We start from the raw sequence: 72,089 nt of genomic DNA on the forward strand, positions 1-72,089 counted from the left end.
TTCCAACCCCACCACAGGAGGGAGCCATCTTGACTTCTGGTAACATCACTTACCTGATTTGCATTAGGCTCTTCATTTGTGCTATACATAGCTCAGGTCCTCCATGCTTAGTAATGATGGTGAAATTAAGCTTTGTGAAGCATCAATGTGTTTCCCTTCAAGTGTATTGTAAAAGGGTTCATTACTCAAATATGTCAGTCACCAGCTAAGCTCAAATGGCTCAAGCAAAGCTAAGTTGCTGTCGAATCACAGCACAATAAACAAACTACACAATCAGAACTTGTTACGTGTTTCTGAAGAAGGGACTTTTATAGAACAAGGAAGACATCAGCACGTTTTTAGGACAGTGAAAAGTACACATGTTATTGCGCACTGTAAACACAATCAAAACTTCAAAACCACCAGAAGAACGGGACCTTTAAATCCGCACACTGAATTTAAATTCTCCAAACAAATGTGTTAGTATCGCAAGGTTTCGACCTTTAAGTCATTATCAGGCCTCATCTTTGTGTCTGATAAAGACATGAAGGTTCAAATGTTATGCTACTAATATATTTGTTTGGAGCAGTAACATGTAGTGTTTTTTGATACTATTATTTTGTTGTCCTACATCTGAGCCTATTAAGGGTCTTTGCGATGTTCATGTCTGCTTTGCATGTTTTGATCAAATAATAAAATATATATTTTGTAAATTTTAGATGTTCTTAAAAATTACGTAAATAAATCTATATCTATGATCTATGGGGTGGTTTCCTGGACAGGGCTTATCCTAGTTCCATACTAAAATGCATATTTGAGCTATCTTATTTTAAAGGAAACTGAAACTAGGCCAACATTAAAGCATGAAAAGTGTTTAGGTACAACATGGCAGAAGACCATGGAAAAGTATGAAAAAAAATTTAGTACAATTGTTTCTATGCCACCAAATGGCATATTTTGAACAGACATTCCCTTTACAGGACATAAACACACCCTTATATTAGATCCTTTGTTTTTTTTTTACAAAAGAACAGCAAGTCTCAAGCCTCAAATTTATGACTTAAGTCTCGAGTCCCCCATCTCTAATTATATGTAATGCAGCTCTCAGTCTGATGTATGTTATATTATTAAATGAAATGAAGGTCACAGTTATATATATATAGTATGCATAACCTAAAATACGCTGCTCAGGTATGCTGCCCAATAGAGACAGTTTGTTTTGTCCATTTACTTGATTATAAAGCCTGAAGTATAGTTCAGTTTTTACATGTGCGCCATGGTTATTTTATTTACATAATTTTTGTAACAGCATAAACTTTAATTTAACTTTATTTAAACTTTATATTTAACAGCATACTTTAAGGAGTATAGGCTAAAAGTGGTATTGCAATTGGACACAATTCGCATGCATCCAGCTAATGTGATGAACTATGAACTATGCTTTGCCAGGCTGTGCTTTTAACTGTGTATACATAAACTATACATCAGGCTTAAGAAGCGTGTGCTTAAAACTTAACTGTATGTCATAATAAGCTAATTGTACAAATGACCTATGGGGTCATTTGGTTTGTCTTTTTTCAGATTTCTACCAGCTATTTTGGGGTTAGGAAGAACCAATAAATATAATAACCAAATATTTTTCTTAGAACATGAAGCAGTGTCATTGTCCATGTTTGTGTACAGCAGGTTCCAGTTACACAGAATTAAGTATTATGGTGCAAAACAACAAAAACATTTGGTGTCTACATTTGTGGACATCCAGGTCTTATTAAGCCAAAACGTGTTCAAACTAATTAAAAAGTTTAAACAAGACCAATATGCATTTGGTATAATTATTTATAAATCTTATACATATTTATATTGAATTTATTTGAAAGTATTATTAAAATATTAAACACCTGTCAAGATGACTAACAGTACCTGGATGAGGCTGTGTCTCAGGCAGTTGGGAAAAACAAACCTCTCTTAGGTGCCCTTTGAACCATCCATAGGTGATAATTAAAAAAAGTTGAACTTTGTTTTGACTAGACCCATCTCAAGGGCCCTCTAGATTTTCTAAGGGTCAAACCAGCATACTTGGCCAGTAAACACAGCAAATTGTACCCAAGGGGCACAGACTTAAGATCAGACTGGACCAAGAGACACAGCTGATATCACCAAGGGTGCAATTATATTATTGTACAGTATATTTGTGTTAATATGACTGTGACCACCGGCATGATACTTGTCTATGGCAAGTTACATCATGCCTTTACTGTACATTTTCATAAAAGGGCACAATAGGTCAAGGGAAATGAGAAAACTCACAATTAATTATTTGAAAATTTCAAGCTGCATTGGTAAATCAGATCCTGCTTGCCCTTTCAGATTTTTTTCAAGGTTGTTTTTGTTGTCTAATGAGGCTTCAGCGAGTGTTACTGTTCTCCCAAGAGCAAGAGGGTCAGGTCACAGTAAGACCTACTGTTTTTGCCTCAGATCACACAGTCTGTACACCAGGGGCGATTCTAGGATTTTCATTTTAGTGGGGCTCAGCCTATAAATAAAATAAAAAATAGTTGGAACAGGCCCAGGGGCGGAATGGCCATCTGGAGAAGTCCACAATGGCCATCCATCCGAAGGCCCACTTGGCTCTTTCATCATCTAAAGCCCGGAATACACTGCAGGAATTTTGCCCTCCTGTAAGATCATAACCTTATCACACTGTGCGACATGGATCGTTTAAACTCGGGAACGACAGGCATGTAGACTGTACGATGATGATGTCACAGAGTGACTTTGTAAGGGCGGAACCGAAAGTGGTGGAGAGAAGTTCAGCTCGGACCTAGATGTGCAAACACCCATCACTTCCGGAAACCCCGGGCAACCGAAACTCATGTGATACTGGCAACAGGTGCGCCACAAAGCGTGGCGATAGTGAATTGGGCAATTTAGAGAAGAGGAGGGGTATAAAGGAGGCACACGGGGAACTGCAGGGGAGAGTTGTCTCGGGAGCCGTTTCCGGGTGGTCTTGTTTCCGCCACTCGCGCTGGGCGGCCGGGGGGATGCGAAGAGAGTGGGACACCGAATGCCCGAACGCCGCAGTCGTGTGTGACGCCAAGGGCGGATAGACTGTGAGCCTTCTAAGAAAGAGTCGGAAGGCCCCGTTGATCCGGCGATTGCGAGAAAGCGAAGCGGAAAGAGGACGGGGCTGAAGAGGAAGTGAATGGTGAGAGTGTTGTATTCCAGCAGAGACTGCAGGTGAGACGGAGCGTTCAGGCGATTGGAGACCAGGAAAAGTGGATGTGTATGAACATTGAGGACTCGCTAAGCGAACTGGAGGATTTGGCACGACAATACAGATCGGTGTACAAGGAAAGAGTTTTTTTGAGGAAAAGTTGTACTTACCTGTGTTGTCTTTGTGAAGCAATCACGTAAACCGAGGAACCGTGGGAAATACGGTAACAAGGCAGGAAAAGGGCATCATCCTTTCAGTCTGGTAAATGTGAGTAGCTGGAAGGAAAGAGAGAGGACCAGTATCAATGAAACTGTGAGTATTCTGAATTGCCTTCATATTTATGTATATCAATGAAGATGGATTACTAGTATTCTCTTTAGTGTGTGACAGCGTGTAAAGTGGCCCCACCATGGAAAAGGACGGGTGGGTGAGCCGAAACTAAGTGAAGTGGGCGATTGTTATCTTGTTGTGGTTACGACGTCTATCTGTTTTTCCCCAGGACGAAGCCCCGGCCGAGTGTAGAGTGCTGACCCTATATCACTGAAGTGTGCGGAGTGCAGTGGGTGAGTCTTCCACGTGTGTACACCTGAAGTTTGCAGTGTTGTGCCGTGTCCCTGTTGTCTGCACTCACCCTCTAGGCCGAGAAAGAACCCTGTCGAAGGGAACGTGCGCTGTGTTGGTGGTGACCTTTCACTCTTATGTACGCGGCTGGTAGCTCCTGGCCCCTGTGTTCCCGCCTGGAGGCGGCAAAGTCCTAACAACAAGTAAAAGTCCAGTGTGCCCCTCTGTATACTCACCGTATGCCCAAAGAAAAGATCCAGTGTGCCCCTCTGTATACTGACCTGCATGCCCGGAGCCAAGAGCCCAGTGGACCCAAATGCCCCTCCCCGGTGTGTGCCCGTGACCCTGAAGGACTGAAAATCCTATTTTTAGTATTTAATTCCCCCTATATGTTTTTTTAAATATTTAATAAACTTGTTAAATTTTATTGCTTTGTCTGTGGTCATTGGGGTGTTTTGGGACCTCCTCGGGGAAATAGGAGGAGCGTGACCCGCGACAGGGGCGGTCTGCTTCTCGACCTGTGACAATGACACGGAGGCTTCAACGCCTGCGTCACACATTAGTGCAACTGTCAGAAAACTATACTAGGCTACCTTTGGACGCAAGACCGGAAAAACGGACGTCTTTGAACCTCTCTCGTTGTACGACATAGGACCACGGAATGTTAATGAGTAAGCTTGTGATGGCAAGCAAAAAAACGATAAAGGCGGTTGGGAGAAGCTAAAAAAAGCAGGCAGCAGTATCCCAAATCTTGAGCCTGATGATGGAGAGAGCAAGTGGGTCTGGTGAGTCGCCTGTCAAGACAGATACTTTCACTATAGATCAGGTAGCCTATGAACAGCACTACAGTAAAATCACAGGATCTCCCCAGTCCGAACGTTCATTGCTATTTATCACTCTACATTATTTGACGTGATTACTCCTTTCCTTAATAACACAACAGTTTACAATTCCCTGCTGAAAAAACAGCATACCAGCAAGACCAGCATATGTTGTGTTTTGGTGCTGGTTTGCTAGTTAACACCAGCTAAACCAGCATCAGCACCAACATTAGCACCAGCTAAACCAGCACCAAACCAGCATTAGCACCAGCATCCCATGCTGGTCATACCACATATGTTGTGTTTTGGTGCTGTATGTTGGTGACCACCAGCTAAACCAGCATAGACCAGCATAATTCCCATGCTGGTTTTTTCAGCAGGGTTGACAGCTACTGAGTAAATCAAGTAAGAAGGTGATTGCTCCAAAGTAACATGAGATTCCAAACTCATAATAAGCGAGTTTACAAATAATTTGGGCACGCATGGTCACTCAGTTTGCCTGACTTTTGTCGTTGCATAGCAACGCCAAAACAACATTATTTTGATCAAGGCAGGCATGTAGGCACACCCAGCCCATATTCACACACTTTTACATTTATTGTACATTTATGCATTTAGCAGAAGCTTTTATACAAAGCGACTTACAGTGCATTACACACACACACACACACACACACACACACACACATTCTGGTTTCCATGTTTTGTGGGGACATTCCATAGACGTAATGCATTTTATACTGTACAAACTGTATATCCTATTCCCCTAACCTACCCCATTCCCTAACCCCAACCATTACAGAAACCTTTCTGCTACTTCACATTTTCAAGAAACATCATTCTGTTTGATTTATAAGCTTGTTTCCTCATGGGGACATCAAAATGTCCCCACAAGGTCACAAAAACACTGGTATTCCTATCTTTGTGGGGACAATTGGTCCCCACAATGTGATAATTACCAGGTACACACACACACACACAGTTATATAAACTAGTTATATTCCCTGATTAAACGAAGGCATAGTCATGGTTTAAGCTAATCCCTGTCCAGGAAACCACCACTTAATGTATTTTTCTAGTATACATTTTTGCATTCTGCTCTTTTGAGAAGATTTCAAGTATTTTAGTCCATACAATAATTTACGTATTAAAGGTGCTCTAAGCAAATTCACGCATTGAGACCATAAAACATTTTTTGTTACATACAGATAAAATCTCCTCACTATCTGCTTGCTGCCTGTCCCCTGATCAGTAAAACTGTAAAAAAACGCAATCTCTGTAGACAGCCCAGGCTCCACAAACTGCAATAAAAACAAAGTGGCCAAACCTACAAACAGAAACCATAACAAAGTGTTCCAGCCAATAAACAACAGGAAGGATTTGAGGGTGGGGGTTGGGTGTGTTCATGAAAGCACGGAAGGGAAGGGGAGGGGTTAGCTATGGTCCGTTTGTTTGAAAACAGTTTAAACATCAACAAAAAGTGACATCACACAGATTCGCTTAGAGCGCCTTTAATTTATTATCTAATTTTGTAATTTAATTTATTCATTTAATTATATGTGTTATTAGCCAAAAATGTGATGATCTGCTGTAATATTGTGAGATTGTAGCTGTTTTGTAATTGTGGTGGTGGGGCCTATTTGAGGGGGAAATCCAGAACCGGTTTTACTCCCAGTCTGTCTCTAAATAGGCCTATATGAATAGTGGCAAACCTAGAATTAAATGGGGTGGCCAGGGGGTAGCAAAGGCTAGTGTACGGGGTCCGTTGTCCATCAAAGGAAACAATGTGCAACCTGTATCAAAAAAGCATGAATGAATCTCATGATTGCTTTAGTTCTGAGTACACTCACTCAGCGCTGCCATGGAGTTGCAGACTAAAGAAGAGAAGGAGCCGAGGTCTGCCCTGCTGCCATTATCAGATTAAATTTAAAGGGAACTGAAGCGATCTCGAATCTGTGTACAGTTTACAGAGCTAACACAGCAACATTTTTAGGGGGGCTGAGAAGAAATTGTAAAATCTAAAAATGGCCTAGCGACACAATCTGCATATCTTCATTGGAAAGATAATGTTTGAATATATAGAAGATTAATCACAAGTGTAAGATGAAAATCCTCACTTCCAAGATTAGTTGAAAAGTACTAAACTTATAACCTAACCGTACAAAACTGTTACTACCTCCAGATCTAAAATTACCCATGCAGGTAAAAATAAAGTATACTAAAAGTATACTTAAATACCAGCAAGTACATTTGAGCTAAATAAAATTGTAAAGTACCATACAAATGTACTAATTAAAAGTATAGTTAGGGGTCAAGCCCAGAATGGGCGAAGACCCCTATTGTATCCGTTAGTTTTCTTTTTCTTAACTATTATTCTTCTTCCTGTTCCATTGCGGTCTATGGCAGCCCATAGAACCGTAGGTAGGAAAGTTATGAAATTTGGCACACTGACAGAGGACAGTCCAAATAATATCCACAGCAATTTTGGAGTCTCTATCTCAAACCCGCTAGCGCCACCAACAGTCCAAAGTTGCACTTACGTTTTTGCTTATAACTTCTGATCCGTCGTAGAAATGAAATTCTTGTTTCCTTTGATTCCTTGGCTCAAGACGATTCGATTGGACCCTATGACGTCATTTTCCGTCATGAAAATTTTCCGCCATTTTGAATTATTCGTAAAACCTACTTTTGCGAACTCGTCCTAGAGATTTTGCCAGATTGCCACGAAAATCGGTGTACAGCATCTAGAGACACTCAAGGCAAAAAGTAAAATAATTTCAATCCGTTGCCGTATAGCGCGTCAATGAATTTTACGTAGAGCGCAAAAAAACTGATTTTAGTCTATATCTTCGGCAATCTTATGCCTATAGTATTGACACGACACTTGGTAGTTGTGATCCCAGTCAGGAACTGAGTGTGCATGCACTGTTTCGTTGCAGCGCCACCTAGTGGTCAGACTTATGCTTTACATGCCTATAACTTTGGCTCTGATCGATGTTTTTTCACAGGACTTGTTTCCTTGATGTCCTGAATAGTTGCCGAGTCCAACGATACCAAACATGCCAGATTTCGCCTTACGGTTAGCCCTGCACTGCAAAACAGCACTTAAAAAAGCGTAATTCCGATCAACTCGAAAACACCATAGGAACAGTAACTTTAATAGTAACTTTTTTGACCACGAGCCAATGTGGCTGGTAACTTTAGAAATTCTTTTTTTGTCATTTTATTTAATGGTTTCTCAATTTTTTTGCTATTTTTTAACATTTTAACAACTTTTTGTTATATAAAAATGACATCCTAACCCAAACCCCAACTCTAACCCCAACTCCAAGCGACCATGGCTTAAATATGGACAAAAACATGGAGAAACCTGTATATTAAATAACCTCATTAAGCAAATCTAAAATCTAACCCTAAACCCAAGCGAAAATGGTTTAAAAAACAGAAAAAAATTGAGAAACCATTAAATAAAACGACAAAAAAAGATGCACCATTTAAGTGAATGGGAAGGACTGGCGTATCATATGCACGCCAAAGTGGAATTTGGCATATGTATTGCACAATTTTTACACTTCGTGCTATTTATACGCATCCTCAGGAGTCTGGGTAGTTTATTTCATTACATTTTTGTACTAACCAACCATCAAACACTACGTTCTTCAGTACATTCGTCAAATCTAAAATACCCATGGTTTTCCATAATACATCATATCTACTCAATTAATGTTGGCAACGGATTAGTAATATTACTAATTATGTATGTTAAAATAGTTTAGAGTCAGATAAATTTTGTCTTTTCAAGTAAATCATTCAATCAACTGTAAAAAGGTACTATAAAAATTAAGTTTTATTTAACCAGATTAGGGCATTTAAAAACCCTATTCATGAAAGTTGCAAATACTTTGTAATTACAAATGTTACCTATTACTTACAGAATACCAATCTTATCTAGTAGTTGTTCTTTCTTAAACTATTTATAACACCATATAATACTTATCATACCATATAGCAAAAAGACATATAACAATCATGATTTACAATAGACTACCAAAGTAATACATCATTACTCGGAAAAAAACAGCTAGCAAAACAGAATGATTATACTTTTAACAAATACTACAAATTGTGGGTTTGATTACAATTTTTTTACTCCAATGTTAAATGAAACTAATGAATACCAAGTATTTTACGTGTTATGTACAGTTGCACAGAATACTTTCCAGTGCAAGTTATATAGGTAATGTAGCATCTTTCTCATTTATAATGTTGACAAACATTAGCTTTATGTATGAGTGATATTTGAATGCATTATATTTTATAGATTAAATCATTTAGATGAGCCAGTAATTATTTTAAAAAGGCAAAACTTTTCCAGTTTTTATAAACTTCAGAAATGTTTGTCTTATTTCTTTTGTTCTCCATCCATAGATTAGTGGGTTAATACAACTTGGAACAAGTAAGTACATGATGCTTATAAATATACGTGTGCTTGAAGAAATATGATTACTTATTCTGTATAACAAAAATGCAATCAGGGCAGAGGACAAGCTAAGCGTCATAACAATCAGGTGAGTAATACATGTATTAATGGCCTTTAAATGACCCTTACCAGATTTAAACACTGAGAAAAAAATCACAACATATGAAGCAGTAATGAGAATAAAATCTGTAGTGGGTATAAGAAAAGCAGACAAAAGACCTACAATGTTATTAATAGATATATCACCACATGCCAACTGAACCAATGCCATGTGTTCACATAAACAGTGATCGATTATATTTGTACAATATGACAGTTTTCCAGCCAGAGAGACCATGGTTACTACCAGAAATGCATTTCTCATTACTGGTCCAACAACAAACTTAATGAAACTGCCAATTTCCATGTATTTATGATAGTAAAGAGGTTTGCATATTGCAAAATAACGGTCTAGTGCCATCCAGAAAAGCAAAGTTGAATGAAATGATCCAGCAAAATAAATGCAAAACATTTGTATCAAGCAACCATTTAACGATATCTCAGTCCAATAAAACAATAAGTTAAGTAGCATTTTGGGTACAAAAACCATAGGCAATGTCAAGTCTGAAAAAGCCATAAAACCTATAAGTACATACATAGGTGAATGCAGAGACTGCTGGGATTTGATTAAATATATCAGAGTAGAATTCGCTAAGATAGACAATACAAACATCAGAAAGAATGGGATGAATAACAAAGGTCTCCATTCTCCAAAGCTGTGGAAACCATTCAGTTTAAAGTCTGTATATGTAATATTTTTTGCAGGTTGATCTGCCATGCTGAACAAAAAGGTTTAAAAGAGTTCTGTTGAAAGAAATAAAGTTCATACAATTAAAAAAGTTGTTTTCTTTAGTATACATTTACATAATGAACACATGTGTTTTCTTAAAACGTGTTTTTTTCCAGAAGGTATCAATAATGTGTTTTAAACAGTGACATAAAAATAAAATATATGGCTGATATTTCTGAAGTTTACCTTAATTCTGAAGTGTCTGTTATATTGTGATGTAAATCTGAACAGGAGTGCTGTGAAGAGAAAAGCTTTCTCTGAAAAGTCAAAAGTTCAATGAACTTGCATATAAGCATCAAATGCATACATAACAGGAGGATTAAAAGGCACAATGATAAACACCCAGACCATTAATATGTCCTATACATCAATAACACTCTCTGAGTCTCAGTCTTATGTGTTAGACTGAAATGAAAGTGTGACACATGTCATGGTTTCTAAATACACCATGTTGTGTGTTCCCATGAGTCTGTGCACTGCTCCCATTGAGTCTTCCTGCTCATCTGCATCATCAGGCCGCAGCTACTACTAAGTTCTAGGATTTTTTACAGGCACTAACCAGACGTCATCAAAAATGCAATGTGTTCCTCAATTTACTTGATTAAATAAGATCTAAAGGAAATAAAAAACTACTGTTACTGTATCAAATACTTTTTTTAAAACCGTTACGATAACAGTATTGACAGTATTATTTCAGTGGTCACGTGTTATGCCTACACTGTCAGAAAAAAATGGAACCACATGGAAGACGTTTTCACAATTTCTAATATAAGTGAACATGAGGAATCCTGTGAAATGGTCACATGCATTAAACAATTTTTATAGTATTGTACTACTATTGGTGGGAGGAAGTAAATTACCAAATTGTCCGAATCTAAGTGAGTATTTCAGTTGTTGATAATGTGTGTAGCAGGGGGACTTCAGGAGAAGAGTAACAACCATGCTTTATGTTTCAGTTCTCCCCCACGCTGTTTGGTAAACAGTAAGCATTAAGCAGTGGCGGAACTAGAGGCCAAAACTACTTTAGGGGGTTCATAATTCATAAGAGAACTCTGTATCAAAAAATCAAAAAGGAATCTCATTATTGCTGAATAGCCTATTTCACATTATCCCTAATAAATATCCCTCTAACTGCATGCATTACCAGATGTAAACATAATGTAAAGGTGAATTTTAAAACTTTCTATTTCTCACATCTGATTTATTGTCTGTTAATGAAGCAAAAGATCTAAAGTTAACTGCAGTAACTTTAGTAAAAATCTAAATTCCATGATAAACCTTAAACTTACTTTAAATAGTAGAGCTCAACAAAAAGGATTTTTGTCAAAAAAAAGTAACTTATTAAAAGTAAATATGAATTAATCTTTTTTTACAAAGTTACAGAAGTTAGTAAGGAGCAGTGAGTGATTTTCTCTTCTTCTTTTGTTATTTAATTTACTTTAAAGCTCACGTAACACACGCTGTTTCTGCACTTCTCATATTAATCTGGAGTATCTATAGAGTAGTATTACACCCTTTATATCTATGAAGAGTCTTTAGTTTAATCAGATTTATAAAAGAAAGATTAGCTTTACCGAATCTTTCCGATAACATACCAAAAAATTAAGAAAGAGGAGTTACTACCACGGGATGAGCGAGTACGAGTCATGCAACACTTTATACAACACTGTTTAACTTATGATTCACTACATGTTTGTGTCATTTATATAATATGCACGCGCCTATTTCCAACATAAGACAGAAGTCTTACCGCATGCGATCCGGTTTGGGAAAATCCAGCGCATCAAACACACACGCAAAACTCCACTGCTACCCCGGGTAATAATCTATATCCATTGTTTTCATAAGGCTGGATGTCTTCTCCTTACATCCGAAAACACACTTCTTCTTTCGTGCCATTGTTGAGTTTTGAAATTAAACAAAGCTGTGTCGCGTGATATGATGTTTGCAAGTTCTAGCGTCTCCGGCTGATTGATGGGTGGGCGGGCGTTTCCAGGGGAAGTGCCCTTAAAAAGAAGTGATAAGTGTAGAAACCCCTGAAAAGTCAGCTGGACCCGTAATCGAAAAAAACTTTCCGAAACTTGTACGAACCCTGGCATATTGCATTCAGCACAGAACTATTATCACGCCCAACTACTTTTTTGACACTTTGGCTACGTTTAACATGAGAAAACAACTCTATAACTGTGTTAATAAGCCAGAATGCATTATTAATGCGATGCCATTTAACCACCCGTTTAATGGCAGAGACTTCAACAGGTTAGGCTTATTATAAGACCAAATGCAATAAAATGTTTATTGACATACATTTGTTCAAGACATACAGTAACCAATTGTTTAGTATGATACTCACTAAGACAGATATTTTGGAAAGAAAGTGAATTTTTTTTATGGAGTGAAAGTAACACATTAAATTTGGGGTGGCACCCAGGGCCATTCAGATGTCAGACTGACTCCACCAATTTTTTTAAGACTTTCAGTTAGCATGTAAAGTAAATAGAGTGCCACAGGGATGAGTTTTTTTGTGGGGCAACCCGAAAAGTTAGCGGGACATTGGTTCCCCCAACATAAAGCCTGTTCTTTTTTCCAAAGACTTCTGGATTAACGCAAAAAATAAGCTCTGTGTTTAACAAACATTCATGATGCTTACACATTTTGTCCATCAAGATAATTTTCACATATGAACACCACTTTTATCAATTTTGAAGTCTAAATGCATTGACTAGAAATTAAAAGCTAACCTAAGGCTATAGGTGAACTACTGCAGCTGTTTCTGGAGATCAATCTTTAAAACTTTATTAAACACAAACATGTTCCCTGTTAAGCAGTATCATTTTTCTTTGCATTCATTTTTTATTTATTTCAATACTCATCCTTAAGTGACTATAAACATTGCTCTTACATCTGAACAGTTGCCTTTACGTTTCTTACAAATTCATTCATTATGAGCTTGGCGGTGCTTTGCACAGTGGTCAGGAAAGACGTACTTTCGGCGACCTGAGTTCAAATACCAGCTTGGCGTATTACAATTTTATTAAAGGTCACGTTCTTCCTGATACCATTTTTTAAACCCTAGTTAGTGTGTTATGTTGCTATAATAGTAATAATACCTGTAAAATGATAAAGCTCAAAGTTCACTGCCAGGCGATATATTTTCTTCAATAGAATTCCTCTTTAAAAGCCTAAAACGAACGGCCGGTTTGGACTACAGCCTTCTATTTCCTGCTTTAATGACGTCAGTAAAACAGTTTGTTGACTAAACTCCGCCCACAGGAATACGTCAGTCACCAGCTTCGGCTCAAACGGCTCTGTGCTAAGCTAAGCTGCTATCGAATCACAGCACACTAAACAAACTACACAATCAGAACTCGATACGTATTTCTGAAGGAGGTATTTCACATAACAAGGAAGACATCAGCCTGTTTTGAGGACAGTGAAAACAGCGCTATACAGATAAGTAAATTGTGTGAAAAACACTGCGTTTTTTTACACGTAAAACATGAACACATGTTATATTGCCCACTATAAACACAATCAAAGCTTCAAAATCACAAACAGAACGGGAGCTTTAATGTCAAACTTTTGTAAAGTATGGCAGCCTTTTATGTCCAAGTCTTATTCCTAATTTCATATTTAGCCACTGTCATGTTCCTTTTTTGTCCATGGGATTGCATCTGCATGAAAATGAATATTCAATAACTTACAGTCCAAAAACATGCTCGTAGTTGCTGTCATGCAGCAGCACTTTCAGTTTTAGGCTATGTTTACATTAATGTGTTTATCCTTTAAAACGCGTTACTTTTGCTACGTTTACGCCTTTCATCTACACCACATAACCGTTTTCGACCCTCATAAACAGATTCGTTCGCAAACGCTGCAGACCCTGTTTTAGTTTGAGAACTCAGATGTTGCTCTGACAGTAAATGAACGCGGACGGAGTCTTATTTAAAAGAACAGCTGATTTTAACGTTACAGCGCATCATTTTCAAAGTAAAAATTATTTTATTCAAGTAAGTGGAGGTTTGCAACGGAGGTTTTGCCAAAAATAGTAAACATCTACCAACCAGCTATTATAAACGCTATATCAGATTGTTTTAACATGTATCCTTATAGATAATGTCTGTTTTATATTTTATGTTTGAGTATTGTTATTTTAAACGCTATATAGGGCGTTGTAAAGGCCAATATGAAGGGAGAATTGTAATGGGTCAGACATTATTTTCGAGTTTAATTTAAGTTTTGTTTTCTACTTTAAAATGAATTTCGTTTCAGATAATTTGTCTCTTTAATTTAATAGATGTTTTGTTGATAAGTTTTGTGAATATAAATTAATACAAACAATAAACTCAACGTCATTAATATTTAATGCTCGTTTAGCCGCTTGCGCTTTTAGCTATTTCTGTGTTGCTAGCGGAGGACGTGCACGGACCTCGCACACTTTTAAAAATTAATGCAATAAGCATTTCTGTAAGCTAAAGCAATACTTCACCTCTTATTATGTTTAATTGAAGTTTGCATTTGCTGAAATTTATTTTTGCTTCAAGTTCGTTTAGTACTGTTCACTTGAATGCTTTCTTTTTAAATCATAAAGACCTTTCTGTTTAGTTATAAAATCAAAATTAACCTATTAATCATATTAATATGTTGTAGGGGGGAGCTAGAACAGTATAAGACTTTCCCAAACACTGTTTTATAGGTTATAGTTGCCAGCAAAAGGACCCAGGTATGAATTTTTGTCAATATCGCACACACCTAGGCTGCATAAACGGGCAAAGGTAAGCTATTATTAGAGTAATAAGTTATTTTACAATTTTATGCGCATGCCAAGTTACGTGATTGGTCATGTTTCATGCATTTATGGTGGTGTATAGTGTGGATGAAGATTCTTTTTAAAATGCCAGTATAAACAAGGATCGTTTTCATTTTAAAATGCCATTTTAAAACGCAAATGCTCTAATATAAACTGGGCCATAGTAATGTCACATGCTTTTGCCATGGTGAGTCATAATATTGGTGCTTCATTGAATATGGCCTTTTATACAACCCCAAAACAGAAAAAGTTGGGACACAGTAGAAATTGTGAGTAAAAAAGGAATGGAATAATTTAAACATAAACTTATATTTTATTCACAGTAGTATATAGATAACATATCAAATGTTGACAGTGAGATATTTTGAAATGTCATGCCAAATATTGGCTCATTTAGGATTTGATGAAAGCTACACATTCCAAAAAAAGTTGGGACAGGTAGCAATAAGAAGCCATAAAAGTTAAATGTACATACAAGGAACAGCTGGAGGAGGACCAATGTTTAGGAATAGGAATGTTGTCCCATTCTTGTCTAAAACAGGCTTCTAGTTGCTCAACGGTCTTAGGTCTTGTTTGTCGCATCTTCCTCTTTATGATGCACCAAATATTTTCTTTGGGTGAAAGATCTGGACTGCAGGCTGGCCATTTCAGTACTCAGATCCTTCTTCTACGCAGTCTTGATGTTGTAATTGATGCAGTATTTGGTCTGGCATTTGTCATGTTGGAAAATGCAAGGTCTTCCCTGAAAGAGACGACATCTGAATGGGATCAAATGTATCTAGAACTTGGATAAACCTTTCAGCATTGATGGTGCCTTTCCAGATGTGTAAGCTGCCCATGCCACACGCACTCATGCAACCCCAAACCATCAGAGATGCAGGCTTCTGAACTGAGCGCTAATAACAACTTGGGTTGTCATTGTCCTCTTTAGTTCGGATGAAATGGCATCCCAGTTTTTCAAAAAGAGCTTCAAATTTTGATTCGTTGGACCACAGAACAGTTTTCCACTTTGCCAAAGTCCATTTTAAATGAGTCTTGTCCAGGGAAACGCCTGTGCTTCTGGGTCATGTTTAGATATGGCTTCTTTTTTGACCTACAGAGTTTTAGCTGGCAACAGCGAATGACACGGTGGATTGTGTTCACTGACAATGTTTTCTGGAAGTATTCCTGAGTCCATTTTATGATTTCCATTACAGTAGCATTCCTGTATGTGATGCAGTGCTGTCTAAGAGCCCGAAGATCACGGGCATCCGGTATGGTTTTCCGGTCTTGACCCTTACGCACAGAGATTGTTCCAGATTCTCTGAATCTTTGAATGATATTATGCACTGTAGATGATGATAACTTCAATGTCTTTGCAATTTTTCTCTGAGAAACTCAGAAAACTATTTTTCGCTGCAGCATTTGGGGAAATGGTGATTCTCTGCCCATCTTGACCTCTGAGAGACACTGCTACTCTGAGAGGCTCTTTTTATACCCAATTATGTTGCCAATTGACCTAATAAGTTGCAAATTGGTCTTTCAACTGTTCCTTATATGTACATTTAAATTTTCTGGCCTCTTATTGCTACCTGTCCCAACTTTTTTTGGAATGTGTAGCTCTCATGAAATCCAAAATGAGCCAATATTTGGCATGACATTTCAAAATATCTTACTTTCAACATTTGATATGTTATCTATATTCTACTGTGAATAAAATATAAGTTTATGAGATTTGTAAATTAGTCCATTCCTTTTTTACTCACAATTTCTACTGTGTCCCAACTTTTTCTGTTTTGGGGTTGTAGTTGTGCACACGCTTAACTCAGAGTAAACCTACTTAGTCAATTTCAATGAGTCAATTTCACCAAATCATTTCAGCTGTTCTTTAGCCGAAAACTCTGAGTTGACTTACTCTGCGATGGGAAACTCTGAGTTAATTTTTTTACTAATAGTTGGTTGAACCTCCTTACTGAAACGGGCCCCTGGTATTGTGACTGTCACGATGAAGTGCTATATTCACCTAATAAGCTTTCTATGTGTCACCATAGAAACTCAAACATTACAACAGTCAATAAAAAATTGCTGTGTATAAAAAAATCACTCCAGGAGGACATTTGGGACATTTTAAACATATGCATGAAAGAAGTAAAAACATGAATTCTTGGTTTAGTTGCCCAAAGACTCTCAACTCTAAGCAACAGCACGAAATTATTGAATATTTCTTCATATGATATATCAGACAACTTCTTAATTTCACCCTCATGTTTTGTACATCGCAAAAAAAAAGGAAATGCATCACATCACTAACTTCCGTGCTTAAAGGTGGATAGAGCGTGTTTCATTCCTACTTTGTTGATTTGTTTGTGCTGTGGCATTTACCATAGCTTCTCTTTGCGTTTTAAAATTGAGGTTTGTTGCAATTCACAATTTCACCACTAGATACCTCTAAAAAACCCATACAGTACCTTTAATGTGTGATAACGTTTAAAGTCCCCAACAAAGTCTGTAGTCACATGTAGCAACTTGTTAGCAACTGCACTTGTCAAGACTCTTTAAAGCAGAGGTTCTCATCTCTGGCCCTCAAGATCCATTTCCTGCAGAGTTTAGCTTCAGCCCTGACCCAACACACCTGAACAAGGTAATCAAGGCCTTCAGAAAAAAAAACTCTGCTTTAAAGATTTACGTGTAAATATTAGGCTACTGGTGTGTTTTATGTTGTAGAATAAAATGTAAAAATATGGGCTGATGCTAACCCAATATATTTTTTAATGAGTTTAACAAAAACCTCATTCAAAAACCCCATTGACTTTGGGACAATTGAACTGAAAGTTTTAAAATGCTAACTCTCTTCCGGGTTTTGCTAACAAAAGTACGTTGTCCCTGCAGCACTTTACATTATAGCAAGATGCTAAAAACATGAGCGTTTGCAACTACATGACTACAAATACTACAGAATAATGTATTATGGTTGGTACATCACAAAAACTACCATGTGAATGATACATTGCCTACTTAATTTTTATGAAAATGTGATAAAGTTTGTAATTTTTGATATTAATAAACTGTGGTAAAAATGTGTTGTGTTTACTGTGAACTGCCTTGTCATAAATATGTATACTTTTTTAAACAATGGAATATCCCAATCCCAGATGTCTCGGTGACAATTCAACTGCACATTACACTGTGTGTACTGTATTCCTAGTCATAAGTAGTGTGTTGTGTAACAATGTTGTCCATGGCACAAACAAGCTTTAATTAATTCCCTTTACTAAACTTTGTTTATTTGGCTGTACCCATCTCATGGGCCTGTTTTTTTTATCAAACTCACTGTCTGCTTTGCCAATAAATATACCAAATGGCACCCATGGGGCACAGACTGGACCAAGAGATATAGCTGACACCACCAAGGACCCAATTATCTTACTGGACATTCATGTTAATTAAACTTTGTTTGACTACAGATAATCACAAGTCACACCTGTATTTGTCAAATTACATCATCCATTAACACTGTGTCACTGGATGGTGTGTTACTTTGTGAACTAAATGTCCTAATTTTAATTGTCCATACAGTAGTCATCTTTATTAAATATTAAGGCAACCGTTGTGCATTGTATGGCAAATCACAAAGTAAAAACCAAGTACTTTATAACATCATTGCTATTAAGGAGAATAAAATGTAATTCATTAGTCAATACATACCTCCACTGTATATAACTGTATAAACACTCTGTTATACTGCCAATTAGATACAGATAAACATAAGCTATGGTCACCAAAACAGATAAACAGTTATTATTTATGCTACCGACTGGTACGATTTGTGTCAATTCGCAAAGCTCTAACAAGACAATAAAACAATTCTAAGATCTAATTCTAAGGCTATAAAAATGTAAGAAACAATAACCTGAGTAAGAACGATTAGCATACATCCCTGCTGAAAAAAAAACAGCATCAAATCAGCATGGACCAGCATAGGAATAGGAAGAGAACTAAATAGCAAACCGTGGGAGAGTAAATTGACATCAGGTGTGGGACGCAGGTGAAAGGAATAAAGCGGGAGGAGGAGCGCCCGAGTGACAGATGCGCACGTGAAAGCTGACAAAACACACAGACACATGTCAAAACCCAAAGCAAAGCGGTTGATCAGACCGAGATCATGACAGTACCCCCCATGACCGCCAACGGCGGTCAAGGAGGGGTCTTACCTTGTCGCAGACGGAGATCCTCAATCAGGCCAGGGTCCAGAATGTCCCGGGCCAGTACCCAACACCTCTCCTCCGGACCATAACCCTCCCAGTCAACTAGATATTGGAAACCTCTACCTCGACGGTGCATATCTAGTAATCTCCTCACAGTGTAAGCAGGAGATCCATCCACTAGTTGAGGAGCGGGGGCAGAGGAAACAGGATTAATGTGGGAAAAAATAACAGGCTTGACACTGGAGACATGAAAAACAGGGTGAATCCGACAGAGAGCGAGAGGCAATCTGAGCTTAACCGCCACCGGACTAATGACCTTATTGATGGTGTATGGCCCAAGGAACCAGGAAGCCAGTTTACGAGAGTGCTCCTGGAGAGGCAGATCCTTGGAGGAAAGCCACACTTTCTGCCCGCAGATATAGCGAGGAGCAGGTCGACGATGGCGATCAGGCGCGGCCTTGGTTCGTCTGGCTGCCAGACAAAGTAAGGCTGATCTAGCCCTGTTCCAAGTGCGCTTGCAATGTCGAATAAAAGCTAGAGCAGACGGAACCATATCGGATTCCTGAGATGGGAAAAGTGGAGGCTGATAACCCATCGAAGCTTCAAAAGGGGACATGTTGGTGGACCAGACAGGAAGGGAATTATGAGCATATTCTACCCAAGGAAGTTGTTGGCACCAAGAGCTCAGAAATCGCGATGTCAGACAGCGGAGGGCTCGACCGAGATCCTGATTAGCATGTTCACACTGGCCGTTGGTCTGTGGATGGTAACCTGAAGACAAGCTAGTGGTGGCGCAGATCTGTCTACAGAACTCTTGCCAGAAATGGGAAACAAATTTAGGGCCCCTATCAGATACCACGTCAGTAGGCAGACCATGTAAGCGGAAGATGTGTTCAATTAATACCTGGGCCGTATCTTTGGCAGAGGGGAGCTTGGGTAAGGGAATAAAATGAACCGCCTTGGAGAAACGATCCACCACCGTAAGGACAACGGTTTTGCCTTTAGAAAGGGGTAAGCCGGTAACAAAATCTACGGCTAAAGTGACCAGGGGCGGGAGGGAACAGAAACGGGTTTGAGCAGACCACAGGAGACTGATGAGAGGCTTTACATACCTGACATGCTAATACAAACTGTCTGACATCCTGACCCATAGAGGACCACCATTGAGCAGACCACAGGAGACTGATGAGAGGCTTTACTGCGTGCACATACCTGACATGCTAATACAAACTGTCTGACATCCTGACCCATAGAGGACCACCAAAACCATTGACAGACGGTAGCCAACGATCTCCGAACCAGGAGGATGGCAGACAAACTTGGACTCATGACACCACCAGATGACCTCGGAACGGAGCGCAACCAAAACCCATAACAGACCCGCCAGGCACTCCTCTGGCACTTTCACCCCTCGTTCGACTTCCCTCACCTGTTGTCCAATTCCCCAGAGGAGAGCACGAAGGATGGTTTCGGCCCTCACAGCACAGGGACCCTTGAACAAACGGGAGAGGGCATCGGGTTTAATGCTCTTAGCACTGGGCCGGTACGAGAGGGTAAAGTTAAACCATCAGGGTAACGCTCAAAGAACAGTGCCCAGCGAGCCTGACGCGAGTTCAACCTCCTGGGTGAACGTATATATTCGAGGTTCTTGTGATCCGTCCAGACCAGGAAGGGTTCCGAGGTACCCTCCAACCAGTTGCGCCACTCACCCAAAGCAAATCTAACCACAAGCAACTCCCGATTACCTATATTGTAGTTGCGCTCGGTTGGGTTTAACTGATGGGAGAAGAAAGCGCAAGTGTGCACTTTACCGTCCTTAGAAGACCGCTGTGAGAGAACGGTGCCTACCCCGACATTAGATGCATACACCTCAACAATAAACTGACCTTTAGGATCTGGAAAAGATAGAACAGGAGCAGAGATAAACCGGACCTTTCATTTATCAAAGATAAAACTCTCCTTAGTGGAGGAGAGTGCTGTAAGGGGCTTTGCAATCTGACCAAAATTTCTGATGAAATGGCGGTAAAAATTGTCGAAACCCAGAAAACTTTGCAATTCCTTATGAGAGTCGGGGACTGGCCACTCGGCGACTGCTTTGATCTTAGTTGGGTCAGGACGTATCTCTCCGGTAGCAATGACAAAACCCAAGAACGAAACAGACTCCTTATGAAAATCACACTTATCCGCCTTAACAAATCGCTGGTTTTCAAGAAGGCGCCGCAAAACCCTGTGCACGTGCTGAGCGTGCACGTAATGTCGTTTAAACCTCTGTAATCAATGCATGGTCGCAGGGAGCCGTCCTTCTTTTTAACAAAAAAGAACCCCACTCCAGCTGGAGAGGTAGAGGGACGGATGAGACCGGCGCGAAGAGCATCATTAATGTAACTATCCATAGCCTCTCTTTCAGGAGCAGACAAAGAGTAAAGTCTACCATTAGGCGGAGAAGTGCCTGGGAGGAGATCAATAGCACAATCGTATGACCGGTGGGGAGGAAGAGAAGTGGCCCTGGTAGCACCAAGACAAGACACGTGACACGATGGGGACCAATTTAAAATGACATTACGCTGCCAATCCATGTGAGGGTTATGCTGTGCCAACCAAGCATGCCCCAAAATAATAGGAGAAAAAGAGGCATGCAAGAGGTACAGCACAATCTCCTCACGGTGATTGCCAGAAATAAAAAGACAGGTGGGGTGCAGTGAATGACCTGTGCAGTCTGCTGTCCTTTAAGTGTCCATACAGCTAGAAGTACTTCAAGTGCAACAGCAGGAATGCCCCACTCCTGGGCAGTGTTGTAATCCAGGAAATTTCCCTCAGCCCCGGAATCTATGAGGGCCTTAGAGAAGTGTTCAATGCCCCCAAATGTTAAAGTGACCGATAAATGGGTTGAGGATGCAGAGGAGATTTCACACTTAGCAGTACCCACCAGAACTCCAGGAACTGCTGGTGAGCATTGGCTTTTTAACGGACAGTTCTTAGCCAAATGTCCAGCCTTTCCACAGTACAAACACAAACCATTTACTAATCTCCTCTCTCCTTATGTTATGACTTTGGTTTTATTGTCTGCTTTATTTTTGGTTTCTCTGTGTTGGTGTTTTGTGTTTATAGTTTCATGTGCGCGTTTCAGTCATGGGTGTAATTAGTGTTATCTGTTTCACCTGCGCCACTCACCTGCAATGCATTTCATGGCCATTCGGTTCAGTATTTAATCCCTGTGTGTTTTAGTGTTCTTTGCAAGTCCGTCTTTGTATGTGCTCGCCGGTTTCTAGCGCTGCTAGATTCTAGTCTTGTCCTGTCTAAGTTTCCAGTTACTCTTGTCAGTTTTATTTTCCCCGTTTGTCTGTGCTATCTGCCACCCGAAGATTTAGACTACCAGTTTTGTTCATCTGCTGATCTCCGCCTTCTCTTCTGCTGCTTTATAGACTGTCAATTCCATCAGCGATCTAAGGATTTTCTCCGCAGCTCTGCCGCTGTCCAGCTGGGCGGTCCCACGCCTCGGGAGCTGTCCAGCTTTCCCCGTCAGCTGTCAGCACCACTAACGCTCTCTCTCTCTCTGCCCGCCTCAGGATCATCTCGCCCGCCAGTCGAGTTGGTGTTGTGCCCTAGTGAGCTGTGGACATCTCTTGCTGTGTCGTGTGATCTTCTCTCTCTCTCCCACCGTTCGCCTGAGTGTGGCAGTAGCCCGGACGTGTGTGGTCTATCTCTGAAGCCCAGTGTGTGTGTGATTTCTATTCTGCCGTCTGCCTCGGAGTGGCCTTTGCGCCCAGACGTGCTACTGACTTTATTACATATTTTCATTTAAATAAACATTTGTTGTCATCTGCTCTGGGATCTCTCTGTCTGTTTTTCATCGTAACAGAACGGACTTGCCACCATGGATCCCGCAGATGCTGATTCTGTCCGTTCTGCGCTCGCACAGCAGGGAGCCTGGCTGGGCCAACACTCTGCTCAACATTCCACTACTGCTCAGGAGGTGGAGGATTTGTCCGCTCGCATTAGCGAGCTCTCCACACGTCTCGACCGGACTCGTCATTCCCTCGACTCGGAACCTCATGCTGCCAACCCTCCACCCTACGACGGCGATCCTTCTTCTTGTCGGGCGTTTCTGTCCCAATGCTCGCTGGTGTTCGCTCTCCAGCCTCGCCGCTACGCGACTGAGCGCACCCGAGTCGCTTATGTGATCACCCTGATGGTGGGGAGAGCACGCCAGTGGGGCATTGCAGTTTGGGACGCCCAGGATCCTTGCTGCCAGTCATTTGAGGAGTTTCGGGAGGAGATGGTGAAGCTCTTCGATCGCTCCGTTCGTGGAGATGTCGCCGCGGCTCGGCTGGCTCGTCTCGCCCAGGGAACGGGTTCGGTGACGGATTACTCCATCCAGTTTAAAACTCTGGCAGCGGCATGCAGCTGGAACGAGGCAGCTCTCCGGGCGCAGTTTATTGAGGGTCTGAGTGACAAGATTCAAGATGAGATAGCGACCCACGACCTGCCACACTCTCTTGACGGTATCATCGAGCTTGCGCTTAGGGTTGAGGCCCGGATGCTGTTTCGTGACCAGCGCCGTTCTCTCCGTCACCGGGCCTTTTTGAGCGAGTCCACCCAGTCCAGTCAGCCCAGTGATTCGATGTCTGTGGAGGGTGAGCCCATGCAACTGGGCAGGATGCGTCTATCGCAGAGAGAGAGGGAGCGTCGCCTTCAGAATTCTCTATGCCTCTATTGTGGTAAACTTGGACACTTTGCCAAACTCTGCCCGGTAAAAGGGGTCGCCCACCGGTGAATCAGGGGGTCCTGGTGGGCACCACGTCACAGAAAACCTCCTCATCATCCTGCACCCAACTACCAGTCACCCTGTCCTTCTCTGGTGTCGATCATCCCACCATGGTTCTGCTCGACTCGGGCGCCGAGGGCAACTTTATTAGTGAGGATTTGGCTCGTGCTTGTGACATTCCTGCTGTCTCTCTCGAAGCTCCCCTGGATGTATGGTCCATCAGAGGTCAGCAGATGGCACAGATCACTCATTGCACTCCCCCTGTAAGTCTTTTTATTTCTGGCAATCATCGTGAGGAGATTGTGTTGTGCATTCTGCATGCCTCGCTATCTCCCATCATTTTAGGGCATGGATGGTTGGCACAGCACAATCCCCACGTTGATTGGCAACAGAGTGTTATTTTAGCTTGGTCTCAGTCTTGTCATGTGTCTTGCCTTGGTTCTGCTGTTTCGGGTTCTGTTTCTTCTCTCCCTCAGGTTTCGGCGGTTGATTTGACCGGAGTCCCGGCGGAGTATGCCGATATCGGTCAGGTGTTCAGTAAAGCCTGGGCCACCTCCCGTCCTCCTCACCGGCCGTACGATTGTTCTATCGAACTCCTCCCAGGCACTTCTCTGCCTAAAGGTAGACTTTATTCTTTGTCTGGTCCTGAGAGAGAGGCTATGGACCGTTATATTAATGATGCCCTTCGTGCCGGTCTCATCCGTCCCTCCACCTCTCCCGCAGGGGTGGGGTTTTTCTTTGTTAAAAAGAAGGACGGCTCCCTTCGTCCCTGTATTGATTATAGGGGTTTGAATGACATTACTGTTAAGAATAGGTACCCTCTTCATCTTTTGTCCTCAGATTCTTCTTAGTGTAGACTACTTTTACTTTGATAGCTGGAATTTCACACACCGGAGTTCGCATTTTCATTGCAATGTCCTGCCGAGGAGCATCAGCTCTGCTTATTTGTGACCCTGTACTAATTTGCGCTGCTAGATTGCAATGGTCATTACTGAAATGTGCTTATGTCATTATTGTGCCTGTGTTATTTTATTTGCCCCTCTGTAGTAAATCTCACACAGATTTTCCACTCCAATCGGCGCCTGTTCGGAATTGAGCTCTCACGTTCTTCCTAAAACTGGCCCTTAATTTACTAAAATCTCAATTTAAGTTACTGACAATTAAAGTGTGCAAATAACTGAAATTATTGTTCAAAATATAAATAGAAACAAAATGTGTTAGACATTCACTATAAATACAAAAGACACCACATACGGGACAAAATATGTTAGCCACTTTAAAAACAATGCAAATGTTTGTTTGCGTCATTTGAAAATGCTATGGCAGCGGTAATGAATATCATTATTTGAACATTGTTTGTAGTTAATAAACTTTTTGTCTTTAGAAACGATTTAGGTTAGTTAGATCGTTCTGTTGGACATCGCTATTGCGTTTTGGAGCATGCAGCGCATTTACTTACATTTAAAGTTGTCATTTTTACAATGCTTTTCTCACAAGAATCAATCTAGGTCAATGACTGGACAAATGAGAGACATTTTTATTAAAAGTAAATTATATCAAAGCAAAATCTAAATCTTTTCACATACCCCCTGGAAACTCTTATGCATACCCCCGGTTGGGAATCACTGGGCTTCAACACTGAAAGATTGTGTAGACTGTAAAATGTTGGCATGCAGGCTCCATACTGGTTAAACAACCACTGGTTCTTGCATGTCTCGTGACTGCATCTTTCATCATGACACATATGATGCCTAGAAACAAAACACGTGAGAACGTCTCGGTTATGGATGGTAACCCTCGTTCCCTGAAGGAGGGAACAGAGACGTCACGTTGTGACCGACAAATTGGGAACTCGCTTAGAGAGACCAATCTACTTCGAGTGCTCCTAAAACGCCAATGAACTTGTCATTAAGGTATTTGCATAATGTTGACGCCGCCCCGCCGGGTGCGTATATAAGCAGCAGGTGCAAATATGGAAATTACCTTCTTTTCGCTGAGAAAGCCCGGAGAATGTCACCGGCCGACAGCAGGGAACAGCACCTGTGGCAATGGGACGTGACGTCTCCGTTCCCTTCTTTAGGGAACGAGGGTTACATCCGTAACCGAGACGTTCCCTTTCAGTCGGTCACAACGACGTCACGTCGTGACCGACGAATTGGGAATTCCTACCAAAACGCCACTAGGGGCTGACCTCTTCCAGTGTCTGCCCTCGGTTAGGGAATAAAATAGGCGACAGTGGGTATCGTCCGGCGACGCAAACAGATCTATCTGTGCACGACCGTACTTCTTCCAAATTAGCTGAACCGTCTGGGGGTGGAGTCGCCATTTCGCCGGGGGGCGCAGCTCGGGAAAGCGCATCTGCCGCTGTATTGAGCGAACCCAGGATGTAAATGGCACGAAGGGACCTCAGATGCTTCTGACTCCAAAGGAGGAGATGACGAGCGAGATGCGACAGGTGACGAGAGCGCAAACCGCCTTGACGGTTCATATACGCAACGGTCGCAGTGTTGTCGGTGCGTACTAGTACATCCTTCCATCGCAGCTCCGTAGCGAAGCGTACAAGTCCCAGATATACAGCCCACAACTCGAGGCAATTGATATGCCAGTGCAGCTGGGGTGCTGTCCACACCCCTGAAACTGCAAGCCCGTGGTATGTGGCTCCCCAGCCCGTGTCGGACGCATCTGTGTGAACAACAGCATGCCGGTAGACCTGTCTCATGGACACACGGCCCCCAGGGGCGGACTAGCCATCTGGCACACCGGGCAATTTCCCCGGCGGGCCGACGTACTTTTTGGGCCGCTACATCTCATACTATCTTTGTCTGCTGAGCAGCCCAGTTAGCGTCTTTTTTTCTAGACAGACCGGCCCACTGACATTTAAGCAGCAGCCCATTGGTTATTTTTTTAATGACATTAAGCTGGCCCAATGACTGCCCAGCCCAGTCATCGTCCTTTTTTTCCTAGATAGACCGGCCCACTCAGCAGCAACCCATTAGTTATTTTTGATTGACATTAAGCTGGCCCAATCACCGCTTTGGTCTCTGTGCAAGCGAGCATGCGTTGTCGGTCAGTTCACGTGTCAAAATAGAGAGAGAGAGATAACACACAATGAGAAACAGGCTCTTCAGCAGACGCTGCAAAATGTGGTAAAATAACACACCAGGACCTTCAACTCGCGTCGCTGGTGATGATGATGATGATGGTGGCGGTGGTGGCACTGGCAGCGCAGCACCAGCACGCAAAGTGTGTCAGTGAGGAGAGGGAGAGAGACGAGAGATAAGTGAGTGTAGTGGCTGGCTGCGATAAGCAGAACTGCTTTCAAAACACACGTTTAGATAGATACCCCTTGATAAAACTGAGTCAAAAACACAAAATTTTGGTGATAAAGCTGCAATAAAATAATTGCACTCTTTGCTCTGTGACTACGAGATTGTATCTGATTCGTAGATTTTTCGTTGATTGGCTGTTTCAAAATGTATCATTTCTCTTCAAGCAAAATCAAACAATCCAGGAGATCTGCTTACAGAAACAGATATGTTTTTTGTATATAACAACAAACTTGACAGATAATCTTAAAAATATCTATTACTGTAATCACACAAGTTTAGTTCAGTGAATGTAGTGAATACTTCCTGTACAGTAAGTACTGCAAGTAATAATCAGTTTTCAATATTGCTGTAAGCAGGACTTGTATTTTGTAAAAAGTCAGCAATTCAATGGCAAATTTTGCCAATAGCTTGTTTTAGGATTCATAAGTGTGGATTACTAAACTAAACTAAACTAAACTAAACTAAACTAAACTAAACTAAACTAAACTAAACTAAACTAAACTAAACTAAACTAAACTAAACTAATAAATAACATGTTCTAGAAGTGTTTGTTGTGTTAACTCTCACTCTTTTCTGCTATTAATTGGGTTTAGTGCTTTTATGGAATTTGGAGTTGCTATTGCTACATATTTAAAGGCGTGCAAAGATGGGTGGTATTTGTAATTATACACTGCAAAAAATGATTTTCAAGAAAAAAAATCTTAGTATTTTTGTCTTGTTTTCAGTAAAAAATATCTAAAAATTCTTAAAATAAGATAGATTTTCTTAATGCGCAAAATTTCCCAAGAAAATAAGTCTAGTTTTTACACCAAAAAAATTTAAATTTAAGTGATTTTGTGCATAAAACAAGCAAAAAAAAATCTGCCAATGGGGTAAGCTTTGCATTTAGTGTTTAAGAAAATGTTCAAGATTTTTTACTTACCCCATTGGCAGATTTTTTTTGCACAAAATCACCCAAATTCGATACTTTCGGTCCAAAAACTAGACTTATCCTCTTGGGTAACTCTCATCAAGAAAAAGCATCCTAATTCAAGAACTCCCAGATATTTCCACTGAACACAAAACAAAAATACTAAGATTTTTTTTTCTTGAAAATCATTTTTTGCAGTGTAGTGTGGGCCGGTTTGGGCCAAAATGCCAGGGCCGAATTTTTGTCCCAGTCCAGCCCTGCCGGCCCCTTAGAAACGTGGGGTCGTAACCCACCGCCTTTTTTGGGTACTATGAAATACGGGCTGTAAAACCCTGTAAAAATCTCGGTTGGAGGGACCGGCTCGATCGCGTCCTTCGCCAGCAGGACTTCGACTTCTGCACGCAGTACATGTGCATCAGACGCTTTCACGATGGTGAAACGAATGCCCGAGAATTTAGATGTGTGCTGGTTGAATTGTATTTCGTAACCGAGGCGGACTGTGCGTAAAACCCAACGAGACGGACTGGGAAGCTGAAGCCAAGCCCCCAGGGACCGCACGAGGGGAATTAACGGCACTACCAGTGTACCCGCGGTGGGGCAGTGAAGCGAGACAGGTGGGACTGCCGGTGCGTGTGCTGTGACAGCACTAACATCTACAGTATGTATGTGTGTGACACTGACCTGAGCCCGCTGAGGGTGATGGTCGTCTGGTCTCCTCTGCGGAGAGCGCAGACTCCGGTGAGGGTGCTGGTCGTCCGGTCTCCTCAGCGGAGAGCTCGGACTCCGAAGGACACCCACTGACGATAGAGGAGAGGGAGGATGAGCATGTGAATGCCCGCTCACCTCTCTCTCGATCCTCTGGAGACCTGAAGAGGAATGCACTCTTAGTGTGGTCTGTGGGTACCGGTTGGTGGAACAGCAGAATGAAACCAAGGATTTTCCACCCGGCCCTCCTCCATCTCCTGAAGAAGATGACGGCCTCAGTCTGCTGGAGTCGAGTACTGCTGTAAAGCACTCTACCATATCGCCGAAAAGGCCAGTCTGGACATTCAGGAGACGATTCTTATCGACCTCACTCATGTCAAATACATTTGCTTCAAATTCGCTTAATCACGCCTTCAGAAATACCAGTTTGTTGGAATCTGCTAAACGGCATGTTGATTTTTTTTACTAAAATCCTCAAACTGCACGGAAAATAATTTTGATGAACAACGAACATGCTAAACGACCGTAGATCACATTCAAACTTGTGAGTACTTGAACCTGAATGTGGCAGTCACATGCATTACAGTGCTTCCTAATGTTTCTTTCTGATTCTGACTTTCATCATTTACAATGCTTTTGTTGCATCTTTAGTGATTTTGCAACTGTTTACTATGTCTTGTCTAAAGAAGTGGAGGATTTCACCAAAAAAGCTTGCATGCACTTAGACTTAGTATTGCAGCTAAAGACAGTCTATTTTGTTAAATTATTATGAAATGACATTTTGTAAAAAATAAGGCATTTCAATTACTGGCAAATAACCTTTTCATTCGTATTAAAGTTACATTTCTAAAACTAAACATTTACAAGAAAATGGCAGCTAAACTTAGATGTACATATCCTTGTTAAGATGGGTCTTCTGGTCTTCATAGCCACCCAACTGCACAACTTCCCTATCCAACTAGGCTCAACAACAATACCACCTAGAAAGCCACACGTATCTCCGTCTACATTTCTCCATAACTTGAAATATTTTTCTCCTAGTACATATTGCTGCCATTGGAATGTCCACTAGAGGCGTTTTGTTTCTGTCCGTTTTGACACTGGATTTTTTTAACTTTGTAATAAAGTTACAAAGCAAACACATACACACATTAAATCCTGCTCATTTTTTTAAGTAGATTTGCGCCATTTGGTACTTATTTATGGTCATATGCAGCCAACACACTGCATGCCAAATCAACTTACAGTGTTCTTTAATTTTTTATTTGAATGACCGCCAGCTGACTAAATTATACATTCATTACAATACAATCATTCATTATTTTCCTTTTGTAAGTATTGAGTCAAGGGTTGTTAAAATAACTAGATGTTGCAGTCCCTAATGTTTGCATCAATTATAGTTCATGCGTTCTTGAAGGAATGCTGCTATAAGGCTCTATCAGTGGGACACATCGTCAGTTGTGTACCGCAGCATCACAGGGTGTTTCGGCCACTTATCACAATACACCCTCTGCTGAGGCAGGCCCTAGTTAGTTGTTCGCCTTAGCAGCCCAGGTGGTGTCATTCCTCTTCAGCCACAGCCACTGGCATTTCCTCTCTGCAGTGTTGGCCAGCTCTTTGATGGCTTGTCTATTACCCTGCCCCTTGATTCCGACCTCCCCAAGGAGCTTCGCTGTTGTGCTGGATACAAAGCCTCTACACCCCACCTCCACCGGGTGCACCCTTATCTTCCAGCCTCTGTCCTCTGTCTCAGCTGCTAAGTTGGAATAGCGCAGCTTCTTACACTCAGGGGCTTTTTACACCTGGTCACTTCATGCATTTTCTCTGATCGGATAGCTATCAGATCGTAAAAAGACCTGGGGCCTCATTTATCAACATTGCGTAGAAAATGTTCTATATTTGTACCTACGAATGAAATTTAGAATGTGCCTAAGTACAAAAAAATCGGGATTTATCAAACGTGCGCACGTGGTTCGTACGCACATCAGTAAGTAATCCTTGATGATAAATCCCACTTGTTCTTAAGCACCATGCTCGTGCACGTTCATAGTCATTTGCATTCCGAAACGCCTCCAATGAACCATATATGGTGACAACACCTCCCGTTATATGTCACGTGGTTGTGCTTTTTCCCTCATCGCAATAATGACAAAGAGAAATTTATATAATTTAATAAAAGAGGAATTTTACAGACACAGAAATTGAGTAAGGCTACTGGTGGATGAGGTTAAATCCTAATAACACACCCTGTTTGGTTTACTTAGTGCGGGAGGAATGACTAACAAAAGAAAACAAATCTACATGTTACCAGTGAGTTTAATTCCGTTGAATATGAGGAGAGAACACTTCCAAAAATAAAAGAGTGGCTTGACATTAAATTATCAGCAAAAAAAAAAAACGCGTTACAGAACACCGACGTGAAACGAGTGCAACTGGAGGAGGACAGAAACTTTCCACCTTGGACAGCAGCATATATAACCAGCATCATTGGCTCGATCTTTGAAAACGCGCTACCGGCGGAATGGATTATTTGCCAAGTCTTCCAATTACGCAAGATAAGCCATTGCACTGTGTCAAGCATTTGTCGGAGACTTCATTTATACAAATCACATGTAGAGCTTTCACAGATACAGATACAGATCACAAATAAATCATTATACTTATTTGCTGTTACCATACTGACATTAATAATTTTTAACACCTGCTTGTGGATAAAAAATAGACACTTCTTTACTCACTGGAACAGGGTCCTATATGTAATATCGCTATTCTACCACTAGATGCTCTGCGTACGCATACTCAGAGGTGTGCGTATATTTACACACATTTCTACGTATAAGTGCAATTTGATAAATTCCACACTTTGCGTAAAACTGTTCCTACGCACACTTTACGCACACTTCTGTGCGTACGCACGCTTGATAAATGAGGCCCCTGGTGTAAATGCCCTCCGAAACCTTTTCGAGACAGATTTAAATCCGATCGCTCAAACCACTTCAGGAGGTGGTCTGGGACGGATTTCAGATGAAACTGGAGAAGTGTAAATACATCTGGTTGATAAAACCACATCTTTCAGCACATAACTCCTCCCAAATGTAAGCACGTCACCCAGAAGTTAGCCGTCAAAGAGGCAAATAAAACAAAGACGGACACGCTCGTTGCTTTATGGAGCGATGACAGCTCATAAAAAAGCTTCCTGGAATCAATAAAAGAGTCTAATGACAAACTCAAATGATATTAAACAAAGAAATAAAACTTTAAGAGAGAGTTTTGTAAATGCTTTTCCCGTCATGGACCTGCATTAAATCACCGTGCTGTCACTCTCCTGCTGCGCTTTACTGCGAGCTTCAGCTCATGCTGAGCAAGGAGACGCGTGTCCCCTGCCCAACATATACAGTACAACATACAATAAGTGCTGCATATTGTTGCATAAAGTCATCTTAAGTTTTTTAAGGTGGAGTAATAAATAGTGTATCTGCATTTTGGGCGGGGGTAAAAGATCGGATTCATATCCGTTTTGCCAAGACGCATTTATGTGGCCAAATGTAAATGTAACAGTTTTAACAAATCAGATAGCTATCCGATCAGAGAAAACACATGAAGTGACCAGGTGTAAAAAGGCCCTCATACACCTCTTCAATGGCATCCTCCTAAAGAACTATCAGTTATCAGGACTTAGACCAGAGAACGAGTTCTGGTTAAAGGGTAGTTGTTACAATCTCTGGAGGGAAAATTAGCTTATGATCTAGGTCAACTCGCATCTGCCAGTCCCTGGCTGCATTCAATGGGGTCAGATCAGGATTTGAGGGCCTAGCCCTCAGCTTGTCCCCCTATCGAACAAATGATGGTAGGTGTTGGTGCACATCCTGGTTGTTGAAGGGTTGGGCATGGATGGATACCCTCTTGCACTCAAGTTTATTGGCCAGACACCTGAGGACCTGGTTGTGTCTCCATGTGTATCTACCTTGAGTGAGGCTAGCCTTACAGCCAACTAGGATGTGCTTGAGTGTTGTAGGGGTTGTGCACAGGGGGAAATCAAGTTCTTGACATACATCGGCTGAACACGATCAATCCTGACAGTAACAACATCAGACATTTATCCACCACAATCAGACAAGCATGAACAAAATGAAGGAAAATGGGGAAAACCAAGCACATCCAGTACCTCTTGTGGACAATCATTATATGTACCAGGAGCAACATATTTCACGTTATGTAGAAATGTAGGCAGGGGTACGTAATTCCAATAAGCCTCTGTAGATTGGGGTAATCTTATAACTAATATAAGCTATAAAAAGTTTATAAGTTTATATAAGCTATATAAACTAATACCAGGCCTTAACCGATTATGCTACATAACTTATAGTACAGTACTTTTTCAAGGCCCTAATAATTTCTAGACTGGACTATTGAATTATGGTCTTCCAGCATATGCAATTAAACCTTTGCAGAAGAGTTTAGTAGCACAATGTCCGACAAGCTACGATGTTAGCCATGGCACTCTCAGCATCAATTTTCTGCACTACCTTGGGAAAAAGTGACTAATTTCTGGAAAATGACATGATAATTTCAGAAAGAAGTGTGAATCTGGGAAAATGTATTTAAACTGTATTGGTATTGGTACCAATAAATCATTGTCTCATGATGTGCATTACATCATAATGGGCAAAGTTTATGCATATTACTGTCACTCTGAAGTTTGTTACAAGATAATGGTACTTTCAAAACAATACCTCAAAGAGCACATTTAAAGAGAATGGTGTTGTACTAATCATGATCCTACAATATATAACAGGTCCCAAACCACCATGCAGTGTTTGGTGGGAGGTGAAGAGTATTTAAGAGCAGGGAAGGATTTGTTTAAAAGAAGGGAGGGAGAAAGTACAGAGATACATGTTTTAAGATTTCAAGGGAGAACAGAAGAGTTTTTACCTCAACTATAACAAGTTTAAAACTAAAATGAAAAACAATAATTTATTGCTTTTGACCTTAATAAGGATTTGTTATGCTTAGCTTTTTTGATAGGTAGTCATGCTTTTATCTTTGTTTGATTCATCTATACTTCAGCAAATGTCTTGTCAGCCTGTTGTAGTTAAGCTTATTCTTGAAATGGTTTACAAAGTAACTGAAGTTCATGCTTTTTTACAGGTCTGCTTTGTGCACTTTATCAAAAAGGAAATGGGTGATCGATCAAGCAATGTCTCTTTTACTGAATTCCAGTTAATTGGATTCACAGACCTCAAAAACTATCGACCTCTTCTTTTTATTCCTTTTTGTATCATTTTAGTATATTCTTTATTAGCTAATGCGATTTTAATGTTTGTTATTGCAAAACACAGGAAGTTGCATGCTCCCATGTATATTCTAATAGGACTGATTGCAGCTTTAGGATTTTTTGTTCCAATTTACTTTGTTCCAAGAATGTTGTTCAGTTTTTTGTGGAATCTGAATACCATTACACGACATGAGTGTTTGATACAAATGTTTTGCCTACATTTTTCTGGTTGTTTTCAGTCCAGCATTTTACTTGGGATGGCTGTTGACCGATATTTTGCTATCATTTTTCCTTTACGTTACAACGACTTTGTAAATTTGACAAACTCTTTAATTTTCTCTGCGATTCTGAGCATTCGTAACACTGTTATTATTGTTGCCATGGTTAGTCTGGTTGTGCCACTTACTTTTTGTAAAACAAATATGATTTACCACAGCTTCTGTGAACACACATCAGTCGTCAATATAGCTTGTAATGATATTTCCAAAAACTATTTAGCTCTTTCAGTAGCTTTTGGCATACCATCCTTTGATTGTTTTGTTATATTTTGCTCATATATCATCATTTTCGTTGTTATATTTCGTTCTCCGTCGGGGGACTCCCGGCAAAAAGCAATTCACACATGCACCACACACATAATGGGGATAGCAGTAGCTTATATCAGTGTTGTTACTGCATTTGTGGGGTATAGGGTGAGTACAATACCCCGGGATGTCCGTGTCTTAGTTAGTGCAATGTATCTTCTTCTACCTGGAATCTGTAACCCTGTGATTTATGGTCTCAGAACCACAGAAATAAGAACTCAAATTGTTAAATATTTAAAATCTGATAAAATTTCTACTTTTTGATCGGCAAATATGCCACAGTTACTATAAAGAGTACTTTTATTCCCTTACAAATTCTGTATGTAATGATTGTTTGTTGTATTACAATATTCTAGGCCTGTAAAATTGAATGTTAGCAGTAGTCAGTTAAAATGTGTCATTCCGCCTGTCAAATTGCACAAGTGCTAGTATTTTAAAACTACTGAACCGTCAATATTAACAAAACTTTGCTATTACAAAAATTATGCCTTTTTTCCTGTTTGATTGTTTACTTTAAATTTCTCTGTTAACTGCTTTCTAGTGACAGTTCCACTGTATGATGGATAATGGGACTACTTATATTGTTATTTTTAGACCCAGTGAGCAATATCTGTCTTTTTACTATCTACAGTAGGTTACTATATACTCCATATAGTTTGAGTTACCCACTTCTAGCCAAAATAAACTTGGCGGTTTTCAAAAATAACTTCTGAGATGTATAATATTATGTAAGCAAAGTCGACAGTGATAACAAGGTGATTACCCTGGAAATGGTTCAGGAAAGTGCAAGACATTACAATGGATTCAGAGTCACTAGGCTGTGTTTTGGTGCTTGAGTCAGTTTATTAATCATGTCAAATAACATTTTAATATAAAGCCAGTTTATATTGCTGAAGGCATTCAGCAAACATAAGAAAATGGACAGTTAAGCCAGTTTTCTTGAAGCGAAGTTCATGATGTCTACATTTAAACTTCAAAGCTTTGCATGAACCATGGTAAGTAAAGGGACATAGGGACAGATCTAATCTTAGTTGGGGCAAACTCATCCAACAAATTTTTAACAGAACAGTAACACTTAAATAAATCATAGATGGCCAGGTTAAATTTAACACATCAGAAAGAGCAGAGGAGGCAACAAAATCACAAAAGGAGCTTTTGTCAACAGTATTTAAATGACGATAACGCATGATTTATGATGTGGTTGACTGGACAGATAGATGTAATATCAAAGGAGATGAGTCTATGGTCAGAAATCGGGGTAGCTAAAATGTCAACAGAGATATTATTCAAACCAGATGTACAAACAAGATCAAGCATGTGACCAGGAGTATGAGTTAGAAAATTAAAGGTGTAATGTGTAGGATTTAGCGGCATCTAGCAGTAAAGTTGCGAATTGCAAACAGCCCATCGCTAACCCCGCCCCTTGGAAACAAATGGGACAAACATATCATGTCGTTGTCTGAGGCAGAGAGTAGCTAGCCAAACAATGAGGTTTCTTTTTTAAAATATAAATTAAAAGTGTTTATAGTTAATTTTTCATCAAAACAATGTTATTGGGAATATTGTTATTAATTATTTATCACTGTGTCAGTGTTTTATTCTTTGACTTTAGCTAGCTTTTTAGGATTAGGATTTTCCCTCTGGCATAATCATACAATACCACAATAGTATTCACAAACCAATCTTTTGCATTAGTTTACTTTGCATTTATTTCTATTATATTTTTGTTTCTTTAAATTTGAGATTTTTTTATGTTAATTATAATTGTTGTACAACTGCAGTTCCAGTGTATTGATGGCCAAAAAATAAAGGGTAAACCATAGAGACATGTGATGTATTTATTTTTTATATAAATTAGATATTTGTTTATTTATTTATTTATACATGTATGAAAATTTTTAACATGTCCATAACTATTCTATCACCACTTGTGGTTATTGGTTATTTATATTCACATAAGAGGGACAGCTGTATAGTGTAAAAACAGAACAACAATGACAGTAACGCCGCCTGGAGAAGTCAGAGAAGGTGGTCTTGCCCTGATGGACGGTTGCCTACGCAGTCAAAAGCACCAATGCTGGAGAAAATGTTCTCTTCATTGGAGTTAATGTTACAGGACCTCTCTCATAGCTGAAAAACACCATCAAGAAATAAAGTGCTATATTACACAGTTACATACTCCTGTTTGACATTGGTTTATTGTACTGTTATCCTACATTTTGTAAATCAAATCTAATGCAAGTATGATCTTGATCACGGACAGATAACATGAAAAATGTAATGTGTGTGTAACATTGTCACTGATTGTGTACCACAGTCCATTACAAACGACATAATTGATGATAACGTTTTTAAAAGCATAGGTTTTTAGAATAAAGAGTCCTTTCCACTTGGTTAAATAATTAGATAATTAATCTGCTCAAACATTAGCAAATTGACATTGTAGGTTGCCATTATAGTACTGATAGCCATCATTTGAACTTGTGGTAAAACTATGCAACGAATACATTTACCATGTGTATGCACAGAATAGAAGTAATATCAACCTAAGTTGCACTTTATGTATTCTGAAAGTAATCATTATTGGTCACTTGATGTATTGTACACTGCCATGTTACGGGACATTAAAATCCACTTACATATATTTACCCGTGACATGGGTAAAACTTTACTCTTGTTGGTGATTATGCTCATCTTATAGCTTTTAAACAACGTTTTTTACGTACATTGAAAGAGTTGCGATTGCCAACTTACCTGTCCAGGAGACAGCAGGCAACTTCGGTGTCATTTTTAAAACATTTGTCCTGTATTAGCGCAGTCCATCTGGGAAAAGCCACGCAATATTTATCCTGGATTTATGGCGTCATCTGAACATGATCATCTTTTCTCTTCTGAGGGGAGGGGCGATCGGTCTTGCATAACACAATACGCGGTGTACTCCATTCGATCCAATTTCACTTCTCTTCTTCTAATAAGTTAAATATAGCTTCTAATAAACCGTACTACAAGAAAGACGACGACTGCTTCTAGTACTCCTGCTTCCTCTTCTTCGTGTGTTTTCGGCGCGACAATGGGAGCTGTGGCAGCCGCCTCCAATAACACCGACGAAGAAGAAGAACAACAACATATTTACGAAACACGCTCTGTAGAGCAGTTTGTCCATTCACGGCTTCTGTAGAAACATTATGGTGACGCCCATGTAGGTGGACCCGCGGTGTATGTAATTAAAAACGGCTCAATTTAAGGTAAAAAAAACATATTTGTTTTTTATGTAAGGTCATTAAACACCACTGAAAACATAGAAATTTATAATATATTCATTTTCTGTCAATAGAGCCTCCTAAATCTTACACATTACATCTTTAACATGCTGGATAATGTCAAAGCAGTCAAAGACAACATTTAGCTGAGTAGCAGTGGAGCAAGCAGTATCAACATGTAGAAATCACCAAGAATAATAACTTGGGATGACACAGCACATGCTTGGGTTAGTAATTTACTGAGTTTTGAGAAAAAAATCAGTTTGTTAAGGTGGTCTTTAAATTAGGATAAGTATGATGGGATGTTTGATACCAAACTTCCTAACCACGTACTCAAATGTCTAGGTATTGTGAAAAAACAATTTAAAGACAGTTAATGATGCACGAAAAATGGCAGCAAGACCACCTCCTTTACGTGGTTCTGTTATATATCCAAAAGGGGAAGCAGAATCAGATGGATAAAATAATTTGGTACTTGCCAGGTCTCTGTGAGGAGTAAAAATTTCAAATTTGCTGTCAACTATTAGCTCATTCATATAGAAGCCTTTGTATGAAATAGATCGACAATTTTGAAGGGCACAGTGTTTATCCGTTCTATTGACAGTAGGGGTATGGTTAGTCACAGAGCCAGTCTTATTAATGTTGACAATTGAGCGATGTTGATTATGAGAATGTGCCAATCGATTTATAGCCCTGCTACTAGACCAGATAAAGGGGATTGCAGAAGATCTAGACTGGTGAAGGACGCATCTCCTTCTGGAAGAGCAATGTAAATATCTTGGGTGACGAAGGATAACCAGGGCCGGCCCTGAGCATAGGCGGAATAGGCAAATGCTAAGGGCGCCGCCGACCCCTTGGGGCGTCCGTGCGCCCAAATTATATATATTTTTTAATATATGTATATAAACATTTAATTATAAATATTTAATTTTGCACAAGAAAACAGCAGTTATTAATGAATTATTAGTAGCATAGTATCTCGGAAGATCATGCTGTTAAATAGCTCTGTGGCTATGCTGCACTGAAGCGGCAGTTTAAAATATAAACCCAGAATTCAGCCAACGTCAAGAACAAGAAAACAGAAACAACAATCAGACAGAGACGCGGAATTTATATAATGTTACACAGACCATGTTTAAATTTCAATGTTTCTGCAAAGAAATACCAACTTGTTCACTTTGTTTGGTATTAATAAGCTGCGCATTGGAGTGCTGGCGAAGCGCTCGGACTGAGTACTAGTGGCAGCACAGATATTTCATTATTTTACTAACCCAACTAACTCATCTGCTCTTTCCGATAGGTTGCACGGAAGGGGAAAAGTATAGCTTTCTTCCCCTTGAGAAGAGTTGTGCACTTTTAAACTTTTTTAAAAAAATATATCGAAGTTATATCACACCACATGAGAAAATGCTGTTCAATTGATGGATGTCAGGAAACTAAATCATTGCAAAGGCTTCTTAAAACATTAAAATACAAGAACAATGGCTAATATTCATTTAATTAAAAATTCCTCAACAATTAGTTCAACTTCAGCCGTCTGATCTAAACATTTCACAAGTGACTGCTTCGGTGTGGCAGTTCAATGCTGGTTTGTCCAGGAATCTGCTCATCAAAGATGCAGTCCTTACTTTGTTGGATCCGACCTTAAATCCACAACCCGTAAGTAAACACATATTAAGCAGGGCTGCACGATAACTTGCACGCGATTGTCACGCGAATCTCACGCGAATCTCGTCGTTAGGAGTAAAGCGGCATCACCTGCTCTCAGAACCGGCTGCCGCTTCTGAAAGCAGCTGATGGTGATTTACTAATCAATGAACCGGCTTTACTGAACAGGGTAGTGTGTGTAGTCCAGTGTTTTTTAACCTAATGATTAATGACATATTTGAGTCAATAGAAGATCTGAGAATATACAGAGCATTATATGCTGATGATGGAGCTTTGTGGATAAGAGGGCGTAGTATTGAAAACATCTCAGCTAAGATGCAACTAGCTATTAGCAAGGTTGAAAGATGGGCATTTGAATGGGGTTTTCATTTATCAGTGGAAAAGACACAAGTTATTTGTTTTTCAAAGAAAAGAAATAACCCTACCGTAGAACTAAAGCTATATGGCCAATACTATTAGGTACCTGGGAGTGTGGCTTGATGTAAAGTTAACTTTTTAGGAACATATCCAGAAAATGTTAAAGAAGTGCAAAAAGGGAAATAATGTATTGAAATGTTTAACAGGGTACAAATGGGGAGCTTCAGGAACGTCCCTTAAAAGAATTTATACTGCTCTGATTAGATCAGTATTTGATTATGGATGTATTGTGTACCAATCTGCATCAAAGACACAAATCCAAGAACTAGACAGAATGCAGGCTAAAAGTCTAACCCCGGATTTCCACCGACTGCGGAGCGGCTGCAGAGCGGGTCCGCTGCGTTACGGCTCCGCACTCCGCCGTCCGTCAATACCCACCGGATCCGTATTTGTTGCAGAGCGGCTGCGTGCTGAAGTGACGAGGACCCGTGAGTTCTCGCAAATTCACATGAAGATCGCGCGATATGTAGTTCTGTCTCCGCCCATTATGACGTTAAATTATGACGTTTTGCTGCACCAGCTCAGGAGCAGATTGGAAACCACTCGTTGTTGACCTGCGTCTTTTTTGTTTACTGTGAGTATACAATGGGTAAGTACAATATTCATGATTATATTATTATATTATAAAATACTAAATGTTTATTTTGGGTTCTTTTTTAATGTATTTGAAAACTAGTAGTCTGGGTAAATATAGTTAAGTATTGTTCTTGTTTTTGGAAATGAAAAAATATATAGAACACATTTATGGTTTACATTTTCACAGTGACAATAATGTTTTGGTTTTATTTTTCAACCTAATATTACTATAGTAATTCATTAAATTAATCTGTGCATTTCAGTGTCCATTGCTAGGAGGAGAACAATAGCTTTTTTACTTCTTCTTGCAAGACTGCGAAGGAGGGGTAGAAGGAGAAGGAGCCAGTACTGGGTCCATCCACTGAACCAGCGCAGGCCTCAACAAGGAGACTTTTACCATCTTGTGGCTGAACTGCGTTTGGATAGTCAACGCCATCACCAGTACTTTAGGATGAGTGCAGAGAAGATGGATGAGCTTCTCTCAATCATTGGCCATGAACTCACCAGAAAAAATACCAACTACAGGTCTGCCATAGAACCAAAGCAAAGACTGGCTGTTGGACTAAGGTGAGCTTAAATTTCATACAGAATGAACATTGATGATCACAATAGATTTTACCTTTTATTTTCAATATTAAAGACATACACACTTCAAACAGATAGAAAAAGTACAAACACAATATAACACAGAGTAATTTGTAAAACAAATTTAGAAATATCAATGAAAAACCACAGCAAAACAACTATTTACAGGTGTAGGGGGTGCTGCCCTACCCCCACTGTGTATCCTCAGAGAGCATGCCAGTGTATGGTCCTATTGGGTGTGTTGGTGGGGGTTGAGCTCATGGCCTGAAAATACCTGGACCAGCCAAAGTTGCAGTGGGGGTGTGGAACGTAGAGGGGTGGTGGAACGTAGGGGGAGGGTGAAATACACTTGATGGTCCTGCTGGTTCTTGCCTTTCTGTGCTGTCCTCAACATTGGCCTGCCGCCTCTTGTTACGGTCAAGTCTGTGGAGGAGTGGAACCAGACTCATGGCAAAATGGTAACTTTCCGCAAGCTCTGAATCCGGTTTGGGAAGCGGATCCTGTAACATGGACAGAAGCCGTTCTTCCACATCAGATGTTTGTGGTCTGTGGCTCCTCCTTGATTCTGCCACAGCAACAGGCACCCTCTCCCTTGGACTCCGGGACCTGTGGGGCCTGTCTGTCACCCGAGATGTAGGGAGCCCCGATGGTGATGGGGAAACAGTATGTGGCCGCTGGCTGTCCGGTGGCACTGTTGAAGTTGAAGAACCCTGCCCATCAGATCCACACATTGAGAGTGGCGTTGAAGATCTTTCTTCTTCCGCCAACACACCAGCAAGATTGCTTTTGGAACTTCAAAACCAAAAATGCAACTTTTAGACATACTGACAAATTTGTCATATACACAATAATTATCTATTACTTTATCTGTTTGAAATGTGAATTTTGATCATAAAGATTATATTGTCATCAGTACTGCTATATTATTTCATACACACCTTCTCTGTTGTACATACGGCACAATAAAGGACATGATGTCCGCATACTTCCACTCCTTGCTACATCCTCCAGCTGAACCACTGGCAGGCACTTTCTTTCTGGTTTTAACAAAAGTGTCCCTCAGTGAGCGCCATTTTGCCTTGCAGAGATCAACTGAAAAAAAGAAGAGAGACATATTAAAATAATATTCATACATGTAACTAATGTTTACTTGTTTATTTACTTCACAGATACCTGGCTTCTGGTGACTCAATGATCAGCCTTGCATTTAGTTACCGCCTTGGCCACACAACAGTGATGAACTCTGTGCATATGGTGTGTGCTGCCATTGAAAAGGTAATGATGCAGACATTTTTGCCCCGGCCAACCGCAGACTCATGGAAGGAGATAGCTCAACGCTTCTGGGAGAAATGGAACTTCCCAAACTGCCTGGGAGCACTTGATGGGAAACATGTTGTAATTCAAGCACCACTCCTGTCCGGTAGTCAGTACTTTAACTACAAAAAGACTTTCTCCATTGTGCTTTTGGCACTTGTGGATGCAGACTACCGGTTCAGGTGCATACAGGTGGGGGACTTTGGTAGAACATCTGATGGTGGGGTGTACGTAGGATCTGATTTGGGGAGGGAAATGGAGAACAAAACTCTACACGTTCCTCCTAGTACCTGTCTGCCTGGTGCTGCTCACCTCGGGGATGTCCCACATGTCATGGTGGGTGATGCAGCATTCCCTCTGAAGACATACTTAATGAGACCCTACCCAGGACAGAACCTCACCCACAGGAAGAGGATTTTCAACTACAGATTCTCGAGAGCAAGGATGGTTGTTGAAAATGCCTTTGGAATTTTGGCGGCACGTTGGAGGATTTTTCATCGCAGGATTAACCTGCACCCAAAAAATGTGGATAGAGTTGTGGTGGCAGCACAATTTCCTCCTTGCCCCAAGTGAAAATGTACGGCTGCTGGAAGAGGCAGAGGAATTAGGAAGACACATGGGACCAGTGAGAAACATGGGGGGAAACAGGGCATCAAGAGAAGCCTGTGCTGTTAGGGAGAGCTTTGCCACTTTCTTCAATTCTCCCGAGGGAAGTGTGTCTTGGCAGGACAGAATGGTGTAAAAAAAAACTTGCCATTCCTGATGACTGAAACCCATTATATTTTGATTGTGTGTACTGTTTTTTTCTGGGGTGAAGTATTGTACTGTAATGTTAAGTTATGTGAATTGTGAGTGATTTGTATTGAAAATAAAGTTTGAAAGACCATTGTTTCTGGGTACTCCTCATCAGCACCCTCATTTGCAAAAATCAATATTGCATAAATGGTTAAATATATTTATTTATGATATATAAATTTGACTTAAGCTGTATATATATACATACATATACATACCTACATATATGCATAGATACATACCTACATATATACACACACACACACACACACACACACACACACATATATATATAAATAAATACATATATATATATATATATATATATATATATATATATATATATGAGAGAGAGAGAAAGAGAGATTGTCAAATTATACTTCATTACATAACCTAATAATAAAGTTCTTCATCCAAATCAAACAACCCTGCAATGGTTGCTTAATTCAAATATTTTTTTATTGGTTTTTAACATTTATAGTAGAGAATTTCTCGCTACATGTAAACAATTTTCTTTCTACCTATATTATTACTGACAAAATTAGTGACTTACCATCCACACCCAATACTTCTGCTATGCTTCTCCACGCCATATCCTTTTTACTATTGTCCTTATAAAAAGGATGCGCCGTGTCATATATAATTCTATGATTTTGCACTTCAACGATGAGCATCTCCTCGTCCATGATAGCCAGGGTCACTTGTCATCTGACCTGTTGACACCTGTCTACGCCCATTATGACGTTGAATTATGACGTTATTACAAACCAGCCCAGATCACAACACGAGATCTCGTAAATTCAGGTATGATCACGCGATAAATTCATGGCTCCGCCCTGCGGAGCTGTCCGGCATCCGTCAAAAATAGAAGCTCTGCGTATTTGTGCCGGAGGGCTGCGGATGGCCGGAGCTGTGACGGATTCGGAACGCAGTCAGTGGAAATACACACATTGACTTGAATGGAAACCGATTGATGGATCCGCAGCCGCTCCGCAGTCGGTGGAAATTCGGGGTAAGAGTATGTAGTGGGGCATTTAGAACATCTCCTGTACCAGCGCTACAAGTTGAGACAGAAGAAATGCCATTAAACCTCAGGCGCTTGAAATTGTGTATGGCTTATTGGGTCAATTTAAAAGGACATAATGCGTCGCACCCTACTAAAGAAGTCTTAAGTGAGTGTTGGGAGTATGGGAGATCGCAGATATGTAGCTTTGGATGGGATGCCAACAGATTAGCAAATCAGTTAAAGATAGAGGAAATACATTGTAGCAAGACCTTGCCTCTGGCAATAACCCCGCCTTGGTTGTTTGGTTTTCCTAGTGTAATTATAGAAAAAAAAGATATGGTAGGCCAGTATGTTGAGAATATGTGTAACGACACTGCAAAAATATACACAGACGCATCAAAGGATTCTGAGGGTAAGACTGGGATTGGGGTGTATATTTCTGGATCAGAGATATATAAGCGGACTACTGATCATTTATCTATCTTTGCTGCGGAGATGGTAGCCATTACCATTGCATTGCAATGGATAGAAGAGGCTAGGCTCCCTAAAGCTGCTATCTGCTCTTATTCTATGTCATCACTAAAATCTATTCAGAATGGTGAATCAGTGTGTAGACCGGACCTCCTGAATGAAATCTATCAAATTATGTTCATAATTAATTAACAGGGAAGAAAAGTGGAGTTTGTATGGGTTCCCGCACACAAAGGTATTGAAGGGAATGAACAAGCTGACAAACTTGCAAAAGAGGCAATAAAAGAAGAGGAAATTTAAATAAATGTTCCACTCAGTAAGTCAGAGATAAAGGTAATAATCAAACAAAAAGTGAATGCAATGTGGCAGTCTGAATGGGATAAGGAGAGGAGGGGTAGACATTTATATAATTTGCAACAAGAAATATCAAGGAAAAAGACCAGTTACACAAATAGACAGGAGGAGGTTTGGTTTAACAGATTACGAATAGGGCACACTGGTTTAAATAGTAATTTATTTATTATAACGAAACATCCATCTGGGAATTGTGAGGTGTGTGGAGAGAGTGAAGATGTGGAGCATGTCCTTTTAAGGTGTAGAAGGTTTAATGGGGAAAGAGAAATACTGAAAAGGACGGTTAATACAGCTAAGAAAGTATTCTACTTGGAAACATTATTGGCAGAGCCCAGGTCAGGAAGCATAAACAGCGCTATAGTAGCATTTATTAAAAATACACAGTTAGCAAGTAGGATTTAGAATCAATTAAAAAAAAAAATATTTTTTATTTTTATTCAGTTTCTTTAAAAACCCCAAATGAATTGCACCTCAGTCCAGCAGATGGCGGTAATACACTTTGATTGTAAACTGCCATAAAACTCAACAGAAGAAGAAGAAGAAGGCTTTACTGAAGAGATGCACGAGACAATTGCATGCGAATTATCAGCAGTCCTAACTTTTAAATTACATTATGGAGCCAGAGAAAACTAAAATTATATATTGTAAACAGTTATGCAACGCTAACTAGATGCTAAAGTGTTGTTTTGTAACGTTAAAGTCTTTGGTAGCCACTGGTTTTGATAGAATATCTGTTGGAAATCAGACGTTGTTTGTATTCTTAAGTTACAAAGAATTCTGGGTTTATATTTTAAACTGCCGCTTCAATGCAGTATAGCCACAAAGCTATTTAACAATGAGCACAATCTCCCGCGACACTACAACATGCTACTAATAATTCATTTATAAGAGCTGTTTTCTTGTACAAAATGAAATATTTTAAGTTAAATGTACAGTGTAAAAAAGACAAGATTTTAACAATGTCAAGATCAAATGCCTGAGTAACAGGGTATTGTGTGTATGTGTGCATGTGTGTTTGTGTGTGTTTACAAAATATTTTCAAAATAAAGATAAACAAGACAAAGCTGTTCAGTTTGTTTCTGTGTAAGTTTATGAACAAAATTATTGGAACACAATTGTGATTCTGTGATTCTAAAGGGCACCAGGTGAAATATTGCCTAGGGCAGCAAATTGGCCAGGGCCGGCCCTGAGGATAACAGATTAGCGGCAATGGTCATACATCACTAGGTCGAGGCGCTAGTGCCCATTTAGAGCCATTAGCTCACAGGGCCTTTATTCGATTTCCATATCAGTGTTGGAACCAAAAATAGCCAGGGATATAATAGTAAATGCCAGAAACTTTAACGTGTTGAAAAGAGCTATGGAAAAGTTAGCTGACACCATTGTTGTGTTAGCCAGAACTGAACCCAACACCACATCAACAAAAGCACACAGAGAGGGCAGCTACCTGACCAAACAGTAGATTAACAGACAGTCCCCAGGTAAACTCTCCAACATTCCGAAAGGCAAAAGATAACATCCAAACAGATGGAAATTCCTCAGATCGGGAAGTAATCCAAACAGTAATTCCAAAACGCAAGTTAACGCAGCAGGCAAACAAACAAGCAAAACAAAAACAAAACAGTACAGTACAATAACCCAGCGTGGAGCGACAGCCAGATATGCACAGCTTTCCTAAACTGGAAGGGTTTTTTTGACTTGCAATTTCAAAAAAAACATTGCAAGTTATGCACTGTTAAAGCTGCATAACTTTTGCCGCTCTACTGCCATCTCTGTTTGAAACATAAAATTGCAGGTTGCTTACGTACTTAACTTTACGTTTGTTGTTAAAAATATCAATGACCAGTTGTTATACCTGTTCTCTTCTCTGTATGTGCCAATATCAATGACCAGTTGTTATTCCTGTTCTCTTCTCTGTATGTGCCAAATTGTGGAATTAGGTTGAAGTCTTTGTCCTGCCTCCCTCATTGTCATTTATGCACATCTGAAATTACTGTTCATGGTCTTTGTCATCTTCCTCCTATTCTTCGTCCACCAATTTTTACCACTCAGACTGTTAATCATTGCTGATGGATGCACCCAGGCTCGGACTGATAATCTGTACAACCGGGCAAATGCCCGGTGGGCCGGTCTACATGTGGGCCGGTGGCCCCCGAGATTAAATTTTTTTTTTTATGCCAAAATGTTAAAGTTATTTATTTTCGGCACGTCATGTATAAATGCAGTTGCATTTAGCTTGGGGGGCGGGTGACAGGTAAATATTTTCGGCCTCTTCATGACAGGTTCAGTGTGTATTACGATCGCGCCCTGCTCCACCCCTCAAGTGGATTTGTCCAAGCAGCCGCGAGGTTCATGGGGAAATATACAGTGATGATAGCGTATCATTTAGCCTTGCACTTAAGAATAATCATTATGAACAACAGAGGCTCCAAAAAGAAGAAAGGGGGAGCGGAGAAGATCCGCGAGAAAAAGTCGGCCAGGTATATTAACAACCACCCAAGTATATCTAGCATAACTTTTTTTTGTTTTTCCGTGACAATGACATTTGCGTGCGAGCACGTGTCTCTTCCAACGAGTTCGGTATGTGTTTGCATGCTCTCTGTTTTTCGATGAAGTGCGAGCCGAGGCAAGCTCAGTGTCACATTGTGTCCATGTTTCTGAACTTGAGCAGAGTTGTATGCAATGTTCCCTCTAAAAGCTGCGCGCCAGTCAAAGTGGCCGCGCAATAGATTTGTCAGACCGCGCACATTTTTCAGAACGCACATAAACATTGATTCATTTGCTGTTGTAAAAGAATTAAGAGAGAGAGAAAGCGAGTGTTATAGAAGGAGAAGAAACTTTCAACCAATTGCTGATCTTGCTACGGTGACAGACACTTTTATGAGCCAATGGTAGCAGCGCATTCAGTTCACACAGGTGCCAGCACGAGCACAGAGTGAGAGCGAGTCAAATGAGCAGCTGCACGGGGCGATCTCAAGAAACTTAAATATTTATTAAGAGGAAAAAGTGATTCAAAACAGTGATTTAAAACAAATTATTGGATTCCTGAAGTGATGCGATAACTTGGAAAATATGTCGCTAGAGTGAGAAGAGAGCAAAATAGAGAATTAGAACGGAGGCAGATGCAGAATCACAGAGCATCAAAACACTGCGAATGAACTTCTTTTAAATAAGAGGTTAAAATTTATGCTTTGGTGAGTTATATTCTAAATATTAACTTGACATTATGGCATAAGTGTTGCAAATTTGGCAGCAAACAGTGATTTTTATTAGTTTGTTTACATTGGCCGTTGGTATATAACGAACGAGCCGAAGCTAACTTATTTACATTTGAAAGTTAACAGTCAAGTAACATAAATGTGATTAAAAAATAACATTTTAAGTGTCAATATGTTCAATAAGTGTTGAAACCCTGAGTTAGGTTGTTATTTGAAATGTTTACATGATGCTTATTGATAAATCTGTTGAATTGAAGATTAATTACTGTTCTGCCTTGTGTTTTTACAAGGCTGGGTTTTTTTGTGAGAATTGCGAACATCTGTGAAGTTCTCTTGCTCCATCTTGGACACGCGAGAAAATTAAGTATATACTGAAGGTGTATACAAAAAGGCAAGCCAACCAGAACTGTGCTTTGAACTCATCAGAACTGTTAGGATGATATTTTTTTCTTTTTGTTTCGGACAACTACTAGGACGTGAATTCGCTGAAACTTCATTTTCCGTATTTTCTTGGATTTTCTTCAAAGGACACTGACTTTGAACTGAACTATTTGAACTATTTAAAGGAACAAACGGTCCTTTGAACCGAATCAATTGATTCATGAATTCAACCCAACTGAGTCATTTAAGTGAATCAAGAATTTGGATTACAAACAAAATGAAACAGTGTTACACTTTTACAAGTATTTTATTTATTTATTTATTTATTTGCACTGTAGTATATGAGAACTGATTTTCAGCTTGAGTTGAACGGTTCAATCTGCTAAACCCAGGTACCTGGTAAATTCAAAGAGAGTGTTAATTACATGTATTGGGATTTATACACAGGCCCACATTGAACATTATACGTGTGTATACACTAAACCCCGTTACATGCTACACTGTCATCTCTTTAAATCTACTATGGTTAACGCAGGCTCGTGGTCATTTTCGGCAGGTCGTGTGGTTGCGAATTGCTCACAGGACTGAAATGTGCGCTCGGAAAAAAAAGAATTTGCTCAGTGCTGAAAAAAATTAGAGGGAACATTGGTTGTATGCATTAGAGGTCTTCACAGAGGACCCGTACACTTCCGGGTCTATATTTTAAAGGGGCAGTTGGGTCTGGGTCTGTTCCAGTTTAATTACTTCGGTCCCTGATCAGAGTCAGTCGGCGCTAATGCGTTAAAGCGTATGTGCAGTCTCAAGCGTGCCTCTGGTTTCTATGGCTATAACAACTGCCTCTTGTTTTGAAAGTCACAATGCACTTTCTTTTTCGTATTTTTATAAATATTAATAATGAACCATCTTTGCTTTTTGAACAAACATTTTAGATATAAGAGATGGAGATGGTAGCAAATAAGCAAAGTTAATATCAAGCCCATTGCACTAAACGAGCAGTTATTGCTCAGATGGGCAAACAGTCATTATAAGCTGACTCAAGATATAAAAACGCAAAGCTGTAAAGTCAAGTCACCCGTCACAGTGACAGCAAGTAAACTTTTGAATCTGACATAATGAGTGGATTAAGCTCTTTTAATCTGCAAGGGAGGAATAGAACGAGAGGCACTTTTACTGCTTCTGCTCTAATAGAAAGTGAATAAAGCTACATAAACTTTATAACACCCGTCACTTTTATAATCTGTAGACCTGCACTTTTTGATCATTAATATACTTTACATATTATTGTATTCAATATAAAAGGGGTTATCTACACAAGTATTGCTTTATATATCAGTGCAAAAATTGTAAAGTGTTTTTGTGGTGCTTTGACAAAACAGTGTCAGCTTTGTTCATGGCAAAGAGAGTTTGCGGTGGTTGAATTTTAACTATAGCCTACTGTGAAATTAATATAAATGTTCAATAAATCAAAGCATTGGGTTAGTGGGCCGATTTTAGTGGGGGGAGGGGGTGTCGTCGGTCCAGTTGTGGGCCGTTCCACAAGAAAATTGCCAGGGCCGAATTTTGTTCCCAGTCCGACCCTGGATGCGCCTGTGCCATCTGTGCACTTTTAATCAACTTATATTTTGTACCTTCTGATCACATAATTATCCCACCTTGCTGAAAAAGAATAAAAACCATCACAGAAATTCTACTTGTTTCCATTAAAATACCATTGGTAACCATTAACTTTAACCATAAATCCCCCGTCTTCCTGTCCTGTCCACCACTTATGGAGAGGTTGATGGCTAATTTCGCTGGTACCTGTGACCAGTGACAATAAAGGGCTACTACTAAAACCACTACAAAATGTATTTTTGTTGTACCCTATGCCAATTAATAGAGAAGTAGTTGTACTCTGTATACCCTCCAATACACCATTAGTGTGTGTATCCAGCACAACTTCAGAAATCTGTGAAATGCTAATAATAAAAACTGACACTAGATGGAGACAAATCATCACTAGTCAAGCCTTTTTAGAGCTGTTTCAATTCAGAATTCTCCCTACACTACAATGTGTTGTGAATTTTTACTTTAACTTAATAGGGTCAGTGACATGACATGCATTTTTTATGGCCAGGGGCATTAATTACGTGATACATTTCACTTTATTCTATAAGACCTATATAGTTTAAATACAGTTTTAGTTATTTAATAATAATATGAATTTATGTTTTGTTATCTCAAACATATAACATGCCAGGCGAGGCAAATGTCCATACAAATTAACAGTTTAAGACAACTATAAAATTGTTAATATGATTACAAATTTAAATAATTTGGCATTGTTTTATGTTCAAAATGCAGTTTTATCATACATCTTTTAAATGCAATTAAAAATTACATTTATGAACTTGGTATCAGTGACAAACGATAATATCCAAGCATAAGCCTGCTCAATTAAAATTATATCAAAAGTCAGGTGGTGCAGCCAGCAAGTAAAAAAGTTTTTGCAATGAATGTAAGATAAAGTTATCTATTATTATTATTATTATTATTATTATTCATTTTAACAATTATTGTTCTTAAATGTATTGTTCTCAAATGTTAGTTTTATGTTAGAGTTATTTTAAACTTTCAAACCATTTTTAGGATTATACATTAAAATGTCACTATTAAGTAAACAAACAGTCAGCACAATACTGGGAGCGCATTAAAAAGTATCTGGAAAATGAAAGAAATGCATTTAAATGCACTGAAATGTTGTTTTATTAATACAACTTTTCAAAACACATTATTCCTCATTACACATTATAACTAAATTACTTATAATTTATAATTATAAAAAATGCATTGTGGCACATTGGTAAAACATTAAGTAAAATAACTGATGGCAAGATCCAATATTAACTTTTTTATGTATTTTGAAATAAATTACACTTTAAAAGTTTTTTTAACAGCATTATAAATACAATATATTGTTATTATAAATTTGATAATTATCAGAATCATATAAATAGGCAAGTAGAAAAAATAAAATCACAACAAATCATTCTTTTCCCTTAAAAAAATGTAAAATTAGAAAACAATGAAAAATATAAACAAAGACTTAATTTCACTGCACATATGCAACTTTATCGACAATCTTATGGACCATAATTTGTACAAGTGCATTTTTTCTTTTTGGATATCTGAAAGCTTCAGGCAGTATTTATAAATGATTAAGAAATTGAAAATATTTTTGCCACTTTTAGTTTTGAAGTATAATAACTGCTGACTGATTTGCACAGGCTCCTGGTAATTTTTGCTGTGCATTTTCTGATCTCTTTGGTTCTAACACCATATATTACCGGATGCAAAAGTGGGGGAAACAGTGTGATTTGAACTGATATAAAGACATTCATTTCACTAGGCCTAGGCACATTAAATCTGTTATATATAACTGAAAACACTGTAGCAATAGAATAGTTTATAAACACGATCAAATGGGGAATGCATGTTCCAAGTGCCTTTTTTTGACCTACTTTTGACACTCTCAAGCTAACAGAAAGTATTTTAACATAAGACAGCAATATCAGACAAGTAGGGAACAGAGATAAACATACAATTATAAGTAAACCATAAACATTGCTGAGGAGACCAATGCGACCTGTGACGCATGATATGTTAATTATTGAAAGATTATCACAAAATAGTTTATTAAGAGTACGGCTGCATAAAGGGATTCTTGATGTCAAATAAATCTGTCCAGCTATTGATAAAGCAGGAACTAAGTTACCTAATATTAACCACAACCTAAGTTTACTCGGTTTCATAATAACGTGGTACTGTAATGGTTTACAAATGGATACATATCGATCATAAGCCATGAGAGTTAAAGTAGTGTAAGTGCATGCAGCATAAACACTTAACAGATAGACTTGGACGAGACATCCCTCATATGAACTAACGTGCCAATCTGTGAGGAGATTGGAAAGAACTTTGGGCCAAACTGCACTGCTTCCCATCAATCCACAGCATATCAAGTTAAACAAAAATATATACATCGGCTTATGGAGACTTGACTCTACATAGATAACAAATAATATAAAAATGTTTGCTAAAGTTGCAGCAGCATAAAGTAAGAAAATGAAAACTGCTAAGACATGTTTCTGTGGTCTCAGAAACTCGTATGATGAAAACACAATATCAAAGCCAGAAGTTTGATTCATCCTTCAACCTGAAAAAATAAAATAAAAAACATTTGACAACACTCATCTGATCAAAGGACTTATTTATATTACTATAGTCTAAGTATTATAACTACAATCTAAAATGATTGTCAAACTTAAAGTTTAAAAATATCTTTGCATTTCTTACAACAGGATCTGTATATACAGATATTGTACCCAACATAAATAAAAAGATACTCTTTATGAACATGAGCTGCAATGTAGAGTGGGCTGAATGAACTGACTGATCTTTTATAAAGACCTTCTGTTGCTTGGCATGAGAAAACAACTTTTACAGAGAACTCTAGGGAGTAAATTCCCTTTACCTTATCTTAACTGTTGACCTGAAAAATATTATAAAATAAAAACTATCGTTATTACATATATTCAAACAAAAAAGTAGGGAAAAAGTGAACAGGAACAAACACAAGTGTATGAATATCCATTTGCTGGGTTTACTGTAAATGTCCTCCAGCTGACTGCAGAAAGACGGTTGTCTAAAATTGCTTTATGGAAATCTGGTCTTTTTTGCCTAATTTATATAAATTTGTATATAGTGAATAAAAAATATGATTATTAGAAATGAACAATAATTGTACCACATCCCTAACCCCACCACTATACCCAGCGTCACAGGGCAAAAGCAAATCATACAAAAAATTACGAACTTGGTTGTTCGGATTCATATGAAATAGCCACCTCATAAAATGCGTACAAATTGCCATGAGATTGTGTTGGAAATAGTGAGTTAGCAAGTGTACAGTGGATGTAATATTCAAAATCAGAGAACATTATGGGTAAAGGAGTGAAATATGTAGGGAATGAAGTTGTTCAGGTTTCTGACACTATACTACAAGATGGCCGACACTCGATATAGTGCACAATATAGGAGATATGGAATGGTTTTGGACCCAGCTTCTATGTTAATGTTTACAGTAACTACTTTACATAGCCCAAATTACAAAGTTATGCTACACAGAACCACTTTGTAAGCTACTGAATACGATACAATACACTTTTTTTTTTTACAAAGTTTCGTGAAGTGAGTATTTGCCAATGTATGGTAACTCATACTTGGAATGTGACCTCTGCATCCCTGCAGCATCACAGTCGCAACCCACCGGTCGTAAGCCTCAAACCGGCAATGCTCGGGTTACAAGCCCGACACTCTAACCACTAGGCTACAACTTGCTGCAAAACTGCCGAATATACAGAAGTTTAAGTCGGAGCAAGAACCAGGTTTGCTAAGTTTTGTTGGTCTGATCATTTGGACTTGTTGTTTCCGGCCGGTTTCGGCGGATGATAAACGTCACGACCAAATGTTAGCGATTGGCTATGGCAGATCCAGAGCGACTCTGGGCAGATCCAATAGTTTTAAACTTCAACAGAGAACCCTCCTTAACGGAAGTAACACTTTGCAATGGAGCGTGTGTCACACCCAGGGGCTGGCTGCTACTGGCTAAAGCCACGCCCCTTCTCAACTTCCACCTCGAGGAGGTCCCCAAAACCAACCCAATGACCAGACAACAACGGGAGCAAGTAAAGTTTAAAACAATCTTTATTTGTTTAAATATTTAAAAGGATAGGGGAATGGGGAAAGGGCAAATAAAACTAAGGATCTCTGGCTTCTTCCTCCAGGGGGACTACTGCCACGGGCAGGCAGGGGCAAGGAGCAATGGGGATGCAGACCCTGTAAGCCGGGGGAGGGGAACGTCAGACTCCGGCCTGGTCCCTGCTATCCGTGGCGCCCTCCTTCTTCCTTCCTGGAGGCAGAAATGCAAAACAGTATGACTTGTCGAAGGGGTGATTCTCTGTCTGTGTACCTTTGGATCCGTCGCAGGGGGTCCTCGCCCCACGTGCTCTCACGTTTCCTTGTCGTAACGTTCCTCTCTTTCTCTTTCTCTCCACAGGCAGCAGCTGGGACACAAGACACAGTTAGTTCCCTCGGTTTTACTCTCACCTCTTAGCTGTACACAGCCTACGGTAAGTATAAGGTTCCACACAGCTCGTTTTCTCTGGTGTTCACTCTCTTCCTCTCTCTCTCCACAGGCAGCAGCTTGGGACACAAGACACAGTTAATTTCCTTGGTTTACTCTCACCTCTTCGCTGAACACAGCCTACGGTAAGTATAAGGTTCCACACAGCTCGTTTTCTCTGGTGTTCACTCTCTTCCTCTCTCTCTCCACAGGCAGCAGCTTGGGACACAAGACACAGTTAGTTCCCTCGGTTTTACTCTCACCTCTTAGCTGTACACAGCCTACGGTAAGTATAAGGTTCCACACAGCTCGTTTCCTCTGGTGTTCACTCGCTGTCTCTCTCTCTCTCCACAGGCAGCAGCTGGGGCACAAGACACAGTTAATTTCCTTGGTTTACTCTCACCTCTTCGCTGTACACAGCCTACGGTAAGTATAAGATTCCACACAGCTCGTTTCCTCTGGTGTTCACTCTCTTCCTCTCTCTCTCCACAGGCAGCAGCTTGGGACACAAGACACAGTTAATTTCCTTGGTTTACTCTCACCTCTTCGCTGAACACAGCCTACGGTAAGTATAAGGTTCCACACAGCTCGTTTTCTCTGGTGTTCACTCTCTTTCTCTCTCTTTCTACAGGCAGCAGCTGGAAATGGCAGACTAGAGGGGTGTTTAAACTTGAATACAGTGGGAACAGCGGACTTACGGCATTTGGTCTCCTCTTACTGAGTCTGGTTGGGTGTGTGGTTTCCACGTAGCGTCGGGGACGGACCCTCACGACGAGAGCGTTGGTCACAGAGGGGTGTAAATGTTGCACCGTCACACCAAGGCCGAGCGCTGCCCTCTCCTGTTACCGTCAGGCAATCTCACACCGGACAGGGGCGCCCTTTCGTAGGGACCTACACCACACTCTCTGTAACGGTAGGTGATACACAGGTCAAGGTATCCACAATAACAGTTCCTAGTAGTACTCACACATCCACTAGTCTCCAGCTCTTCACCGCCGCTCTTCCACAAGCCCCGAATGTCTGCACAGAGGCTCGAGTCGGGACACTACTCCGTCACTTTGAGCCAGAAGCACACTCACAACATACAGCATATTAAGGTCCACTAAGGCCGACTGCCTCTTCGTCCTCCCGGACAAGATGTACAAAGGCGGGGGTTTGTCTGACGAGACACACACAGCAATACACAGCAAAATGCACAGCAAAATGCACAGCACCACGATAAAGTGAAAGTTCTCACAGCACAAATGTGGAGTAGGCTTGGTCAAGTGTAGGTCAACCTGTTTAAGAGATTATGCATTGTCCCCTTAGGTTCATTTTCAGTCCAGTTGTATTGGGAACTTGCTTAGAAGGATCAATCCACTTTGAGTGTATATAATGCAGCATTTGCACCTGTTATAGCCGCCTGGCCAAGCGAGTATAAATAGGCAGCAGGTGCGCTGCATCAGTAGTTTCTCGCTTCGGAGCCATGCAGTCACAGTTTTGAGAAGAGCATATCTATTGAGAAAAGAGCAGTTTAGTGGATAGGTTGGCATTAAGGCGTTTCAGCAGTGGTTCACTTCACTATTTTTGAGTGTGTGGTGCTATCTACCCATGTGTACGTCATCTATCTAGCTGCACTAAAGAGCTTTCCTCACAAAAAGCTGCACAGTTGATTTTGCATCTTTTTAAAGACAACATTTCTCCAATGCCCACGGGTGGTTTGCATATTTGTCAAGATGTCGTTCAACCATGTGTTTCTGGATGTGGCTAATTTCTCAGTACCTTGGATGATCTCAATTGCTGCCTCTTGTGTCTGGGCCTTGCACATGCTGAGGCAGCGTTTGTGGATGGTTCATGTTCTACTTAAAACTTGTTGGAATACCCTGAGACTCCTTTGGAGTCAGAAGCATCTGAAGTCCCTTTGTTCCATTTACATACCAATTATGCTCAAGCAGCCTGGTGAGTGGTGACTCCACACCCAGATGGTCCAGCTGATTTGGAGATGGTTCAGAGTAGCACAGGTAGACCTGTTTGCATCTTAAATGTCTCCAGGGCGCCCGCTTCAAGCCTTTGCATTCAGCATGCATTAAGCTTCTTTCAATGAAAACTTTGATCCTGACTGCATTGGCCTTTATAAAGAGTGCAAGGGACCTGCACACATTCTTGGTTGACGATTTGTGCCTACAGTTTGACTCCATTTTAACCCTGAGACACCAGCCTGCCAACGTGCCCAAGGTTTCTGCTACTCTATTCAAGAATCTGTGGTCTTTAAGTGTAGTCTTAATAGAAAACCACCCCAGAGACCTCAATATCCAGTAAAACCCTCTGTGGTTATTCCACATTGTAAAGTGGCACCTAAGAAACCAAAAATTTTGTGTATTTGCTGTAATACAATGTGGTCGTGTGGTTTGTGGTTCAAAAAACATATTATTTTAACATATTGGATATTATTGTTGTTCCTCTATGCCCTGCGTCCCTGAAATGTGTTGATTTGGTACAAAGCTCATCGTTCTGAAAGCATAGTGTCCTCTGTTTGGGCAGCTAACCAGTATGTTGTGATTGGGCTGAAGACCTCTTGTTGCCAGCCAGAAATGTGATGCTTCTTACCGTATTTGGAAGATTAGCTCCCGATGCAATACTAACAGGAGTTAACCCCTTGAAAAGCACCCCCACTCTGACCCAAACCATGAAAAGACCTACTTTCACTAAAAGGGCTGTTTTTACTAAACCATTTAAAGTATAAGCATAACTGTGGTATCATTAGATAGAAGACACTTTGAGCTTCATTTTTCAGGTTTCAAAATTATGATGAAAAGATAAAAATTAAAAAAGTTAAGAGAGGCTGAAGCACATTGTAATATTTTTTTTTTGCATAGCATCTTTTTTAAAGCTCCACTGTGTACTTTTTTGAGTTAATTCTTAGCAAAAACCTATGTGATCTTTCAAAAGTATGTGCTCAATCATGTGTAATTACTTCCACCCTCTAATCAAAGTGTAGAATCTGCAATTTAAAATACATACGGTCAAGTCGCTCGACTGGCGCATCCATGTTGTGCCTCCATCTTTGAAATGCATTTGCCGACGAGGGACATTCCTGAAATTCAAGCTCCGCCTTTCGCGCTTTTAGAGTCACTCACGCTGGCCGCTAGCTGAAGCCTCCGGAGGTTGCATGTGTAGGCGGTATACGTCATCAAGACAGTCTTATTTCAGAATATTAACAATTATAAAGACAATTATTCTTAATTAATTGTAAATTGATGTAATATGCTTATGACTTGCGAATGTAATGCTAAGTTCATTTAAATAAACCAGGCTTGATGACGTATGCAGCCTGCGAGCTGCGTAGACTGAATCTTTCGGATTTTACAACAGCCGCACGCCGAGATAAACCTGCGATCTAATGCTTTGATTTGAAAGCCTGTTGAAGACATATTCTTGAGGACATTAAAACAAGTCGCCAAGGAAGTGAAACGGGGATTTTAAATGACAACGCGACAGGAAAAACAACAAGACCAAAGTCAATATTGGAGTTAGTTTTCCAAGATGGGGCTCATGAAGTTGCTACTTTCTATCTTCACCACAGGTAATTCAGCATATTCGTTTAAATCTATACAGTCTATGTTGTAAACTTGAAGTTTTATAGTTCCTTGGCTATAGCATGGTTATGCAGTTAGTGTAAACACACATGTGGTTTAATGTGTTCGAACAGCCACACGCCGTCTCTCCGCCCATTTATGTAATCTGAGGTACTGATATAAATGTTTTCATCTTTTCTGACCTCTAGCACAAACACATGGTGACAGCCCTATTTTTAGCCTTTCATTGATAAAACGCCGCTGATCTGCGCGTCTTTCGTTTCTTTTTACAAGCGTGTGAAAGTTGAGCGATCTTATTTCACCAATATCAGAGATTAAAGCTCTTACATATACACGGACATGTAACGTTTACTTAAAACATAAGCATTGGACTCTGGCATAATATTAGTTCGCGTCCATTTAAACCCGTTATTACTCCCGCTCATAATTAAATGACAGGAGAGGGACTCGTCCACAGACCATCTCTCCTCAGTAATCTGGAGAGAAGCGGTCGAAAATGGACAAAAAGAGACGGATTTAAACACCAAGTGTAAACGTGATGTGTCTCTCTCGTCCACTTGTGATCCAATCGATGAAAACACATCTAAATACCAAGTGTAACAGCCCCTGGGATATTTTTCCTCACGTGGATGAAAAGGGAGTGTCTTAGCTACGTATATGGGTGCTTTTTGTATGTGATTTTAAGCGGACATATCATGACAATCAGACTTTTTACATGTTTAACATACATCTGTGTGCTTTGACGGATCACAGGCAAAGTACATTGCAAAGTGTTCATTTTTTTATTGCTTTTGCTTTGTAGCTACTGGAAGCCATGTTAACCTTGGCATGACAGGGCCACTGTACTAGTTGAAACGCGTTCCGAATGGGGGGGGGGGCTAGAAAGTAATATTCAGTTGGTTGTCATATAGAATTTTACCGCTAGTTGGGAGTAGATCCTACACAGTGGAGCTTTAATTGTAAATTTATGTAATATGCTTATGACTTGTGAATGTAATGCTCAGTTAACGTAAATAAACCGGGGTTTGATGACGTATGCAGCCTGCATGGGAACCTGCGTAGACTGAATCCTTCGGATTTTACAACAGCCGCATACCGTGATGATCCCGCGATCTAATGCCTTGATTTGAGGCAGATTTGAAAGCCTGTTGAAGACCTATTCTCTAGGACATTAAAACAAGTCGCCAAGGAAGTGAAAAAGGGATTTAAAATGACAACGCGACAGGAAAACAACAAGACCAAAGTCAATATTGGAGTAATGCTAGTTTTCCAAGATCATGAGGCTCACGGGACACCGAAGTTACCTACTTTCTGTCTTCTCCACAGGTAATTCAGCATATTTGTTTAAATCTATACAGTCTATGGTGAAAACTCGAAGTTTTATAGTTGCTTGTGTAACTATAGCATGGTTATGCATAACTCTTGTTAGTGTAAACACGCATGTGGTTTAATGTGTTCAAACAGCCACACGCCGTCTCTCCGCCCATTTATGTAATCTGATGTACTGACAGGGCTGGATTAACCATACGGGCAACTGGGCAATTGCCCAGGGGCCCAAGTCATCCAAGGGCCCCGGGCAGCAAGGGCACGAGCAAAATACTGTATCTGGTAATCTCCGCTGGCCGCTTTTTATTAAACAAACTGTCAACACGGGCTTTTGCGCTCAATGCACTGCAAAGAGAGACGCTGCGCTGCCTGACTTTGAACGTGAGTTGAGAGCGGTTGAGAGTCAGTCTCATGCGGACTGACCAATGAAGAGAGGGCCTCAAGTTAAGACCCTCTTCTCATTGGTCAGTCCGCATGAGATGGGCAGAGCCATAGGTGGGTAAAAGGTTCGCCGAGCGTTATGTGACGCAAGGCGTTGCTACTACAACAGAAAAAACGAGACATGGAGAAGCTAAGTGGGAGCGCAGATTGGAAATTAAAAAAGGAAAAGGACATCAGAAACGCAGAAAATGTAGAGTATAAAGTGGTGTAGTCTACGTGATACGCAGGTATCTGCGCGATCCGATCCGCGTATGATATCAAATTACTATAGTGGCGCGAAAGAACCCACAGCCGAGTGACAGCAAAGTACCACGACAGCGATTCCGGTTATCACATTGAGAAATCTGCTTTGAATCGCTCTCGCGGTACTTTGACATCACCAAGAGGTCTGCTTAGCGCCAAATGAAGTCGAACCTGCAGTATAGCTGCTCACGCGACACTGTAAACAGACCATGTGGAGAAGTGAACGAGTGGAGCAGTGCACAACATAAAATCTGAAGAGTTCACAACACACATGTGAGTAAACAACATTTAAATCATCAATCCAGTTTATTACTATCTGGAGGTAAGGCTCCAATAAAATAAAATAAGCCCGTGTATATGTCCTGATGGTTTTTAGCTGCCTTCCAGCATGTTTGCTTGTGCTTCACAGTGTTAAACTTACTTTCTCTGTGTTCATTTATATATCTACGTTCAAGATGTAGCCAATATGATCTTAAACTTCTGTGAGGAAATTCATGTCTGCGTTGATGTTCAGTTCAGACTTGCAAATTAAAGATAATTTTCTTCGCTTTGGTTTGTGTGTCTAATATTAGGCTATATGATGGTCTTGTAATAATAATTAAGTAAAAGCCTATTTTCATTTTTAAACACTGCTTGGATATGCAAAAAAATAAGCTTTTTATATCAATGAAATGACTATGCAAATTAGAGTTTATCCATGGGCATCTTAAATGTGTATTAATTAAAAAGTTCTGTTAAGTCAGATTCCGTCAACGACGAGGACAACTCAGCTAAGTTAGCCAGGACTTTTCTACACCGCCAGCTTAGCCCAGAGATTATACAGATGCTGATGTGTTTTTTTTCATAGCATCATATGTGAGTGAATGTCTTTGATAGGGGACATAGTAGTGCATTTGTATGAGCATTTAAATATTTGTAAACCAAAATACACCTAATGACAGTTAGAATTTGAAGTATTGAGTATATTTACTGCATATTACAGTAATTTATTCTGTATATGACCATATTATGGTGATCCTGGGATCGTGATGATGGAGCCCTTGAATATTGTTGCCCAGGGTATAACAAAGTGTTAATCTGGCCCTGTGTACTGAGATAAATGTTTTTCATCTTTTCTGACCTCTAGCACTAACACACGGTGTACAGCGCTATTTTTAGCCTTTCATTGATAAAAGCGTCTGATCTGCGCATCTTTCGTTTCATTTTACAAGCGTGTGAAAGTTGCGTGATCTTATTTCAGCAATATCAGAGAAAGCTCTTACATATACACGGACATGTAACACTTACTTAAAACATAAGCATTGGACTCTGACATAATATTAGTTCGCGTCCATTTAAACCCGTCATTACTCCCGCTCATGTTTAAATGACAGGAGAGGGACTCGTCCACAGACCATCCCCTCAGTAATCTGGAGAGAAGCGGTCGAAAATGGACAAAAAGAGACTGATTTAAATACCAAGTGTAAACGTGATGTGTCTCTCTCATCGACTTGTGATCCGATCGACGAAAATACATCTTAATACCAAGTGTAACAGCCCCTGGGATATTTTTCCTCGCGTCAATGAAAGAGTAGTGTTACCTGCCAGAGCGGGCCACTAATGCCCCTCCGGACATTCCACCTCGAGGAGGTCCCCAAAAGCACCTCAATGACCAAGCAACGAGACCAGATAAGTGAAAGTTAAAACAAACTTTATTTAAATTAATTAAAATCAAGATGGGAAGGGGAATTAAAATAATGTCTGGTGTGCTTTTCTTTGCTGGGGGAGAGCGAGAGAGGCCAAGAGAAGAGGACGGAGCTCCTTCGTCCTTGGTAAGTATTATTTCTTCCTTGCATTCTAATCAAGGCTTCCTTTGTTCCTCCTTAGTGCACACGTGGCGCCCTCCTCGGCTCCTGGAGGCAAGAAGAACACACAATTACTAGAAGTATATCCAGTGGTCACCTGTGGTTATAGGGCCTCCCTCGTTGGAGCCCGGCGTCAACCACGGAACGGGGCCAAAGCAGTGCCTCGTTGAGGGAGGTAGGCCCTTTCTCCTGCTCCTCGGAGGTCCTTCCTTCGCCGTTTTCTGTGATCACAAGAATAAGTGAGTGTTCGTACTCTGGTTCTCGTTCCAGGTGTTGCAAATGTACTGCGTGGGACCCGCAGACGTGATAGGTGAGTATAACTCTCGGTTTGATTTCCAGCCTCTTAATTTACTGACGTGCTACGTGGGACTCACAGGCTTGATGGGTAAGTATGACTCTTGATTTGGGTTTCAGGCTTTTAGCTTGCTGACGTGCTACGTGGGACTCTCGGCGTGACAGGTAAGTATAACTCTTGGTTTGGATTTCAGGCTTTTAGCTTACTGACGTGTTATGTGGGACTCACAGGCTCGATATGTAAGTATAACTCTTGGTTTGGATTTCAGGCTTTTAGCTTGCTGACGTGCTACGTGGGACTCTCGGCATGACAGGTAAGTATAACTCTTGGTTTAGGTTTCAGGCTTTTAGCTCACTGACGTGCTACATGGGACTCTTGGCGGGACAGGTAAGTATAACTCTTGGTTTGGATTTCAGGCTTTTAGCTTACTGACGTGCTATGTGGGACTCACAGGCTCGATATGTAAGTATAACTCTTGGTATAGGTTTCAGGCTTTTAGCTCGCTGACGTGCTACGTGGGACTCTCGGCTTGACAGGTAAGTATAACTCTTGGTTTGAATTTCAGGCTTTTAGCTTACTGACATGCTATGTGGGACTCACAGGCTTGATGGGTAAGTATGACTCCTGGTTTGGGTTTGTGTATGTAGGCTCTACTCACACAAGGCTACAATGCTTCAATCACTGTACTCAGTTTTCCTTCTGCGGCAAGATACACATGAGCCAGAGGGTTAATGAGGTAGGTCCACGTTGGTACCACCGTTTCAGCACTTCCACGAGCCTGCGCACATGGTACTTCAACCAAACCTGGGGTAAGTATGAATGTCAGGAGACACAGCACTACACTGCAACACTCCAGTGCACACACGTCAAATTAGCACACTCACCCACAGCAGCACACTCTTTCATAAAAAAATAAGGCCAATATTCTCACACTCGATCCAGCTTAGTGCCGGGGGAAGCCATTGGAGTGCCGTCCCGGTGAGTGGGATAAGGTTCGTCTGCCCCCTTACAGTGATCTGCGCACCTCATCCTTACTTGGCACGCCCACCGACTCCATCCTTCTACAGTGGGGCCACTATAAACAACAAGATCCTTCCACACAACGGTGAGTTATTAATTTAGCAACTCATCCAACAGTAAACAATGCATGTACTCACGACTTCCGTCTTGGTTTCTTTTCCCACAGCTCCCGGCTCCTTCCTTCCGCCGTATGGCTCTTCAATTGCCCAAACTACTCAGGTTTGGCTGTGGATGATTTCCCCGACAGCGCTCACAACATCACACACTTCCGGTAAATACGGGTTGCACCACATTGCTATTACCTTTTCCTGGAAGCTTCCTGGCGAAACGCCAAACTCTCCGATACTCCAATGTATCCCTTTCACAGTATTCAGCCTGTCTTTTCAGTCCCCACGCCAAAGTGTCACTGCCCGGTCCGCACGCCGCCTCACTGTTCACTCACAGAGACCACTGTATTTCTGTATTTCGCCCTGATTTGTGTTGCTAGGGGTTACCCGGAAGTGCCGGTGTTTGCGGAAGTTGGTCCGGGCGGAACATTTCCCTCGCTGTTTTCGGTTCCGCCTGTTCATCACTCGTGACAGTAGTGTCAAAGCTACGTTTAGGGTTGCTTTTTGATTGTGATTCAAAGCGGACATATCATGAAAATCTGACTTTTTCCATGTTTAACATAAATCTGTGTGCTATGACGGATCACAGGCAAAGGACACTGTAAATTGTAGTTATTTTTCATTGCTTTTGCTTTGTACTGGAAGCCATGTTAACCTTGGCATGACACGGCCACCGTACGAGTTAAAACGCGCTCCAAATGGGTGGGGGGCTAGAAAGTAATATTCAGTTGGTTGTCATATAGAATTTCCCAGCTAGATGGGAGAAGATCATACACAGTGTAGCTTTAAAGGAACACGCCCACATTTTGGGAATTTAGCTTATTCACCGTATCCCCCAGAGTTAGATAAGTCCATACATACCTCTCTCATCTCCGTGCGTGCTGTAACTCTGTCTGACGCAGCCCCCGCTAGCTTAGCTTAGCACAAAGACTGGAAATGCATGGCTCCAGCTAGTATACTGCTCCCAATAAGTGACAAAATAACGCGATCATTTTCCTATTTATGTGTTGTGATTTGTATAGTCAAACCGTGTACAAATAACAAGGTGATATGAGACACAGCGATCTTTTAACAGTATACATACTGAGAACTATATTCTCTGAAGACGAAGCACTGCCGCATGGGCGGAGTGATTTGCACAACTCTGACCGAACTCTTTGCTCCTCACCAGGGGCTTCTCGTGTGCTGCGAGCAGATCACTCCGCCCATGCGGCAGTGCTTCGTCTTCAGAGAATATAGTTCTCAGTATGTATACTGTTAAAAGATCGCTGTGTCTCATATCACCTTGTTATTTGTACACGGTTTGACTATACAAATCACAACACATAAATAGGAAAATGATCGCGTTATTTTGTCACTTATTGGGAGCAGTATACTAGCTGGAGCCATGCATTTCCAGTCTTTGTGCTAAGCTAAGCTAGCGGGGGCTGCGTCAGACAGAGTTACAGCACGCACGGAGATGAGAGAGGTATGTATGGACTTATCTAACTCTGGGGGATACGGTGAATAAGCTAAATTCCCAAAATGTGGGCGTGTTCCTTTAATACTAAAAATCTTAATGATAAATATGTGTGTGAAACCTAGAAATGCAATTATGCCAAAGCCACAAGTCTAAAGAAGTTATATTTCACGTTTGAAGTCAATAGGCCCAAAAATGTTTTTGTAAGACTAGTGCTAGTTCTAAGTGCCAGTCAGCCCCAAAATAAAAGTCTTTTGTTTACATGCAAACACGTTCGTTCTTATTACTATTTATCCTCATGTAAGTGTATAAAATGCCGTTTCCACACCAGGAAATACAGTGTCACATAAAGATCGTTGGATTCGTTATCTAATTGGCTACACGTTCTGTCTATCAATATGTTCTATGAAGTCATTGGAGGAACGAGCGAGTCAGATGACGTCACGATATTTGACAGTGCTGTTTGGATATTATGTATTATACTCCCGCCTACTTTTAGAAACAATGTTTGACCGCGAGTTTGAAGGTGAGTGTAATCTCATATACAAGTGTTACGATGTAAATAGCCCTCAGATTGTATATTCTATTCTATTACAAGACGTGCAGGTGAAATCTGATGTAAACAATGGACAATATATTTATATTTCACGGATTATACGCATTTGTGGACAAAAATGGCAATTGGATGTATTTTATTTGAGTTTTTATGGGTTATTCACACATCTGAAACAGACTGGATTCGATTCGCGATCGTTAACCAACACAAAGGTAGAAGTCCCGTTTATAGTTTGCATGTTGTCATCTGGACTTCTGTAACAAAATACTATATTTATGATGCTATAGCATCTGTATCTCATTACAGAGACCATACACTGATGCTTAACCCGTAGACCTTTTAAACAATATATAGTAATGTTAATATTATATTGTTTGTAGACAGTAGGCTATATAGATATTGTTTGCAGCATAAAAAAAACTGACGTCTTTCCGCCCCCCAGCTAGTGTGCGTCGAGAGGTTAATGTTGTCTTTACTACCTTATCAATACAAGCTGAATCTAATCCAAAAAATACAACTTTATCAGCATGGCTTGAGCAGAACGTAACAGATTAGTAAGGTAATGATACTAAAACGTAAAACCAGATCTACATTTTTGATAGTAGAATGTGGGTTGTATTGGAACAGCAGTGACAGGACTTCTCTGCATAAGGCCCGTCCTGCCTACCCTTAAAACGAGGGTCAGGAGGCCTATGCTGGGAACTTAAAGGGGCAGCTTCCCATGCGGCTTTGGTAGGGTTTCCCAATAACAAGAAACTGACTGAAAGGGAACGTCTCAGTTACGTATGTACCCAGTCACCATGGTCCCTGTACCACTGTTGTGGTGTTGAAGTGAAATGGTCCCTCTATAATACGTCGGTCATCAACATGACTTCTCAGCTCCCTTTCTTGAGGAAACAAGGGTTACATACTCTGGGTGGGAATTTGTTAAAACAGCTTATAGTTTGTTTCCTTTGTGATAGTCGAAAGCTGGGTACTCGTTGTACCTGGAACCTGGATATTGGGTTATCGGGGGCTCCCTTTGAGCTTTTTGAGACTGTCTTTGAGAAATTTCTCACATTAAAGACACATAGAAATTACATTTCTTAAGAAGCTATGAGATTGTCAGGCATTGTCAATAAATTTGGGCCTGAATCATATTTGAAATTAGCTTTAGGCATGGGCCCCAACATCTTACAGGCCTTCTGTCCTACTAAATTTACAGATGTATGTCAGGAAAAGCTTCAGTTTCCAGGGTGTTCAGGGTTGCTTGATAATTACAGACAACTTGTAATACAGAGGTGTATTGGAGCATGGCTGAAACTACATTTTTTTTTCTGTTTAAAGATAGCAAGAGATAGACATGCAGTCAGTATAAATTTGTCAATTTTTTTGGGAAAAAATATTTTTTTATTGTTTTTTGAATGTTGCAAGAGACCAGACTCCCACCAGGAGGGAGTAATGAAGGAAAATTAGCAGGAATGTGATTCAATGTCCATTTGTGAAGGTATCACCAAGTGCGGCTCATTTGCTGAAGGTTCTGGATGGGGTGTATGAATGTAGGAAGGTTTGAAAGAATGCCAGTGCAGTGCCAGTGAAAGTTCTGTAAGTGAGCAGTAGTGAATTGACACATGCTTCAATTGGTAACCAGTGGAGAGATGAAAAGCGGTGTTACATGAGCCCTTTTTGGCTCCCGGAAGATGAGCTGAGTTGCTGTGATCTGAACCAACTAGAGTGGTTTGTCAGACTGTACCTGAGTGCAAGCAATGAAAGCATTGCAGTAGTCCAGCCTAGAAATTACAAGGGCCTTGATCAGGAGTTGTGCAGCATCCTCTGTAACAGTTGTTCTCAACTCCAGTCCTCGGGACCCACTGCTCTGCACATTTTGAATGTCTCTCATATCTGACACACTCAGTTCAGTTCATGGAATCTATCCTAACGAGCTGATGATCTGAATCAGGTGTGTTAAATAAGGGAGACATGCACAATATGCAGAGCAGTGGGTCCCGAGGACTGGAGTTGAGAAACACTGCTCTGTAAGGTATGGCCATATCTTCCTCATATTGTATAACACAAATAGGCATGATCGCACAATCTTTTTTTTAGAACAGTTCATCATTAAAGACTACACAGAGGTTTCTAACAGTTTTAGAAGGAATAATGGTTGTGTTGCCAAGTTGAATTCCTAGCAATAATAGGGGGGCTAGTACGATCTGATGTTTGACTGTGTCAAAGGCTGCAGACAGGTCTAACAGAATCAGAGCCAAGGATTTGGATTCCACCTTAGCCATAGTTCCATGAGCTGTCAGGATCCTGGATGAGTCTTGCTTTGTATTAAAGGAGCAGTGAATCAAACAATTTATTTTAACTTCTTAATTTGATATATCATCATACTTAAATGAACATCCTGCAAGTTTCAAACCTGAAAACGTCCGTGCTACTGAAATATAAAATGGTCGAGTCAGGTCGAGTAGAGTTGAAACACATCCCTAAACCCAAATACAACGGTCACTTTTGTAGCTCCGCCCACAGCTTCGCATGACACGTGTGGGCCATGGGCAAAGCAAACCATGCAGTGTCTCAACAATCAGTAAACATTGCCAAATGTAACCAAAATGAGACTTTTATTTTGACGCGGTGATCTGTTATGAGTAACCATGGAAATAGAGTGTTTGGTTGTGAAATAATTCAATTCAAATTTATTTATATAGTGCTTTTCACAAGTGTTAATTGTTGCAAAGCAGCTTTACATGAGAAGATGTAGAGGAGAACACAGAAAATCAATAGATAATATAAGAAGTACAGATAGCGGCTAAGGTTAAACCGTAAAAGCGAGCATATTAATAATGTAACGTATAAAGTAAAGTGCTAAGTTAAGCCAAGGTTGGCTGACTCTCCCTGGGACGAAAAAAACCCTAGAAGGACAAAAACCCTTGGGAGGAATTTTTTATATATATATATATATATATATATATATATATATATATATATATATATCGTCGCTGTCCGATGAAACTCACGTATGTTCATTTTGCCGATTTTGAGATTTTTCGACAGATTGAATGTCCAGGTTCATTTCCATATACAGTATGCGTCACATACCTAAATAGCCAATGAAAACTTGTGAAATCATGTCATCTGATTTTCACGTACCCGTTTGGTGTCAAAGCTGTCAATCACGCCGCATATCTTCCGCCTGTGAAGCATCTCGCCGGTCTCGTAAAGTTTCATCGAAGCTCAGCACTGGATATAGCCGAATAAACATGACAAAGACTTTCCTTCGAGGTAAACGTTTCCCCCGGACGCCAGACTAACATCTATGAGTTACTTAATTACGGTAGGACTGTGCAAACAAAGTATCTGTCTAGCATTGGTGTTATACGCTGGGGATTTCCCCACCACTTTGTGAAAGCATTTGGTTAAAATGTTCTGAAAAATCAAGCGATGCTTAAGACTGGTTTTGTGGCCCAGGGTCACATTGCGTTGTATGCTGATGGTGTGTTTTCTTGTACATGTGTAATGAAATTCATTGTAATCATTTATTAAACGCGCTGCTGTTTTCTACGTTGTGGTGCTTTGGCATTGTTTGGTTGAGCTGGTGTTGCAGGGACTTTGTCAGTGTATTGATTCGTTGTCCCTTCATAGCTTGCAAGAGACATTTAATACACTTATAATTAATATTAAATAAAGTAAGCGTATTTAACTAAGACGTAGGCTATTTAATAAACTGAGTGTATTCATCTGTCAATACGAAACGCGACTTGGCCATTCTAATTAATGATCGGAAGAACGCGTATCGACCACAGTTACTGTAAAATATGCACGCATGTCCATTTAAACTCAATTTTGGTCAAATGTGGATTATATCATTACACTGGCAAGAATATGGTTACATGTAAATATGCCGTACCAAGTATGACAAAGCTACATTCAACTGCTTTTGAAATACAGTGTTTTTTTTTTTCACTTCCTAAAAAGTAACTGTTTTGGACATATGTGAGTTTCATCGGGCAGCGACAATATATATATATATATGAAGAGTTTGGTTCCAAAACGCGATAAACGCCATTTTTGAAAAAAAATGAGTTACAGTCAAAATCAGCATTATATCAGGTCGGTAGTTAAATGTAAATTCTTAATTTTACGCAAAATCCAATATCCGCTGTGTTATTCTGTCATCTTTTCTCCCTTTTTTCCCAAAATGCGATAAACGCCACTCCCCCTTTTTTACAGAACGCAATAAATCCCACAGCGCACCATTCACGCAATGTAAACAAACATGGCGGCGCGCTGAGTACATGGAGTCCTAGTTTTCCTCATCTACTTTGTACTTTGTGATCAACAAACAAAACAAAATTATACTTTAATTGCATTGCTAAACCTGTGATGGTTTTCTGTGACGGGAAAGAAACGTAAGCCATCAACATCTAATAATTTCCCTGAGAGGCACTCGGGAGACGGGTGCTTGTTCTCCCGACAGCATCAAGCTTCTCATTCTAAAACATTGACCCCAGAGGATCTTATGAAAAACTTTCCATAATTTTACTCAAAGTCAACCAAAATCGAGCAGGACCAAAAACATTTTACAGCTGATCTCTGTGAAAGACGTTAAGCGAAGACGTCAAGTAACCGCAATGACAGGGTTCTTAATATGACAAAGTAAGTGTTTTGATTAATAACATTAATGTTTATATTTTTAATTAGTGTGTACAACTAGTCAACTAAATGAATATAACATGGCAAAGATGAATGCACATTTATATAGGCTATTGATTCAATAGATTTATAGCATTTTGAATAAAAAATTGTCATGGATTTATTGCATTTTGTGGAAAAAATAATCAGTTTTTATAATAAATCTTTGAAAATCAACTTATGGATTTGAATTTTTTTATGTTTTCATAACCTAAAGATGCTGTGTGAAAGTTTGTAACAGAAAATAGTTGTTTTCATCTTGTCACTTTCTTGGTATAGAAAACACGTTTTACCAAAATTTGTCAAAATGGATTTATTGCGTTTTGGAACCAAACTCTTCATACATTATAGTTGTTTAAGTCAGCTCGGTTCCAGACAGGCTAACTATTGCGGCAATAGTATATTACCCATATGAGGTATGTGAGTGCTTTGCTCTAGACAAAATAACTACTGCAGGAAAAGTACATTTACTGGACATTTTATGTGAATGCTTTGTTAAAGAAGGATGTCTTAAGTTTAGATTTAAATTGATCGGCTGTGTCTGATACTCGAACATTATTTGGTAAATCATTCCAGAGCTTAGGGGCTAAGTAGGAAAAGGATCTACCACCTTTAGACACTTTTGATATTCTAGGGATAATTAAGTGACCAGAATTTTGTGAGCACAGTTTACGTGATGGATTGTATTCTGATTGTAGTTCTTTTAATATACGAGGGCGCTAGGCCATTTAAGGCTTTGTAGGTGATTAGTAAAATTTTAAATTGTATGCGATATTTAACTGGTAGCCAGTGTAAAGATGCCAGAATTGGACTGATGTGGTCATTCTTTTTAGATTGAGTAAGCACTCTTGCGGCGGCGTTTGAACCAGCTGTAGCTTGTTTACCTGATTTGCATGGCATCCCCCAAGTAACGAGTTACAATAGTCTATTCTAGAGGTCATAAAAGCATGGATAAGCTTTTCTGCATCTGATGCAGACAGCATATGGCGTATTTTTGAGATACTTCTAAGATGAAAGAATGCTGTGCGGCAGACGTTGGCGATATGACTATCAAAAGATAGATTGCTGTCGAACATCACGCCTAAATTCTTAACCGTGGAAGATGGCACCACCGTGCAGCCATCTATGGGCAACTTGTAATCTGACATTTCGGGCTCTATCTTACACCCGGCGCAATGCGCGACGCAAGTGTCTTTCGCTAGTTTCCACCCTAATTTTCAAGTTTAGCACCGCGTTGTTTAAATAGCAAATGCATTTGCGCCCCCTTTTGCGCCCATGGGCGTTCTGGTCTGAAAACGAGGTGTGTTCAGGCGCATTGTTGGCGCGTTGGTATTTTGAGGCAACTAAAATAGACTACGGCATTGACCAACAAAAAACTGGTCTAAAGTCAATGGCGCAATGTGTTTTATGTTATTTAAAGAGCGCATTAGTAATATGCGCCTATAAACGGGAGGACAACGCGGGTTTGCTTATCACAAAGTACATGAATGCGCAGCAGCTCAAAAATGCTTTTAAATATGTAAGATTAAAGGATTTAATGTAAAAGATTATTATTGAGTCTCTTGGACATAAATGAGGATTAATTATGAGACGTTAGAAGGCGCAAAGAGCTGCTTCACCTGCAGCCTGGTAAGTAAATAAATGCTTTGCTTTAAACAAATGCATCTGTTTTTAAATGTTTTTTTAAATGCTACCTCATGGATTTATTGTATATGATGACTCTATACCTGTTGATATGGTGAGATGAGAAACATTTTTAAGTAATGCTTAAAAAAACTCTTTGCTAAAAAAACGCTGTCCAAAGTGCTGAAACGCGCAGAGAGCCGTTTGTAAATTCTTTATCTCCTGTTTGTTACAAATAAAGTATTTTTAGAGTACAAACCTTATCTTACATA

At 40.1% G+C, this 72,089-nt stretch overlaps 3 protein-coding genes across 3 annotated transcripts; 1 reads left to right on the top strand and 2 right to left on the bottom strand.

Annotated features, from left to right (window-relative positions):
- Nucleotides 1–8,553: 8,553 nt before the first annotated feature.
- Nucleotides 8,554–9,875, bottom strand: LOC129437269 (olfactory receptor 52K1-like). The gene has a single exon (XM_055195428.2). The coding sequence runs from the start codon at nt 9,870–9,872 to the stop codon at nt 8,928–8,930; it is 945 nt and encodes a 314-aa protein (XP_055051403.2). The 5' UTR covers nt 9,873–9,875; the 3' UTR covers nt 8,554–8,927.
- A 23,890-nt stretch (nt 9,876–33,765) lies between these two features.
- LOC129437402 (olfactory receptor 52N2-like) lies at nt 33,766–35,368 on the top strand. The gene has a single exon (XM_055195530.2). It carries the CDS (start codon nt 33,766–33,768, stop codon nt 34,708–34,710), a length of 945 nt encoding a protein of 314 aa, XP_055051505.2. The 3' UTR covers nt 34,711–35,368.
- A 16,320-nt stretch (nt 35,369–51,688) lies between these two features.
- Nucleotides 51,689–52,678, bottom strand: LOC129437424 (olfactory receptor 10J1-like). Its single transcript, XM_055195550.1, has one exon. The coding sequence runs from the start codon at nt 52,676–52,678 to the stop codon at nt 51,689–51,691; it is 990 nt and encodes a 329-aa protein (XP_055051525.1).
- Nucleotides 52,679–72,089: the final 19,411 nt, after the last annotated feature.

Source organism: Misgurnus anguillicaudatus, chromosome 24 (assembly GCF_027580225.2).
Source record: "Misgurnus anguillicaudatus chromosome 24, ASM2758022v2, whole genome shotgun sequence".
Classification (NCBI taxonomy): Eukaryota; Metazoa; Chordata; class Actinopteri; order Cypriniformes; family Cobitidae; genus Misgurnus; species Misgurnus anguillicaudatus.

Excerpts from the sequence above, each read along its gene's own strand:
- LOC129437424 (XM_055195550.1), bottom strand. The coding sequence starts at position 52,678 with ATGAATCAAACTTCTGGCTTTGATATTGTGTTTTCATCATACGAGTTT.
- LOC129437269 (XM_055195428.2), bottom strand. The coding sequence starts at position 9,872 with ATGGCAGATCAACCTGCAAAAAATATTACATATACAGACTTTAAACTG.
- LOC129437402 (XM_055195530.2), top strand. The coding sequence starts at position 33,766 with ATGGGTGATCGATCAAGCAATGTCTCTTTTACTGAATTCCAGTTAATT.